The following is a 71,846-nucleotide window of genomic DNA, read 5'->3' as shown; positions in this document are numbered from 1 at the left end:
AAATGAAAAAAAATGTCTTATTAGTTTGTTTTATTAAAAGCTAAGAAAAGAAAAAAAAATCGTTGTTCTGTTTTTGTTTTTCAAAAATAAAAAATAGAAAAAATATATAGTTTGTCTTTCCATGAAAATGAAAATAAAAAAGAGTCTTATTTTTAAAATGGTTTTTTTTATTATTTATTTGCTTATGAAAATGCAAAAAATAAAAAAAATAAAAATAATAAAAAAAGTCTTTCATTATTTGTCTAAAAAAAGTCTTTCATTATTTGTCGCAAATATATATATATCCGAAAAGTTTTTTTTATTTCCAAAAGATATATATATCTTTATTTGTTGCAAAGAGTATTTGTCTTGCCAAGAAAATTCAAAATAAAATTCCAAAAAGATATGTCTTGCAAAAAATAATATAAATATCTTTATTTTCCATTGTTGATAAAACAAAAATAATAAAAATGTTTTCTTTTAAGAAAAAAAAATCCGAAAATATTTTGATTCTTCTTTCAAAATTGAAAAGAAAATTCAAAATTCAAAAAATATTTTTTAGAAGCATTTCTTTTATCAAAAGTAAAATTCCAAAAATATTTTTTTTCTTTAGAATAAAAAAAACAAATGGAAATTCGAAAAAAAAACTTCCTTTTACTTTTGAAATTCTCAAAGTTCAAATCAAAAGAAAAGGAATTTTTACAAGTTTTTCTTTCAAAAAGAAATCAATCAAAAAAAATATATATACTTCCTTTGAGCAGTTCTTTCACAGTTCCAATAAAAAAAAATATTAGTTCATTTACTTATTCACGAGACCCGAACTACGCGGGTTTGTTTCTCACCGGATGTGAGATACGTAGGCAACCCTCATCGGGTCCAACCCCATCTTTTGCTAAAAAGCCAAAACAAATAAATAAATAAAAAAACATGTCAAGATTTTTAATATATGTCAACTTCCCCTTTTACAAAAAAAATAGCAAAAACATATATGTCGGGTGACGCTGTTTTATCAAGACATAGCCGAATGTTCCCGAAGGGGACGCCGGAAGGCTGACTTTGCATAAACAGCCACCTTTGGGTCATTTTTAAGATTTGGTCCAGTTGACCCACACAGCCTTAAAAATCTTCGTCACCGAGACGTTGAAAGGCCGTGTTTGCAATATTGAGTTTTCTATTTTTGAAAAATGATAAAAAGAGTCATAAATAAATCAGGTGATGTTGTTTGTCATAAATAGCCGAATGTTCCCGAAAGGGACGCCGGAAGGCTGACTTTGCATAAACAACCACCTTTTGGGTCATGTTTAGGAGTTTGGTCCAGTTGACCCGCACAGCCTTAAAAATCTTCGTCCCCGAGGCGCTGAAGGGCCGTGTTTGCAACACCAGGTTTTATTATAATTTGAAAATAAAAAATACCGTTTGAATTTTTAGTCAAAAATAAGTCGAGCCAGCTTCGGCCGCGTCTTAAACCGTTTTTGCCGAAATGGCCTTAGAGTATCTTTCAATTGTAGAAAGGTTATTTTCGTAAAAGAATGGACAAGTTTAAAAAGTGTTATAAAATAACCCTCCCCGGCCTCAAAATTCATGTGAAATTTGGAAGGGGCCACATTTGCAAAAATAACCATTTGGTTGCATTTGTCGAACAGAGAAAGGGAGCTAGCCTTTTGTTTTTGAGTTTATAAATCTTTAATTAGAATGTGTGGTTTGTTTGATTTTTCCAGTTTGTTTTAATATGAAAATTAAAAAAAATAAATGTTCATTATTGTTTATCTTTTATTGGTCCGAACTACGCAAGGTCTGATTCATGCGGGGTCATGATACGTAGGCAATCTCCAAAAGATTCGACCACAACAAAAAGAAAAAAGAAAGGCTAAGGCATGCTGGCTCGATTGAACCACTCCCCGCATGTACTCCAAATCCACTTGCAAGGAGCTTTGATCCGGCAGCGCGATGCGCCTACCACTCCAATGTCATAGGGCACAACATTGAGAGCTGTCATAGTTGGAGAAGGGAAGTAGAGAAAATGATCCGAGAAGGGCGGGTTGTGATTAATAACAGTGACATGGAGCACTCGAACCCCCTCGAGAACTTGCCGACGGAGGTTGATGAGATTGAAGCTGGTAATGGTCTCGGCAGTATTGATGCAAAGCTCAGTGGCTAAAATGCCAATTTTGATAAAGTGGGAGGACGTTTCGTTCCTTGGTCAGCAAGAGAGAAGCTTGTGGTGGCTCATTTTGTTGTCATTTCTGTTGTTCGGATTATTAGGGTTATAAGTCGGATGTTGTCTTGTCCAGTTTGTTTTAGGATTTTGTTCTGGATTGTTTTGTTTGTTTTGTTATTTAAACCATTTCACCGGTAGTCTAATACAAAATCCGGTCTTTTATTATTTCCAGTCATCTTTTTGTTTAGTCCTTTTATCATTTTTGTTCAATGCCGATTCTAGGGACATGACATGCGCACCCAGTTTGGGCCTAGTCTTAAAAGTTAATCATAAAACCCTGGGAAGGTGATCAAAGCATTTAAAGGAAATAAGAACGGTTTGAGATTATTTGGAGCCCGAGTCATGTGGAATTGGGGCAAGTTAAACACAAAGAAAACCGTTAAAGAAAGATTCGCCTAAATTGGCATGAGGGTCGTTCATAATAATGAGAATGAGAGTGTCGCCCAACGGTGCTTTAGAAGTGACAAATGAACAAACAGATGTTGAATATAACTGTCAAGTCCAGCACCATCGGAAGAGACTATAAATCTATTGTTTAATTGTGTTGTTTGCGCTTGGCATGTCTTGAAGACTGGAATGACGAAGGCATTTTGTTCTGCTACCTAAACACTTTATCCTTCGCTACCCCTTTTGAGCCTTATTTATTTTCTTTCATACCCCTCATTCGGAATCAACAACAACGACTAGGGAATACGAGCCTGGAAGGTAAAGAATAAAAAATAAAAATAAAAACGAAAAAAAGAAAAGAAAAGAAAAGAAAAGAAAAATGATAACAAAAAAAAAAGGAAAGTCAAATGAAAAAGAGGAATTAGGAACTACGTTTGACCTGATTCCTCAAAGAGGATACGTAGGCGCTTCACGGCTCAGTCATAATTTTGAAAAATGAAAAAAAGATCAATCAATTAAAAAATCCCCGAGCAAGAAACTGGGGCAGATGTTGCGTTTGTTGTAAATAAATCTAGTTCCGAAGGTTGTAATTAATAACCCGAAATCGATGCATTTTGAGCCTTTAATACCCTTTCTTTCTAACCCTATCCAAAATCCACATTACGGTCCCAAGAAAGACCTTCTGATCAGTCTTCAAAAGATGCCAAGTCAGACAAATGAAGAGTCTTACCGGCGAACATAACATTCTGTTCCACAGCAGAAAGGACTCTAATCTCCAGCAGAGAGAGTCATACCGGCAACACTCCAAATCCCCAACTAGGAAGTGATACAAATGAGAGAGTCTTATCGGTGAAAACATTCACATGCACCATAAGGCGATGAAAGTTGAGAGAAAACCAAAATGAGAGAGGCTTGATAGTGAAAACCATTCGGGCACTACAAGTCGAATAAGATTGGGAATCAGATAGGGAATCGTCAAGGGAAGGTCTTGAAAGATGATTGACGGTAGAGGATAGGCCACATGTGTATGTCATGACCATTAGAGTCGGTATCTGCGTTTGATAGGTTTTTATGTATAGTTTCTTTTGTTAAAGAGTCATTTTTTCCTTTGTCTTTCTATTTTGTTCCCTTCTTATATTTTTTTTCTTTCATAGAAAAATCCCCAATAGAGTATGTCTGGTCGGAACAAGTATGAATTGACTTCAAAATATGCCATCATCTTTCCAATTATACAAGATGAGATCTGACTAGTACATCCAAGTTGTATAGTCAGCAAGGAACAAGCGCGAGGCCAGTGTCAAAAAAAATATCCCCAGCAAAAGGGAATTGACAAAAGGATTGACGAGTCTCAAGAGGGATATCCTTGCCAAAACCAAGGTTATAAACCTCAAGTCCAAGGCCATGAACAAAGCAAGGAGAGCAGTGAGCATGATTTGGCGAAATCCATAATAGACTAAAAGGTCGGGGAAATGCCAGTTTCCGAGCTATGCCACAAAAGAAGAGGGATATCCCCAGCAGAAAGGGATTATCCCTAGCATGTAATATCATCCCAAACAAGTTGGGGAACACAGAGCAAGGAAGGAGAAAGGGAAAGTCATCCCAATAGGAGTATCACAACCAACCACCATGTTTTAAACTAACAAATTTTGTTTGATTTGAAACAGGTAAAGGAAATGGCATTGATGCCAAAATGCATGCCGCAAGGGATATTATCAAACTGGGGCAGAAAATTTTCGTTCCATTTAGAAAATTTTCTGGAAGTCAGGTACCCATTCGGGGAAGAATAAAGATAACGCCAGTCTCAAGGGAAGTGGTCTTAGAACCAGTGTTGCCCCCAACATAATAAGTTTCAATGGAGGAAGTTGTTCCCCAGCAAAGGGATGAAACTTGAGCTCAGAAAAAGCAAGAGGCCAGCATCATTCCCAACAGCCTTCCGAAGAGTGAAGCACTAGTTCTGAAGGAATCAGAATCCCCCAGCAGTGTTATCCTCGACAGCGTTATCCCCAGCTGATAACATTTTACCCCCCAACAAGTAAGTAAATAATTCCCCAACAGTGTTATCCCTAGCAGTTTCGAGGAGTCCAACACAAGTTTGGTGAAAATCGGTATCCTCAGCGGTTCCTTTCGGGGAAACGCAAAACGAGTCTTAAGGGAGTTAGTCTTCAAAGGAAGAAGCTAACAATAATAATAATAATAATAGAAAATAATAATAAAAAATATATATATATATATAAAAGGGGGGAAGTAGTTTGCAGAGGAATGAAATATCCTACTCAAAAGGAAGTAGTTCTGGAAAGAGTAAGATAACATATTTACTCAGCAGAGTTATCCTCAGCAGTGTTATCCTCAGCGGATCATCGAGATGTAGAAGCATCCTCGACAGAGTGTTGGGCAACCCCACCAAAATTCATCCCCCGCAAAATAATCCCCACCAAGTTTTCAAGGTAAGACATTTTCAAGTCTTAAGGATATGTCGGGTTCATCCGCCCTCGAATAGGATATTTTGGGTTCATCCGCCCTTGAATAGGATATGTCGGGTTCATCCGCCCTCGAATAGGATATGTCGGGTTCATCCGCCCTCGAATAGGATATGTCGGGTTCATCCGCCCTCGAATAGGATATGTCAGGTTCATCCGCCCTCGAATAGGATATGTCGGGTTCATCCGCCCTCGAATAGGATATGTCGGGTTCATCCGCCCTCGAATAGGATGTGTCGGGTTCATCCGCCCTCGAATAGGATGTCGGGTTCATCCGCCCTCGAATAGGATATTTTGGGTTCATCCGCCCTCGAATAGGATATTTTGGGTTCATCCGCCCTCGAATAGGATATTTTGGGTTCATCCGCCCTCGAATAGGATATTTTGGGTTCATGCGCCCTCGAATAGGATATTTTGGGTTCATCCGCCCTCGAATAGGATATTTTGGGTTCATGCGCCCTCGAATAGGATATTTTGGGTTCATGCGCCCTCGAATAGGGTATTTTGGGTTCATCCGCCCTCGAATAGGGTATTTTGGGTTCATCCGCCCTCGAATAGGATATTTTGGGTTCATCCGCCCTCGACTAGGGTATTTTGGGTTCATCCGCCCTCGAATAGGATATTTTGGGTTCATCCGCCCTCGAATAGGATATTTTGGGTTCATCCGCCCTCGAATAGGATATTTTGGGTTCATCCGCCCTCGAATAAGATATTTTGGGTTCATCCGCCCTCGAATAGGATATTTTGGGTTCATCCGCCCTCGAATAGGATTTTATTTTCTAAATTGTTGTTGAAGCCAGACGCCCACCTGTATAACGAGAGGAATACTTTTTGTCTGTCCATTTCATATTTTAGGCGCTCACCTATATAACAAGGGAATACATTCCACGCCTTTACCAATAGGAGACGCATTTCCTCCTAAGTTCATTTTACCCATAGGAGATGCATTTCCTCCTAAATTTACTTTTACCCATAGGAGACGCATTTCCTCCTAAGTTTAGTTTTACCCATAGGAGATGCATTTCCTCCTAAGTTTAGTTTTACCCATAGGAGACACATTTCCTCCTAAAGTTTAGTTTTACCCACAGGAGATGCATTTCCTCCTAAAGTTTATTTTATCCATAGGAGAGATATTTCCTCCTAAGTTTAGTTTTACCCATAGGAGAGGCATTTCCTCCTAAGTTAGTATTGAAGTTGGGAGCCCGCCCATATAACAGAGGCATACATTTCTGTCCTTTCATTCTGTTCTAGGTCGCCCACCAGTAAAATGCGGGAATACTTTCTGTTCTAGGTCGCCCACCAGTAAAATGCGGGAATACATTCTGTTCTAGGTCGCCCACCAGTAAAATGCGGGAATACATTCATGTTCTAGGTCGCCCACCAGTATAATGCGGGAATACATTCAGTCTTTTTCATTACAAGCGTTGAAGTTGGGAGCCCGCCCATATAATAGAGGCATACATTTCAAGATCAAGTCAGAAAACAATAAAATAGAGGGTTACAACAAGAATCCCCAGCAGGAAACAATAAAAATCCCCAGCACCGGGAAACAGAAGGTTGCAACAAGATGTCCCAGCACAAATTCCGGCGCATGAGTCAAAAGGAAGAAAGGACGCGTCTTGAAAGAAGCAGCTGGTGAACATTAAATCATGCCCAGCATAACAAGTCTGATGAAGAAAGCCGTACCCACCAGAGGAACCGCCGAAAAGCTTGATGAAGAAAGCCATGTCCCCAGCGGACCGAGCAAAATGATGAAAACTGGTATTCAGAAAAGCAAAGGGCCAGTATCATTCCAAAATTCAAGGAAGAAAAGCACCGAAGGAAACACAAGCCGACAAGAAAGCAAGGCAACAAGAACAAATTTTAGTCTAGCCTAGCTTCTTGTTTTCTTTTAAGCACGGTGTAACAAGGAGATCGGTAAGCAGTGATAACAGCATGCAACAGCAGTAACATCGCAGTCCCACGGTAGTCCCAGCTACCAAAAACTTCCCGAACTACATTGACCTGATTCCTGTTTAGCCCAGGATATGTAGGAAACCTTTGAAGCAAAGGTTCGGTCAAATCTTTTTCAAAAAATGCTTCACACGGAGTACTCGGATGGGCAAAAATCGCTCGCTTTATCTTTGCACGAAAACCCTTCGTGTCTTCGGGCAAAGAGGGGCAGCTGTAAGCACGTGATTTTTGCCCTATATGAGAATTACTCCCAAAAAATTCAAAAATAAAATAATTTTTCTTGGTGTGCAATTTTTGTGATATTTTGTGTAACTATTTGTATGTTTGTCTATGCATGTTTATTTGTTAAATTAATAAAAAATACAAAATATGTCGCATTTTGCATGTAGGATTTAATTCTACAATTGTTAGTAATTAAATTTGTTTACAAAAATTAAAAATTACAAAAATAGGCATCTTTTGCATTTTTAGCATTTAATGTCCAAATGAACAATTTTATGCTTAATTATTACTTAATTGTGCGTTAATTATTATTGGAAGTTAATTTGCGCTTTTATAACTTAATTTAGTTCTTAATAATAATTTAAGTACTTTTATAATTTAGTTTTAGAAAAATAAAAGAAGAAAAGAGAACAAAAATACAAAGAAAAATCAGATTGGGCCACTTCTTCAATTTCAAACCACAGGCCCAAATAATTGCCCAACTTTCCCCATGACCCGGTCCACTTCAAACCGAGTCGACCCGGTCCGCTCCATTAACCCAACACCCCTTCTTCATTTTTGTCCAACACAAAACAAAACCAAAAAAATAAAAAATAAAAGGTAAATTATCACTATTAATAGTTTTATTTTTTGTTTTTTTTATATATAAAAATTCCGAAAATATTATATTTTTATTATTATTATTATTATTATTATTATTATTTTAAAAAAAATATATAATAATTTCGGGAATGATTTAAAAAAAATATATAAATAAGAAAAAGGGAAGTATTGAATAAAAAAATATAAAAGTAAAAATAGGTGAAATTCTCTTTTTTTTTAAAAAAAAAAAAATAAAAGAATGTAGAAAATTTAGAAAAAAATAAAAAGTTTTGTGGAAATTTTTAAAAAATTTAAAAGTAAAAGAAGGTTGGAATTATAAAAAATAAATATAAAGGTATCTGAAAATTTAAAAAATTTAAATTAATTGAAAGTAGCATTTTTAAAAGAAAAAGAAAAGATAGTGGTTTGTTTTTTAAAGAAAAGTTAAATAAAGTGAGATTCTCTTTTAAAAAAATAAAAAGTGGGATTTTAAAAAAGATAAAGTAATTAAAGTTGGAATTTTAAAAATAAAAGTAAATAAAGGTGAGATTTCTTTTTCTAAAAAAATAAAAGCAATTTGTAAGTGGGATTTCTTTTAATTAAAAAAATAATAAAATAATAAAAAACAAATCTGAAAATTTCGAAAATTTTGCTATAAATAGAAGAGAAAATTTAGGAAGAAGGGTGGAAAAAAAGAGAGGAAAAACTAGATAGAGAGAAGAAAAAAAGAGGGGGCGGAGTGAGAAGTATACACCCGATATACATTCTGGATACACTGAATATACAGGGGCAGAATTCATTTTGGAGAGTTTTGAAGTTGAAAAAGAATAGTTACTGCTTCATTGTTGACAGATTTTTTTACACTTGAGAGTTGACATACTTTTATACTTGAGAGAGTTTGTGATAGTAAAAGAGAAAGACAATTTGAACTTTCACTCGAACAATTCTGTTTGCTTTTCTTCGAGTGTTATTCAAAAGTCAGAAACTACTGCATCTCGTATCTTTTCTCTCTTCTGCTTTGACTGCGATTGTACTTTTGCACTGCTGAGTTTTCAATCTGTTACTGGGTTATTCTACTGGTTGTTACTGGTTTTGCGGTGTTGCTGAACCTGCTGTTGCCGCGTTATTACTGTTGCTGACTCCTACTTCTTTTGTTCTTGTACTGCTGTTTCCAGGTACACATTTGTACAATCTCGGCTTGAAGCAAAAATGAAATATTAATCAGGCTTTGTTCCTGTTGAATTCCTCCTGTTTAGATTTGTGGTTGAATATAATTTTTCTTTCTTCGTATAAAGATGTAGTTGAATGATTAATGAATAATGAGGTTGCATATGTATACTTTCTTCATCTAATAATGTTAGTTTAAATTAATCGGAGAATAATTAATCTGTTTTGATATTATGGTCAATCTCATGTTCTAGTATTATTGAATAACAGAATATAAAATGAAAGCAGTTTTTCTTTGTACAAACTCGATCGCAATTTTCCATTCGCATTAGCCGTAAACTAATAACTAATAAGTTACGTTTTTCAGCATGTAAATAATTAAGAGATTTTCTTTTATTTTAGAGACGAACTTAATAGAAAATATAGTCATTGTAGGTTTATCCTTTAAAAATAAAAATGAGACGAGCCTCGCCAAATAAAAATGCAAATCGCGGGGGCCTCAATAATTAGTCATAATAAATACTTAGAATTTGGGATGGATTGTTTGGTGAATTTCACTGTCTTCCCCAAAGATAATAACGCGTTAGTCTCTTTAGGACGCGCCTTAATAAACCTTACCTTCTTAAACTCGGGTGTGCATTTCATGCGACCCAAATCCAAATCCTAAAACATTGAATAAAAATATGTTCCGGATCGCGGGTGCATTTCATGTGACGCAATCCAAAGACATGTTTTAAACGATGTTCACATTACTTTAAAAATATAGTAAAAGCGGTAAAAAGTTAAAATTGGCACATAAGTTCATATTTGTATAAAATCAGATAATCAAGCCGAATATAACAGTTGAGCGACCGTGCTAGAACCACGGAACTCGGGAATGCCTAACACCTTCTCCCGGGTTAACAGAATTCCTTATCCGGATTTCTGGTACGCAGACTATAATATGGAGTCATTCTTTTCCTCGATTCGGGATTAAAATTGGTGACTTGGGACACCCTAAATCTCCCAAGTGGCGACTCTGAAATAAATAAACAAATTCCGTTTCGATTGTCCTTTAATTGGAAAAACTCCCTTGTACCCTCTCGGGGGCGGAAAAAGGAGGTGTGACAAATTTTATTCAATTTTCCCATAGCTATACTTGTGCACTCTACTATGTTTGATATCAGTATTCATTTGATTAGAGAACCCAAGCACTTTGGCTTGATGAGTATCTGGGAGCGGGCTGCACACTGCAGCAAATGTTATGTGGGATACCCTTTCCTTGTGTTTATTTGGTGTTTTGTTTTCCCTATGTGGGATGATTTAATGAAACTGAACTTTTTTTGTTACACATGTTGTACTTGTTAGATAATCCTTATACCTTGCTTTCCTTCTATTTATACTACATAACTGAGTTATTGCTGAGTTGGTGTACGAGATGTATGGCGTGAGAATCTGTGTGGTTCAGTGATGAGTTATTAGTTGCACTGCTTGTATTGGCTAAGATGAGGTTCTTAGACCTGATATTCACACTATCATATTGGGGTGATGAGTGTTTGGAAGTACGAGGATGTTTCTGCTAAGATTTGGGCAATGGCCCTTGACAGACGAGAGAGCTTATTGACTTATTGACTTCATGGGCGGTTATGAGTTCCCGCATATTTCTTTATCATAGGCAGCATTGTGGAGGTACGGAACAAGGTTCTATTTAATGTGAAGTGTATTATCAACGTCCAGAATGTTATTTGGGCAGCTATGGTGGTCAAAAGTTATTGCTATGAGCATTTGAGTTGTGTGGAACATCGTGTGATTGTACCCTGGGTTGGAATTATGGCTCGATTCAGCTTGTTCAGGTTTCTATAGTGAGATGATGTGAGATTCGGGTCCTACGATGAATTTCAGATGTTGAGATTTGGGTTCTGTCCTAAGGTTATGGACTAAGGATGAAGTGAGATCTTCAGTTAAATTGCATTGTCGGTCCTACATAGGTTTGGGTGATAGGAATCAACCTCGGGTGTATGTATGGTGAGCTCATGCAGTGGTTTGATGGCTTTGGAACAACTCTTGGCATGTTCAAGGACAAACGTATGTTTAAGTAGGGGAGAATGTAACAACCCGACCAATCGTTTTGAGAATTTGCACTTCGCTCGATAGTTTAAGGGAACAAGTAGCTCTGTATGATGTATTAGGACTTATGTGCAAAATTGAGTTCATTCCGAGTTGATTTGATATGTTTCAGCGCGAGTTTTTGAAAGTCGAAAGTTCATTAAGTTTGATTTGAGGTGTGTTTCATCATTTTGATGTTGATATGCGTGACTTAAGGCCTCGAGTAGGTCTGTGTTTTGTTATGGGACTTGTTGGTATGTCCGTACGGGGTTCCAAGGGGCTCGGGTGAGTTTCGGATAGGTTTGGGTTGTGTTGCACTCGTTTTTCTTATGTTTCGATATCGTTTCTTCAAGCATAAATGGTATCACATTAAACAAATGAGCTCCGATTTCTATTTTGATCGAAGCACTAGATTTGTATCGTAATTAAGGATCACAAAAGGAGTCATCAAATTTGGACATCATATGTGGATTTTATGGTCATTTTACTAAGAATTTGTCACGACCCCGGTTCGCCCTCCATGAATCATCGTGATGGCACCTAGTTTCTACGACTAGGTAAGCCTAACAATGCGGAAAATAAACCAATTTGCGGATGACATAATAAAAACAAAATGGTGAAATAAAACAGTGTTTAAAAGTGTCGCTCCGCATACACAATAACAACTCTAGAAATCTGAATACATTTCCCAAAACCCGGAATCCCATGATCATACGCCTTTGAATGTCTACAAGTATCTAACTCCAGAATATCTAACAAAGGAAGAGATAATACAGAAGGACTAATACTAAAAAGGGGGAGCAGAAAGGGACTCTTCGGCCTGCGGATGCGGCAGATATACCTCGGAGTCTCTACAAGCGCCTCGTCTCAAGCGTGATGAGTCTGAGTGGAGGTACCTGGATCTGCACATGAAAAACATGCACAGAAAGGGCATGAGTACACCACAGCAGTACTCAGTAAGTGTCAAGCCTAACCTCGGTCGGATAGTGACAAGAAATGTCAGGGCTCTACTGATATTAAATGAAATATAAGGTGCGACAATATAAGATATAGCAGTACAGTTGGAAGATAACAATAAGAATCAATACCGGATAATAAGGATAACTACAACTGAAAAAGAAAAAGAAACAATCACTAGGAATACCACTCTTCTCAAAGATAATAATCAGGGATCTCTCAGTATCCCAAGGATCTCTTAGTACCCTCAATACATGCCAGGGATCTCTTGGTATCCCGAGGATCTCTTGGTATCCTCAATATATGCTAAGATCTCTTGGTATCCCGAGGATCTCTTGGTATCCTCAATATACGTGTTAGGGATCTCTCGGTATCCCGCACCTCAACTCAGATCATAAATACATACAGGGGATTTCCCGGGATGCGTCCCATAGTCCCAAAGTAAAACACACAGCAACAACACAAGGAATACTCAATTAAGCTAAATTTCGTACCAAGTAAAACATGTAATTCTAACCTAACATGCTTCACATAATACAATTACGGCAGTTTAAGCAATAAAGCAATTAAGTAAATTAAACATGCTTTTCTAAGCTAACAACAGATTTAAATTTCAAGTAGAGTAAGCAGGAAAGGAAAAACACAATTAAAACTACTCAAGTGAAAATAGGATTTTTAACAATTAGCACAAGTACACACTCGTCACCTCACGTACAAGGCATTTCAATTACTACAATACCAAATCCTAAGGGGAATGTCCCCCACGCAAGGATAAGCAAGCCACTTACCTCGAACCGACTCAAAATTCAACCCAAAACCACGTTCTTGCCACGAGTACTCGACTCCAAATAGCCCAAATCTATTCAATTCAATTGCATAATGTAAATATCACTTCAAGTAACTGATTCTACAAATAAATTCTAAGCTAATACGCAAAATTAAGTAAAATAACCAAAATTCCCCTCGGGTCCACATCTCGGAAACGAGTGAAATTTACATTTTCAGAATCCTCATACTCTCACGAGTCTATACATAACAAGAACACTGAAATCGTAGTTCAATTGACCCCTCAAATACCCATGTTAAGGTCTCTTAATCTCAAGCCCTAATTACCCATTTTCCCCAAATTTTTCAACACTAATTAGGCCTTTAATCACATATAAATGAGTTATGAAGTCAAAGATTTTACCTCCAAGTGATTCCTCTTTGGTTTTCTCAAAAGCTTCAATCCCGTTCAAAAATGTTGAAAAAATGAAGAAGGGTCACAAATGGGCTATTTAAATACTGCCTAGATATCCCTTCTTCACGAACGTGGAAGGCCCATCGCGTTCGCGAAGCACAAATTCGCTTGGGTCCAGATTCTTTCATCGCAAATGTGATACACAAGCCGTGAACGTGATGCAAAGCCTCTTTCTCCTACGCGAACGCGGGAACACAATCGCGAAAGCGTCGGTATGAAACCTCCCAGCTTCACGAACGCGGGAGAACCTTCGCGAACACGAAGCATTAATCCTCCCCAGCCTAGCTCCTCTTTGTGAACGCGAGACCCTACTCGCGAACGCGAAGAAGGAAACCAGAACTGGGCTGCTACAAATTTTTCTGCAATTTCAACAAGTTCCAAAATGCCCCGTTGAGCATCCGAAACACACTCGAGGCCCCCAGGACCTCAACCAAACATTCCAACTAATACTAAAACATCATTCAAACTTGTTCCAATCTTTGGAACGCTCAAAACAATATCAAAACACCAATTAAGCATCGGATTCAAGCCTAAGAACTTCAAAAACTCTCAAAATATGCTTTCGATCAAAAAGTCTATCAAACCTCGTCCGAATGACCTGAAACTTTGCACACACGTCACATTCAACAATACAGAGCTACTCCAACTTCTGGAATTCTATTCCGACCCTCGGATCAAAATCTCATTATCGAGCCGGAAACTTCAAAAATTCAACTTTTGACATTTCAAGCCTAAATTAGTTACAGACCTCCAAAACACCATCCGAACACGCTCCTAAACCCGAAATCTCCCAACAGAGCTAACAAAACCATCAGAATTCCATTCTGAATCCGTCTTCACACTGTTCCGACTATGATCAAATTTCCAAAACTTAAGCTCTCATTTAGGGACTAAGTGTCCCAAAACTCTCCGAAACTCCCAATAATTCCCCCCGACAACTCACAACAGCAGAAACAAACACGGGGAAAGAAGTTAATAGAGGATCAAGGCATAAATTATTAAACGACCGGCCAGGTCGTTACAGAATTGGGATGCCAGATTTTTCGGATTAATTATTAAATTGCCACTGACTTCGTATTTAAAAATCTGCATTGTTTCCAAATATTGAAACCAACATATCTCCATCATTATAAGGTCAACTGGAGTGATTCAAAAGCTTAACTTAACTGAAATTTTACAAGGAATTCATTGGAGGCATCAAAAGCGAGTTTTGAGATTGTTTGGCATGAAAAACGAGACAGAACAATTGGGCAAAAATACTTAATATCCAAAGTTTGTTCATTTGGTCATATTTTGAGTTGGGGAGCTCGGCTTTGGACAATTTTTGGAGGTGACTTTTACTATATGGTTTAGGGTAAGTGTTTTATACTCAATTTTGGTTATATTTCATAAATCCATCTTAGTTTTAGGCATTTGATTGATGATTTTAAAGTAAACTTTGGGGGTTTTGTCTAAAATTTTATAAAGTGAATTTTTAAGTTTTGAATATCGACTCAGAGTCGGATTGAGTGAAACTAGTATGGTTGGACTCGTAATTGAATGGGTGTTCGAGTTTTGTAAATTTTTTTGGGTTCCGAGGTGCGGGCTCGAGGAGTTGACTTTTTGTAAATTGTATAAGGAACATAGCTTTATTAATTGAAATTGTTTTCTCTGTTGCATTGTTTGATGTATTTAAGTTTTCTTTGGCTAGATTGGGACGAGCGATGGTGAATGGGTAAAGGAAAAGCTAAATTGAGTATTGAGTTGGCTGAATTGAGGTAAGTGTCTTGTCTAACTTTGTGGGGGGAAACCACCCCTTAGGAATTGAGTTAATTGTGTTCTCTTGTTATGTGAAAGTCATGTACGCAAGGTGACGAGTGGGTACACAACCTATATGTGGTATTGACCGGTTTAGATTGTCTAGTCTTTTTCCATGATTTTGATTAAATTGTCATAACATGTGGTATCTCGTTGTTAGACTACTCTTACATGCTCTATATGATGTTGTTAGAACTTATTTACCTCTTACACGTTATTTGGCCCTTATATGCCTTGGTTGAAGTCATTGCCTTCCTTATTGTCTTGTTACCTCTTAGTTGTTGAGTTCTTCTATGACTATGTGCATATCTGCTACATGTTCAAATTGTTGTGATTGCCTGCTTAGTTATCATGTGCTTTACATGTCTTGTTATTTTGTAAAGGTTATTGTATTCCTTTGATTTCATGTGGTTCCCCTTGTTGTCGTGTACTCATACCCTTGATTGTAGAGATTCTAGTATATTTAGTTATTGAACTGTTGTTGTTGATTTAAGTTATTGTATGGGGGATCGGGATGTCGCGCAATAGGTGAAATAAAGGAGGTGGTGGAATAAGGGAGGATATTCATATTGTGATATTGAAATTATATGGTGGGATCGGGTTGCGCATCGTAACATGTTATGTTTATTGTTATGATATTGATATTGTAAGGTGGGATCGGGTTGTATGCCACAATAAGTGAAAGAAGGGTGAATTGATATGTATGAATAAGGGTGACTTATGATATTGATATTATATGGTGGGATTGGGTTACACACCGCAGCATATCTTATATTTTGGTATCCCCTGTTTTACTGTTTTGGCTTCACTTCCTTCGTACGAGACTGTAATAATCTGTATTTCTAGTTTTACTGTGTTCTAAGGATAGAATTATTGTCATTGACTTATTGTCTTGCCGTCATTTCCTAAGCTCTTTTCCTAATACTATTATTTTGGTGAATTGATTTTCAAAGTGAATTTATTACGGTGAGTCATTACCTCCTGCCCTGCTTAGCTGTTAGTAATATAGTGATTTAAAATAAAAGAATTAATATCATGCTACTTCGTGTGACTTCTAGTTTAAGACTCGTCGTATATTTTGGTATTTACTATTTCTAACAGTTGTTATATTTTACTTCAATTAATTTCTCAACTTAATATCCTTAACCTGTCTGAGGTTTTTATTTCACTTAAAAAGGAATCTTTATTATGTCTTAATTTAATAAACCATATATTAAATTCAATAGCTTATTCGATGTTGTATTTTATTTGGAAATGTTATTCTTCTTCACGCAAATGATTTCTGAAGTAAACCCATCTTTCTCACTGATTTCCTACTTGATCTAGAAACTATACTATTATTTTATGATATATAAGTAAAAATCTCTTGGACACCTTAATTAGCACGTGACATGGATATTATGTACTGAGTAACACGTGGATTTTTCCATGCAAAGTGAGATGAAAATATGTGAGAACAAGGTGCCATGTGTGTTAAAGATTTGGAAGTTGTGATTATGATATGAGATTACGAGGATTGGGGTATTGGAATTGTGTATTAGAAATGATTCAATTGGTTGAGTTAACATCATTTTCCCTACTTGAACTCATTTATGCTTCATCTGGACCCCAACTATGTTGTAGTTTAATTACTTGGTTAATTCTCGTTGTCATTCGTGTTTTCCTCTTATCGTTGCTATTGTTTGCAATTTGTTATCCTTCTACTATTGGTATTTGTGATGACCACTCGTTTTGAAAGTAAATTCTGTGATCTGAGGCTTTAAAAACCTCTTTTTCTCTTATCTCGATTTGTATGCGCAGTTTTGTCACGTTTCCGGAAAGCACTTATGTGAAAACTAAGTGAAATAAGGAAATTTACTTTTAAAAATTGAATAAAAGTTACTTTGGTCAACATTCTTGGTAAATGGACCCGGACCCGGACCCGTGATCCGACGGTATCGTAGGGTCCATAGTAAAATTTGGGACTTGGACACATGCTCGGAATCGAATTCCGAGGTCCCAAGCCCGAGAAATGAATTTTTAAAGAAATTTGTTTTCTGGAATATATAAGAGTTTTTGGAAATGAAAGATGTTTGGAATTGATGGTATCGAGCCCGTATTGTGGTTCTGGAGCCCGGTACAAGTTTGAAATGATAATTATGTTCAATCTGTAAAATTTGGTAAAGATCGGAATTGGTTTGATATAAAACGGACTTAAAGTTGAGAAATTTCCAATTTTGGTGTTCTTGAATGATTTCATGAATTCGGTGTTTAATTCATAATTGTTGATGTTATTTTGATGATTTGATTGCACGAGCAAGTCTGTATGATGTTTTTAGGTTAGTGTGCATGTTTGGTTTAGAGCCTCGAGGGCTCGGGTGAGTTCTGGATAGGCCACAGAGTAAAATTGGACTTAGGAAATTGCTGGTGTGTTGCAGTCATGCAGGCTTCGCACTCGCAAATGCGAAGTTGTATCGCAAATGCGAAGATGGCCTGGGCAGGCCTTGATCGCAAATGCGACCATTTCATCACAAATGCGAAAGGGGCCAGAGTCACAAATGCGACTTATTCTTCGCAAATGCGAAGATAGCAGGTTTCTAAAGGGTTCGGAATTGCGACATCTGCAACCTGCTAAATCATAACTTAGCCGAAAATTTATGCATTTTTCAAACCTTTTCAAAACCTAAACATCTTTGGGAGATTTTTCAAAGACAACTACTCTTCCAACCGATTGTAAGTCATTTCTAACTCGTTTTCCTTAATTTTTAACATCTTTTCACATGATTTCAACTCAAAATCAAGAGTTTTCACGGGGGAAATTGGGTGTTTTAGGTAGAACTTAGGTTTTAAAATTTTGGGAATTTGGACCTCGATTTGAGGTCCGATTTCAAAACAAATTATATATTTGAGTTTGTGGGTGAATGCGTAATCGGGTTTTGGTTTGAACCTCGGGTTTTGACCATGTGGGCCCTGGTTCGATTTTTGACTTTTTGGGGAAATCATTGAAAAACTTATTTTTATGCATTAGAATTAATTCATTTAGCATTTATTAATATAGTTAAGTAACTTGTGGCTAGATACAAGCGAATTGGCAATGGAAACAAGAGGTAAAGCGGTAGTTGAGGCTTGAATTGTGTTCGTGGCATCGAGGTAAGTATTTGGTCAAACCTTAGCTTGAGGGATTAGGAGTCGTGTATTAATTTCTATGTGTTAATTGTTGAGTACGACGTATAGGCATGGTGACGAGTATCTATACATTGGTGTCAAGCATGCCCGTGAGTCTTATACTATGATTAATGTGACTCCTTTTTGTATTGTTCATGCTTTATATGATGATTTTTATTGTGAAACAAGGCTTGTGGAAGTATTATTGATAATTGAACATTGTAGAGCGTTGGCACAAGTTGAGAATTGAGTTGTGAAGTAAATGTGGAAAAGAGAAGAGGTTTATGATATTGTCTCCCTTGCCGGGATATTATTGCTTTTGATATTATCTCTCTTGCCGGAATGTTATTATTCATGATATTGTTTCCCTTCCCGCGATATTTTTGTTATGCTATTGTTCCCTTACCGGGATTTTATTGAAATGTCATTGATTTTCCTTGCCCAAATTGCTTTGTGAATGTTGCTTGGGTGAGGAAGAGTGTTAAGCACGAAGGGTGATGTCGTGCCGATATTGTGAGGTAAAAGCACGAAGGGTGATGTCGTACCGCACGATGTACAATTCCGTGCCATGATATGTGTGATAATTCACGAAGGATCATTTCGTGCCATGATTATGTGAGGTAAAAGCACGAAGAGTGATGTCGTGCCGATTTTATTGATTTTATAGTGAAGACGAGAGTAAAAGCACGAAGGGTGATGCCGCACTTGTCTTTTATTTCTGATTCTTGTTGATAATTGAACTTTGGTGTTCCTTATATTTATCTATTGTTCTTCAGTTATTACTTAATGTTACTGTATATTTTTGCCTTTATTTTCCGTTGTATATGATTTAACTGCACAAGTTTATTTAGTCTTGTCCTAGCCTCGTTATTACTTCGTCGAGGTTAAGTTACACACTTACCAGCACATGAGGTCGGTTGTACGGATACTACCCTCTGCACTGTGTGCAGATCCCGATGCTACAGCTTTTGGATCATAGTGAGGGTGCTGTCTTCAGTCCATTCAGGCGACCCGAGGTAGTCCTACAGGCGTCCGCAGGTCTTGGCTTCTCCTTCTATCATTTCCTTTCTGTTTTTACTTATTTAGAGATAGTTTCGTGTATTTCTATTCAGACTTTATTTGTAGTATTCATAGATGGTCCATGACCTTGTGACACCAAATTCTGGATAGATTTGTACTAAGACTTTTGCAGTTTGTATTAATTTAAATTATCACATTTCGTCTTCCGCACTGTTTTTGTTATCATTATTTCCGCTGCTTTTGTTATGTTGTTTTGGAATTGCTAAGGGATATAACTGAAAATAGCTAAATAATTGAACTAATCAACTTACGTAACTTTCACTAGTATGTGCCATCACGACTCCCGAGAGTGAAAAATACGGGTCGTGACAATATTACTCTGATAATCCTTTCTTGTTAGATTTAAGTGATATCCTGCAGGTTATATATTCAGTAGTGTCTTGACCTGGCCTCGTCACTACTCTACCGAGGTTATGCTTGATACTTACTGGGTACCACCGTGGTGTACTCATACTACACTTCTGCACATTTTTTTGTGCAGAACCAGGTTCTTCAGATCGGGTTGGTTTTGAGACTTACGCTTGGTGTGGCTGGAGACTTCAAGGTACACCTGCTGGACGTTCGCAGGCACCGAAGTCACCTTCTATTGTATTTATTTTTATTGTTTTCTTTTGTTCTGGAATGGTGATGTATTCATTATGTATAACTACTTGTCACACCTCCTTTTTCCCGCAGGAGGATAGAGAGCTTTTTCAATTGAAGTGACATTTAATCGAAATGGGATTATTTAGTAGATTTAGAGTCGTCACTTGAGATATTTATGGTGTCCCAAGTCACCGATTTATTTTAAAATTCCAAATCGAGGAAATTTAACTCTATTTATGGTCTGCAAACACAGAAGACCGGGTAAAGAATTCTATTAACCCGGGAGAAGGTGTGAGACACTCTCGAGTTCCGTGATTTTAGCACGGTCGCTCAACTATTAATAATTGGCCTAATTATCTGATTTAATACATGTTTTAAACATATTATGAATTTTTAACTTTATAACCGCTTTTATTTATTTATGGAATTTGTTTGAACAAGTCGCGATGTCGTGCAGTCGTTTGTTTGGTACACACTGTGAATCGCGTCACTGGAACCGTACCCGTGATTCACAATATGTTTGTTTTTATTATCGTTTGAAGTTATGGTCGGGTCACATGAAATACACACTTGAATTGAGATTTACGTAGCATGATCATGCCACGAGAACCGTACCCATGGTCACAATAATTTATTAATCGCGCCTAAAGCAAGCTACTATGTTCAGAATTGTTCATTTCCTCTGTTTGAGATTGTTGTGAGGCCACTGATTATGAAAATTATTGTGGAAAGGTATAAGACTCTAGCTAATAAGATTTAAATCAATTATGTGCAAATCACTATCCAAAGATAAGACAAAAACTACAATTAATTCTTATAACTAGTCATACAACCCATTTAACCTTGATTTAAAAATATAACTACCCCCATTTAACCCGTTTGTTCTTATTTTTGTGCTCTATTTTTCTTGGTTTAATGGAGGTTTATGGTCTTTGGGTGGTGTTTTAGTGGTTACTTAAGGTTGTGAATGTGCAAGAAAGGAGAAGAAGAACATATCCTTGTAGCTACCTGCGTTCCCTATGTGTGTGTTTAATAAGAATTTGAATCCAAGGGAAAGACTGTCGTTCTTGGTTGAGAGAATGAGTGATGATGGAGCCCTATCTCTTTTTTTGGGGGTGTGCGACTATCTTAGGGTGTAGCCTTTTTAGGTCTTTTTTGTGTGTAGATATATAAGTGTAGTTACATGGATTAATTGGTGGAAGAGATACAGATTGGGAGTAGGATTGTCTAGGATAGGTGTTATTTGTAGCAAATTGCTAGGAAAGTGCATGTGAATTCGATGATAAGAGAGAATCTTTTGTCATGTGACAATTTTCCATGGCTCTTTTTTCTTTTCTTGATAATTACTAAAAAACTCTACTCCTACTAAATAAGTAAGTAAAACGCAAGGTAAAATTACTACACTCAATATTTATTTCTCAAAAACTTCTCACTTAAAATTAAACTAAGCTAAATAAAATTATATCCCTTTATTTGAAACTTTTCTTTCTTTGTAAAATAAAAAATAAAACTAATACTTTAAAAATATGTAAATCTTTTTTTGTAATTTTTAAATTATGTAAAATAAACCTATAAAAAGGTGAAATAAAACTACAATATTAAAATTAAACTTGAAATCTATTTAAATCCTAAAAGTGAGTAGAAAAATCAAATATGGTCAAAAATTAGGTGCTCATAGCTGCCCCTCTTTGCTTGGAAATACCGATACCGTACCGTACCGAAGCATATATTATACTACACAAAACACATATTATCAATTATAAGAAAAATATAAAAAATCTAAAATTTTACTTTCCTTTATTCTCTAAGTTCATCAATAAAAAAGTAACAAGACATTTCTAATAATAAAATATTTTTTTATGTATAATTTTCTCTATTTGGGTCTATATTTGCTAGTTTTGGACAAAATTTTTGTCAACAAACATTTTCAGTTTTGTATTTTTGAGTATTTTAATTAAGAATATTAGAGTCTATGGCTCTATGCACTAGTTAGTATTCAAACCGAATAAACTGAAGTTACCGAACCGAATAAATCAAAACCGAAAGGAGAAAAATTGAACCATACCGAATTTAATTAGGTACGATATTCGTATAGGATTTTAAGAAACTGAGTACCGAAAATACCGAATCGAAATATCTAAATACCATATCGTACCGACCGACGAACACCCCTAGTGGTGGCCCTATGTTGGCATCAGGTTATGCTGGCATCAACTAGGGAGTGGGGATCCCATGTTGGCATCAACTAGGGAGTGGTGACCCCATATTGGCATCAGGTTATGCTGGCATCAACTAGGGAGAAGAAACCCTATGTTGGAAAAGGAGGCTAGGGAATTATGTACCCTATGCTAAAACGAACCAAGAAGGAATTTTTTTTTTGAGAAAAATATTTTTAAACAAATTGCCCCAATGATTTTTTTTTTCCGAGGGCATGAACAAATGACTCTTTTTAATCCAGACATCCTATTTATTCTTTTTAGTTCCTAGGAGAAAATTTATCAGACTGGGTTTTTTTATTTTTTTTATTTTTTGTTATCTTAGGATAAAGATTCATCAGACTAAGATTTCTATCCTAGGATAAAGTTCATCATACTAGGGCTCTTATCTTAGGAGAAAAATTCACCAGATTAAGACCTCGATCCTAGAAGAAAATTCATCAGACTAGGTTTTCTACCTTGGGAGAAAGATTCATCAGACTAAGATTTTGATCCTAGGAGAAAGTTCATCAGACTAGGTTGTTTTTTTTGGTATCTTAGGAGAAATATTCATCACACTAAGACGTTTATCCTAGGAGAAAATTTATCAGACTAGGTTTTTTCTTTGCATCTTAGGAGAAAGATTCATCAGACTAAGATTTTTATCCCAGGAGAAAGTTCATGAGACTAGGTCTTCTATCTTAGGAGAAAGATTCATCTATAATGACCCAACTGGTCGTTTTGAGCTCTAACGCGTCGTTCAACAGTTTGAGGCCATGAGCAGCTTCACTTCAGGTATTATGACTTGTACGCATGGTCGGAATTGGATTCCGAGGAATTCAGAGTTGATTTGGAAAGAGAAGTCTCATTTCAGAAGCTTTAAATTGAAAGAATTGACTAAGATTGAATTTCAGAGTAAATGACCTCGGAATCGGGATCTAAAGGTTCTAGTAGGTTCGTATGATATTTCGGACTTGGGCGTATGCCTGGATCGGATTTTGGATGACCCGGGAGTGTTGTGGCACCTATTGTGGAAGTTAGCATTTTGGAAGAAATTTCATAAGTTTGGCTTGAAGTGCATTTCAGTGTTATCGATGTCCTTTTGGGATTCCGAGTCTGGGAGTAGCTCTGTATGGTGATTATGGTATTGGGAGCGCGATCAGAAGTGAATTCGAAGGTCCGTGGGTCATTTTGGAGTCATTTGGCTAAAGATAGAAATTTGAAGGTTTTTGAGAAGTTTGATGGAAGGGAAATTTTGATATCAGGGTCGGAATTCGATTCCGAAAGTTGGAGTAGGTCCGTAATGTTGAATATGACTTGTGTGCAAATTTTGAAGTCAATCGGACGTGATTTGATAGGTTTAAACATCGAAGGTAGAAGTTTGAAATTCTGAAGTTCATAAAGCTTGGATTGGAGGTCGATTCACGATTGTAGCGTTGTTTGATATGATTTAAGGCCTTGAGAAAGTCCGTAATATATTTTGGGACTGGTTGGTATGATTGGTTGGGCCCCGGGGGCCTTGGGTGGATTTCGGGTGATTAACGGATCGAATTCGAGCTTGAAGGATGGGCTGAAGGGGACTGGTATTTTTCTTGGTTTAATGGAGGTTTATGGTCTTTGGGTGGTGTTTAAGTGGTTACTTAAGGTTGTGAATGTGCAAGAAAGGAGAAGAAGAACATATCCTTGTAGCTACCTGCATTCCCTATGTGTGTGTTTAATAAGAATTTGAATCCAAGGGAAAGACTGTCGTTCTTGGTTGAGAGAATGAGTGATGATGGAGCCCTCTCTCTTTTTCTTGGGGTGTGCGGCTATCTTAGGGTGTAGCCTTTTTAGGTCTTTTTTGTGTGTAGATATATAGGTGTAGGTACATGGATTAATTGGTGGAAGACATACGGATTGAGAGTAGGATTGTCTAGGATAGGTGTTATTTGTAGCAAATTGCTAGGAAATTGCATGTGAATTAGATGATAAGAGAGAATCTTTTGCCATGTGACAACTTTCCATTGACTCTTTTTTCTTTTCTTGATAATTACTAAAAATCTACTCCTACTAAATAAGTAAATAAAAAGTAAGGTAAAATTACTACATTCAATATTTATTTCTCAAAAATCTCCCACTTAAAATTAAACTAAGCTAAATAAAATCATATCTCTTTTTCTTTCTTTTTTTTTTAAAACTTTTCTTTCTTTGTAAAACAAAAAATAAAACTAATACTTTAAAAATATGTAACTCTTTTTTTTGTAATTTCTAAATTATCTAAAATAAACCTATAAAAAGGTGAAATAAAACTACAATATTAAAATTAAACTTAAAATCTATTTAAATACTAAAAGTGAGTGAAAAAATCAAATATGATCAAAAATTAGGTGCTCACACTACTCATAGAAAGGCTTATGACTTGTACTACCGGTTTTGGGATAGTAAATTGTACATAGATTTCTATTTTGAAATTGTTCGATGTTAGCAAATATTTTCGTTATTTTTGTTAATGTTAGACTTACCTAGTTTTAGAGACTAGATGTTATCACGACTCATTTAGAGGGATTTTGGGTCGTGACACTGTCACTAGGAATCAAAGGATACTTTATCAAACTTAATATAGTAACATCTTTACAAAAGCATGAACTTAGAAACTAATAGCATGTACAAACTCATTATAGATTGAACTTTTGAGAGACATAGTATAATATTTGAAATTGAAGAGCAAATCCAGTAGATTCGGAAGCATATGGCAATTTAGCAATGATAAAGATGTTGATTGAAAACTCAACATCGACTAAATATACACGGATGCATCTGTTATGATGTGTATTAAGTTGTTTACGTGCATACATGTTTAAATAGTAACCATAATTCATATACGAAGTCAAATAAAATGAGGTATTTTTTGACTTATAATATCAAAATTTGGAAAGGTACATAAAATTTTATAAAGCAATGTATTGAAAAATTTAATCTTAAGCTAATATTAAGCATCCTATTGCAAAAGTTGAGAATTTGTAGGTACTGAAAATGGAGTGGAAAAGTTGGCGATCAAAGAATATAGTATGAAATAGGAGTTAGCGTTGAAATTGAGTATTAAATTCCGGAGAATGAGCAACTTGCTTGTACTCGTGTCTTAGTTGACGTGGATAAGAAAATAGCTGGTTCTAAGGCAATGATGTTTAGCATATTCATACATATTTTGATAGTGATTTAACTTTCATTTTGAACATGATTGAGCAATATAACTGTAGAATGCAACATTTGGAATGAAATTGAACAAAAATTGAGGAACTCCAATAGTTCCCACGTTACACGAGTGTTGCACAAGCTGAATCCCAAGTATCATACACAGAGGCGGATTTAGGATTTAAATTTTCTGGGTTCAATTTTAAAGTTTTTAGCATTGAACCCATTATATTTTTAACGTTATGGGTTCAAATCTACTATTTTTACAATTTTAACGAATTTTTACTCCACGTCAAAAATTATGGGTTCAGTTGAACCCTCTGATCATACAATTTCCGAGATGCAGGAATGGGCGCAAGTTGAATCCAAATACCACACAATCCGCATTATGCAGGAATGGCACACGAGTAGAAGGGAATTGAAGTAAGGCAAAAAATGACAGAAACAACGTACTATCTTCTTATTGCGGGAAATTATATTTTAAATTATTACCCTCCTCTTCAATCAAGCTATCATCCCAACTAGTAATTTTTTTTCTTCATGTTATATGATTGGATTTTTTAATATTTTTCGAGAAGATTGCTCCACTAGATCCAACTCATGTTCTTACGATTAGAATCAAAATCAATCTAGATTAACTAATGGAACTGAGTGCCACTAGCGTAATATACTATAATCAATTGATCGAATTTATTAGTTTAAACATATATTATGCGTGAATATTAGCGAATTTATTAGTTTAAACATATAGTCTGCGTGAATGAGAAAAGAAGAATTTGTTTTTAGGTGAAAATATTTGCTTAAAAAGGTTTATCAAATATTTATAATAATATTGAAAAATTGGACAACGTTTGCAAGCGTATTTGCTTATTAAAGATTGATAATAAACTCCAAAAGAAAAGATAAATAACAAAGTTAATATTGGTTAGAGTAATGACAAAAAGTTAAAGGTTTATATAACTCTAAAGGAAAATGGCTTCCGCCCTCATAAATGAGGAACGTTTATTTTTCTTTTTAGTAGAAAAATATTGGGAAACTTACGAAAATATACCAACAAAAGACACTATTTACCAATAACTAATCATTTTATTTATGCTATCGAAAATAACCCAAAAAAATTATGAATAATATAGAACTTTCAGAAATATAGGCAAAAAAGTTTTTTTTTTTCTATAGTGTTATTATGATTCGTTGAATACACATAGATGAAGCAATGTGCATAAATTGAGAAAGCTTGAAGGTAAGCTAGACTAGTTTAGGGTCAAAATTCATTACCAATGATATACAATATTAAAAAAATTAGGGAAACGATTTTTTTTTAAAACGGATATGGTTGAAATTCATTGAAAATATATGGATATAGCAAGATTGGAGGTTACTTGGACTGGTTTAGTATCAAAATTCATAGTTAAAATCAAGTTTAAAAATTATTATGCGTTATATGTATCTCGCACATAGGTATATATGGATATACACGTGATATATATTTGATATACATATGATACATATGTAATACACAAATGATACACAAATCATCTTTTTCCATGTTCATCTTCTACTTCGAATTTTCAATTCAAAATACCTCAAAACTCCACTAAATCATCCCAAAACTGAGATTCAAACTTCTTAAGATGTATTCAATATATTCCATCAACACCCACTCAAAAGAAAGCAAAAAATCAACTCTTTTTGGCTACAAATAGGTAATTGATTAATATTTAGTTAATATGAATAATATTTTACGAATTGACTAATTTTTGTAATATTTTTCTTATGGGCTAGCATAACTGGTAATTTCACAAAAATATGTTATGACCAGCAAGCGCAAGAATTACCTACTTACCAAAACATAAGATTTAGAAGAAAAAAAAAACGAACCTAAATAGTTTGCTTACCTAATATGTAAACTAAAAATAGGCGGAAAATATATAACATATGAATAATCCATATATAATACGTGTATAATCTAATTTATATATATATCGGTTAGAAAAAGTAAATACTTAATTCAAAAGCTACTTGTGTAAAGATCACATTTAAGAAATAGTTCGAGTTGGGCCTTCGACTGGGCTTCATCTGTCATTTACATTTTCTTGTTTAATCCGTTAGCCCTCTCTCCCCCTCCCTCTGTCAAGAAAACAGTTCTTCATATAACGCCGATAAAAAGACAAATCCAATTTCACTTTTTTTTTCAATACAATTAAATCCGATTTTATACATTCATAAACATATATGTAGTACTCTCATCAGCAGCAATTTGTAATACTTTTTTCTCTATTTAATCACAGACAAAAAAAGAAGAGTAGAAAAAAATCTAGGGTTAGGGTTTGGTTGTAATCCACTTTCATGGCGGAAGACGAAGAATCAATTTCCAATGTGAATAACCCAATCATGACCGACGAGCTAAAATCCGAACCTGTTATTGAATCGAGTGCCACGTCACCGACACCGGTAGTTGAGAGTAATACGATTTTGCCCGTGCCGGAGGTGGGACCACCGGTGGTAGAATCAGAGGTTGCCGGAGACAGTTGTCAGCACAGTGGCGGTGGTGATGATGACGTTGCAGTAGCTGAAAATGTGGAGAATGACGAAGCAGTGGTAGAAGGAGAAGTAATGGCCGAGGCGGGCCCATATATGGAAGAAACAACGGTTACAGGGACGGAAAATGAGGAGAACAAAGTAGTGGAAGAGGAAAATGTAACGGCGTTGGAGAAAAATGAGGTGGCAGAGGCAGTGATTGCGACGGTGGAGGAAGCTAGCAGTTGTTTGCCAGCTGGTACTGTTGATGAGACAGTGGCTATGACGAGAAATGAGAATGAGAATGAGAATGGGAATGATGAAACAATGGGGGAGGCAAATATTTCAATTGTTGAAGACAGAGAAAAGTTGGAGGACGCGGAGAATGGTGAAACAAAAATTCTGACTAGAAACGATAATATGGAGAATGGTGAAATAGTGACAGAGGCAAATGTTTCAACTGTTGAAGCTAGTAGTAGTCTAGGGTTAGGGAAAGCTGGAGAAATGGAGGCAATAAAGAGCGAGGAAGTGAAAATTCCTCCTGTTGTGTTAGATGATTTAGGAGGGGTCACTCTAGAAAATGAAGATGAAACAATGGATGCTGATGATGAGAAAACTGCTAATGAGGAGAAAGTGATTGTGACTCGAAATGAGGAAAATGATAAAATGGCATCAGGGATAGATATTTCTGCTGTTGAAGCTGGAATAGAGTTGGAGAAAGATGTGGAAATGGGTACAACAAAGCATGACGAAGGTACTGGTGTTGAGGGTGAGGCTGCTACCGGGGAGAAAGTGGTTGTGGCTCAAAAAGAAGGAGATAATGAAATGGTTACACAGGTAGATACTTCAGCTGTTGAAGCTAGGATAGAGTCGGAGAAAGATGTGGAAATGGATACAATGAAGCATGAAGAAGGGGAACCTGTTCCTCTAGAGGAGGATGAAGGGACGGGTGCTGAGGACGATGCTGCTAATGGGGAGAAAGTTGTTGTGACTCGAAATGAGGGAGATGATGAAATGGCATCAGGGGTTGATATTACAACTGTTGAAGCTAGAATAGAATCAGAGAAAGATGTGGAAACGGATGAAATGAAGCATGAAGAAGTGGAACATGTTTCTCTAGACGAAGAGGAGGACGAAGAGACGGGTGCTGAGGACGAGGCTGCTAATGCAACTACTACTGAAATAGAGACTGAAACTGACATGACGGAGTCAGGGAAAGCTTCTGGAGGAAAGAGGAAGAGAAAAATTACTAAGAGTACTGGGAAGTCCAAGTCTGGAGGAAGAACTTCAAGTAAGAAAGCTATTGGAGAGGATGTTTGCTTCATTTGCTTTGATGGAGGGGCTTTGGTGCTATGTGACCGTAGGTAAAGATTGTTTGTTTTAGAAACATATGTATGTTAAAAATATAATTTTGCTTTGTTCACATTTCATGGAATTTGCTCACGTGGTGCCTCTTTGGTGCTCTTTAATTTCTAGGGGTTGTACCAAAGCATATCATCCTTCATGTATTGATAGGGACGAGGAATTTTTCCGTGCCAAGGGACGCTGGAATTGTGGTGAGTGCTCTATTTTACCTCTTTGCTAAACTCATCTGACTTTATTGAGTAACATGTACCACAAAGTTCTCTTGTATTAGTTTTGTAAATATAGAAATACACATTGATATGTATTTCGCACTTTGATTTATTTCCAAAGTCTTCTCTAGAAGTTGAACATCTAAGCCAACAAGACTCAATATTTGGAAATTACATATAAATGCTTTGTGGGATAACTTTTTCGACTATAAATCAAACTTCATTCATTAATAACATCCCAAGATGGTGCGAAAACTATATACAAGTTGTGAAAGTGAATCTTTTCCCCTTTTTTTCTTGTGGAGTTGTGAAAGTGATTTAACCACAAGTATCTGTCAAACTACTCAGTCATTTATACATGTAGGAATCTTCTGCACACCTAGAAATATATGAAAACAAATACAGAAGATTGGGAATGACAAAGAAAGAGAGGCGGTATTTGGTGTCAAATACAATAGAATAGAAGGGAATGAACAAAGAGAAAGGTGGATTTTTCCTTCGACAGAGGATTGTGCAGTTGCAGCTGAATCCTGTATATGATATAAAGGAAGTGTGGATAACTGATACACTTAGGATGCATTAATCAAATATTTCCATTTTTATACGAGGTGATTGTAAATATCTTAAGATGGAATGGAGCTGTCTTGAAGTTCATTAAACTAGAGTGGGGCCAGTGTCAATTTTTAAGCATAGCTGGGGGTGCTATTTACTTCCGCTGGGCAGTGAACAATAATGGTTACTCTGAGTCGAGTAGAGAAATGATGACTTTTGGCAACATGTAAAGTTGTTAGAGTTGTATTGTTCACTTCTGCCATCTGGTTCATAGCTTCGCGTTTCTGTCAGTTGACGGAAACTTCTATTGGCTTGTGCTTTTTATAGTACTGGATGAAAAAATTCATTAACACGCTATTAGATTGAGAAGTTCATTAGAAAAAAATTCAATCTTTGAGAACTAAAATATCACGTTTAGTACTTCTTTATACTATTCAGGATGTGAAAGAATAAACTGCTATCTTCTCTCAAAGTTTATTAGAACTTTGATACATGTTTCTTCTTTTACTTGCACCTTCTTATTTATGCTATTCAGGATGTGAAAGAATAAGCTGCTATCTTCTATCATAGTTTAGTAGAACTTTGAAACATGTTTCTTCGTCTACTTGCCTATTGCTTTTACATTTCAGCTCTTTTTGTACTTTTTTCAGGTTGGCATCAGTGTACTATTTGTCAGAAGAATGCTTACTATATGTGCTACACATGTACATTTTCATTATGCAAGGGGTGCATCAAAGACGATGTCATCCTATGTGTAAGAGGAAGCAAGGGTTTTTGCAAGATCTGCATGAGAACTGTCAAGCTAATAGAAGGCCTCGGTAAAGAAGACAATGATGTATGTAGTTCTACTATACCTTGCTATCCTCTTGAGCTGTTGACTGGATATAAGCTATTCACAACCGAGGTCGTTGCACAACCTATGGATGTGCATATTTTGACGTTGTTTAACGTTCAATTTAAATATTAGTTGCTGTAATTGGAGTGCTTAAAGAAAGATTCGAAGAAGATTAAAGAACATAATGATTGGCGACATTGGTTAAAAAGTAAGGAAGTTGGGCATGGGACAGTTAGCCTATCATATCCATTATCCGAGCCATTTAAGTGCATAGAAACTTTGGTTATAAACTTTTATGCTATATCGAATAGTAATGAGAGACCAAGTTAATACTCTAAGTGGGGTTGGGTTTATGAGTGGTGTAGTAGGCATATGGTGATATAGACATTGAGACCAATTTTGGTTTGTTTGATTAAATTAAATATCTAAAATATCATCTAATATATATAAATAGAATATCAAAGTTCTCTTTTATATGGTTGCTAGCAACACGAACAATTCTGTGTTTCTCGTTTCTGTTTTTCTAGTGGTAATTGATTGATGATTCTAATTTGTTCCTTAAAATGGTAGCGATTTTTAGTTTAAACCTGTAGCACGGTTCTGATCTTGTTACTCTTTGCTGGCCCAGGGTCCGGTAGATTTTGATGACAAGAGTAGCTTTGAGTATCTGTTCAAGGACTACTTGGTGGATTTAAAAACGAAGCTATCTTTATCTTCAGATGAAATAGCTGATGCCAAAAGTCCTTGGAAAGGGGCTAATGTGTCAGCTTCTAAACAAGAACTGGTTGAAGCACAATTTGACAATAATGATGATGCAGGTTCTGGTTCAGATGCTTCCGCTGAGAGATTGGAAGCCAGTAAAACTAAAAGAAGAAAACTAAGAAAGCGTTCAAAATCTGTCAGAAAGGAAGAGGATGCAACAACTATGGCTGCCACTCTTAGCGAAGGCTTCTCCACTGCTGGCACCACTGAGTGGGCATCAAAAGAGATGCTTGAATTTGTTAAGCACATGAAAAGTGGTGACACTTCTGTTCTTTCTCAATTTGATGTGCAAGCTCTGTTGCTCGAATATATCAAAACAAACAAACTGCGTGATCCTCGTCGTAAAAGTCAAATTATATGTGATTCAAGACTTGAAAGATTATTTGGAAAGCCACGAGTTGGGCACTTTGAGATGTTAAAACTACTTGAGTCTCATTTTCTTATGAAAGAGGATTCTCAGACTGATGATGTTCAAGGTAGTGTAGTTGATACAGAATTTAATCAATTTGAAGCTGATGCAAGTGCTGACACTCCTACAAGAGCAGTCAAAGACAGGAAGCGTAAACGTAAGAAAGGTGAAAACAGGGGACCTCAGTCAAATCTTGATGATTATGCGGCTATTGATGTGCATAACATCAGCTTAATTTACCTACGACGGAAGTTGGTGGAGGACCTATTTGAAGAGGATGACAAATTCCGTGATAAAATTATTGGAACCTTTGTGAGAATACGAATTTCTGGTAACGTTCAGAAGCAGGACCTTTATAGGCTGGTGCAAGTTGTAGGTAATTACATGTAGCTTTCAGGACATTGCTTGCTTGTACCTTTTTTGTTCTTTTTGCTTTTATGTTATCATTATGTACATGCATTTTATTTGAAGCTCAACTTCTTTTTCTGAACAATGTGGTTCTGGCTGCAGGTACAAGCAAAGCTGCCGAACCATACAAACTTGGGAAGAGGACAACTGATATTGTGCTGGAGATCTTAAATCTGAACAAGACAGAGATTTTATCAATTGATACAATCTCAAATCAAGATTTCACAGAGGTGATTGAATATACGCTTCATGTGCTCCATCATGAAATATAGTTTGAAACACCTAGTTTGGCATTATGAAATTGGTGAAGATGAGAAAAGCCGTGGGAAAGAAACACATATCAAAATAAATGAAATCCTGATAAATAATTCAAAAGAACAAAGAAAGAAAATTCTCACAAAACTGTTTTTTCTTGTTTTCATATCACAAGGTTTTCATTGCAAATCCTTATAAAAAAAAAAGGTTTTCATTACAAATAGAGTTATTAGAAACACAATTTTTGGTAAATTTTGGGATTACTACAAAACAATTCCTTAAGTTGGCTCAGTTTGCATTGCCACAACTGAATTATGTGAGGTTCTGGTTATCCCCTTAATTACAATTTCTAGTGTCTATTTTCGAAGAGTGGTTTCAGTTCTTTGTGGCTTTTTGTTCCAACAACTAATTGTCACATGATCATATACCATTACTAGTTGTTTTGACTGTGTATTTCTTTTTATATGCTATTTTTTCCTCTCATTTTTTTTTTGTTTAGAACATTGGATCAAGCCCAAAAATAAGAGTTGCAACCAAACTTGTTACATTCCAAAAATGCGCAACTATAAACAGAAAGAATAATTTTAATAAAAATAAAGGCTGCTTGTAAAAAATTTATAGCTGTAGTTATGCCAGAAAATAAATGGATTTCGAGCCAAACAGATTCTCAAAAAATGAGCAAGTTTAAACAGAACAAATACTATGGTGGGAAAAATAGAGCTTCCATGCTTGTTACATGGATTCCCAAAAATGCGTGAGCTTAAACAGAAATAAGTTAATTTGAAGTAACACGCGATGTGCTTAAAATTTAGAACTGTTACTGCCCTAAAAAATGGATTATCAGCCAATCTTTTAATAGTTCTGGCTGGAATAGAAGTGCTCCCAAATATCTGAGTTAAAAAAAATTAGAACTTTGTTCAATGTAAAAAATTCCACATGTGTGGAGACATTCCCACCAAATTTTTGTCCAAAGTAGTAATAGAGATAAAAAATGTAATTCAAGTGTAATAGAAGCCCTGGATACTCTAAGTGCTCAAGTTGCAAACGAGCAAAGTCTAGAAGAATTTTTGTGTATTAAGCCAAAAATTTATCTATGATAGAAGTGAAAGCAATGGAATTAAGGTGACTGAAGTTCTTATCACAATATAGTGAAGCTTGTTAAAACCAATGCTTGGAAGGTCACCATTGGAGTTCGACTGCTGTTTGCGTTGTTGACTGGCGACTGAAGAGAGAGGGGGTTATTGGAGTACTAGAGGGTTTGAGGTTCACCCTACTAGATGCTTTGAAGGACAGGAGAATTCATTCTTGAAGATCAAATCAGACTGCATTTTGTTGATATCTTTTTGGTGTAAACAGGATTGGATAGATGATAGTGAAACAACAACAACAACAACTACCCAGTAAAATCCCACAAAGTGGGGTATGGGCAGGGTAATGTGTACGCATACCTTTTTTTTTTTTTTTTTTTTTGAGGTTCGCCCTACTAGAATTCATAGTCTTTTGTATAGACACAGAGGGTTTTCTTTTCTTTTTTTGTTCTTTTCTGGGATGTAACCACAGAAAACTCTCTTAGTGCTGATTTTTTTATATCTATAATACCTTACCATTTAAAAAAAAAAAATCCTTTCTCCTCATGCTTTGTATGGACAATGCTGTACTTGGAATCAACCATTGTTTTCCCTGCCTTTTTCTATTTTCCTATATCATCTAAACACATAAAGACCATTTGTTGGGAGCAATCACTTCTCCATTCTCAGTAGAACCCTGGAAACCGGACGTCGCATAAAAGAAAACACTGAAGATGAGGGAAGGAGTTTTGTATCCAGAAAGGAAAACGTGGAAACAAGAGGGAAGGGGTTATGCTCAACCAGAGTTTGCCTACTGCATTGGTGTTTGGGTTGCTTTGGAGTATGAACACGATTGATGCTCATGAATTCTAAAGCAAAGGGTTTAGATACTCCATGTTTGATTTGTTATCCAACAAAAGTATCCTTTTGACCCCCCGGCCCCGGCTCCCATAAGGGAAAAAAATATTTGCCAAACTGACGGTATTGCTTCATCCATGCTATACTTGTTCGTGATATTCTTAATATTTTTCACCTGTCCCCCTTGGAAAAAAGGCAATGATCTTAAAGCTGGTTGTCTTCTATTCGTACATATTAGCACCTTCTTGATGCATTTAATGAAATTGTACTTATCGGAAGAAAAGTATTGTCTGCTGTTCAAGCTGTTCACACGTATCTCTTATGACTTGTTAGGAAGAATGCAAGCGTCTGCGCCAGAGTATGAGATGTGGACTCATTGATAGACCAAAAGTGGTATGCTGCAGCTTGATATCGATAAAATACTTCTGGGTTGCACTTATTCTTGTTATGCTGATTAAATTGGTTTATTCACAGGGTGATATTCTTGACAAGGCCATGGAAATACATGCAGCAAGAGTTAATGATGTAAGTTAAACAGAATAGTTTCATTTGAATAGTTCTATCAATATGCATAGGATTGTCATTTACAGATCTGCCAGTGATTAATAAGGTTGAAAGAAAGTAAATCTGCAGTTGGAGTGAAGTTCCTTTTTGGCAGATTATTGCTTCTATTGCTTTCTTAAAACTTGGAATGAAGTGGGTTTCCGTTTCCTTCTATGTGGCTGTCTCCTCTGTCCCTGGATACACGTGCAATCTTCATGAGTTAACTTGTGGAAATTCTATGTATAAGCTATGTGTCCCTTTTTGGACTAGCTATTCAGTCATGACTGTTTATTTGACCTGCAGTGCCTGGTTCTTTAGATGCATTTTTATCTACACGAATCGGTACTAGCGTAGTATTCTTTATTTCTTGTATACCTCTTGTATACTGGGATTTTTGCCCTTATCTATCAATAAAATCTTTACCTTATCAAAGAAAAGAAGTTTTGGCAGTTAGCACTTTGCAGATTAAGCGTTGGAGATGCTACTATTGTGCTAGGACATTTAGGATAGAAAATAGAAAGGCATATTGAATGCGATATTGTAAGTGGAAGTGGGAAATTTGTAGGTTTTAGATCTTTGTACTTACCCTTTAGCATTCTGAGGATTGGAGAAGTCTCGTCAACACATATACCAGCCATGGTTATTGACCTCTATAAGAATTCAGAGATACACTCATTTGTTGGCTACCATAAACCTTATGGAGTTCAGTTACCCAGTTTCAACCTGTTTAACAAGCGATAATGGTTAGGTGTCAAAATCTTTTTATTGACTTTTTAAAAGTTGATTATTTTTTGAGGGTCTTTAGCATAAAAAGTTCTATTCCACTTGGTGTGAAAAGAATTGTGTCAGGTTATGCTCTGTTCTGATTTTGTTCTTTGGTTTTGCACTTCTGATGGATTCTTTCTGCTTTTAACCGTCCTCTAATGGGTTCCCAAGTTGTTCTAATATATCTTACCTGGTTCTTTTTGCTCATGTTCAGTGGCTGGAGTCAGAGATACTCCGTCTCAGTCATCTTCGTGATCGAGCAAGTGAGAAAGGACGCAAGAAGGAATATCCTTTGTTTGCCAAAATTTTGTCATTTCTATTTGTTTCCCTTTCCCTCCTGCCATTATCAAACTGCAATGCAATATTTGCTTGACAGATAAATTCTTCTTTGGTTTTCATTTTTTTCTCTGGAGCAGGACCGTTAGGCCAAATATTGTGTGTAGTGCTATCCTGCTAGGGCCTGATAACAAAATTTCCTTGATATCATAGGATGGAATAAAGTTTGCTTATGAAAATTATTATTGCTTTTTTTTTTTAAGCATATGTACTTCAGGTCATGGCTGGGTTTGCATTAGGATTCAATCCCTAGATTATGAGTGTTCTGTGCTCTTGCAGTAATTCATGTGTTTCCTTTTTTTTAAAAACATTTCCTTTTAATTGTTATTTTATGTTGTTTAATAAACTTATCCTCACTTTGGCATTGTTTGAATTTTGGACCTTGAACATTGTTTTGTCCAGATCTAATATGGAGAGATCCACCTACACAACAGAAGATGACACCTTTAGAAGCAATTCTCCCATCCCCCTTCTATTAGTCTTTGCTTCTTGTCGCTTGGGCTGAATCAGTCACTCTTATATACTCCTTAACTAATGATTACACTTAGAGAATGTGTAGAGAAACTACAGCTCTTAAAGACTCCCGATGAGCGTCAGCGTAGACTTGAGGAAGTTCCAGAAATACATGCAGATCCAAAAATGGACCCAAGCTACGAGTCTGAGGATGAGGATAGTGAAAGTAATGATAGACGAGGTTCTATTAGTTCCCTTTTCTTCTTCATCTGTTATAGTTAATACAACTTGCTGTGTATAATTTGGAAGTTGCTGCTTCTGCATGCAGATGTTTACATGAGGTCTAGAGATTCAAGTTTTAGCCGGAGAGGACGTGCGCCAGTTTCTCCAAGAAGCAATTTTTCTCCAAAAGAATCCTGGGGGGCTGTAGGAAAAGTTTCTTCAAAGAACTTGGAATTAAACAGGAGTTCCTCTGGTAAAAACGTTTTGAGCAGAAGTGAAGATGGTGCGCACTCTGGAGGGGGACTGAATGAAGATACATGGAATGAAGGAAGAGATAGGGAGACAGAATCTAAGAATCTGGAGAAGCTGACGTCTGCTGCTAATTCCGACCCAACTGGACGGAATAGCCAATTTTTGTCAAGAACGGAATCATTTTCTGGTGTGTCATCGGTAGGTTCTCCAGCTATACTCCAGAGTAAGGTTGCAGAAACTTCCATCAAGATCAATGAAGCTGAAAAAATGTGGCATTACAAGGATCCTTCTGGTAAAATACAGGGACCATTTTCTATGGTTCAGTTGCGTAAATGGAGCAATACAGGATACTTCCCTGCTGAATTGAAAATATGGAAAACTACGGATAAACAAGAGGAATCTATTCTTTTGACTGATGCATTGGCAGGGAGGTTTGAGAAAGTGCCATCAGCAGTTGACAATATACTTTCAACAACTGTTCTGCAAAAACAAGATGGAGAGAGACCTCAAGTCGACCAGAATATTGGATCTCAGAATTCTCGTCGTTTGGTTCCCTCTGGAGGTGGAATGACTTCTTCTGGTGAAGTGTCTGCTCTTTCTACGGAGAGTTGGAGTAACAATGATTCTATGAATCTCCCTTCTCCTACTCCAAAGCAGAATACTGCCGGTTGGGTTGGAGGAGATGGATCTGCTGTTACAGCTGCAAATTTGTATCCTAGTGGTAACAGAGTTCTCCAATCTCCTCCCGCTCCACCAGATGGTGGGATTCATACTTCTACTTCTGTTCAAAATTCTGGTGTGCATTCAGTTAGGGGATCGGATAGTAATAATGTGAATTCTGGTAGTGATTTTGGTCTAGCGCCCACTTCTGAGCAGGTAACTGCTGCACAGTCTGGATATTCTTTGCAAAATGCTCAGTCATTTGCTGCTAGTAGCGAACAACATACAGCAGTGATGAATAGCCAACTTGGTGCATGGGATGCAGCAGCTCTCCAAGCAGAATCGCTTGATATGCAGAACCCTAATGTGGATGTCAATACTTGGGTTGCAGCTGCACCTTCCAAGGGAGAGCCAAATGTTTCTGTTCTGGCACCAGGGCAGCCCCAGGGATATGGTAACTGGGGTACTATGTCGTCATCTGTTCAGAATGTTGCTGGAAATTATTCAAATGCAGGTGCCTCAGTTTTGCCTCAACCTGATTATTGGAGAGCTCCAGCTCAAGGCAGCCAACAGAACATACAGCCTACAACTATGCCTAACGTTCCATGGGGTGGTTTGCAAGAGAATATGAGTTCTGCTTCAGCGTTAAGACCTGAAAATAACAATGGCTGGGGTATGATGCCAGGAAATCCAAATGTGGGCTGGGGTGGACCTGTACCAGCAATCATGAATGTGAACTGGGGAGCGACTGTTCAAGCAATGCCTCAAGGGAACGCAAATCCTGGGTGGGTTCCCACTGGGGCACTTCCTGGGAATCCGAACCCCGGATGGGTTGCACAATCAGGGAATCCTGGCGTTCAGGGCTTGGCGCCTGGAAATGCCAATCCAGGTTGGGTCGCTCCAACAGTGAGCTCAGGATCAACTATTCAAGCGCCTACATCTGGTAATGGGTGGGCGGCTATAGGAACTGGAAATCCTGGAGCACATATCCAAGGACCATCTCAAGGAGATTCAAATCAAGGTAGGGGTGCACCTAGTGGAAGTCGGGGGACAAGAAATAATGATCACCATCAAGATGGGAGATTCTCGGGTCAGAGGGACAAAGGATCTCATGGTAGTAATTCTGGTTACAATAGTAGGAACTGGGATAGGCAATCGTCTTTTGGAAATAAAGGGCCTGGAGGTTCATCTAGAGGTGGCTTCAACAAGAATAAGCCCTGCCCATATTATCCGAGTGGTCGATGTATAAAGGGTCCTAGATGCAATTTTCTTCATAACTAATCAGGAGGAACAAGTAGTAATAGTAGGAGAAAGGTGATTTTGTACAGTGATTTAGTCTCAGTTTTCTTTTAGTATATAGGCAATTTTGGTGTTCTATATTTGTAAAACTTGTGCAGATTAGTAGCTCAGCTCTCATCTGATCTGATACAGTCTTTTCCAGTAGCTAGAGTCAGCCTGCTTCCATATCAGTTTTTTTGTTTGTTAATTTTATGTTATCAGCTTCTAATAAAGCCACAGGTGAGTGTTATGCAATATATTCTCCTAGTTTCTGTGTCCCTGTTGTACTATGCTTTGTACTTGGAAAGTTGCCTTTAATGCACAAAGTCCATTCAAGTTAAACCATGAAGTTTAAGCTAGCACAAAAGGGCAATAGTAGACCTCTTCCTCTTTTTCGACTTTAGTTGATTAGATTTCTACTTATACTCAATCCTCTCTATAACTACCTCGTTTGTTCTGATATTTTTTGGCTTTTATAGTGAATGACCGTTATAACAACATTTGATGTTTAAATTTTTTTTACCTATTATAGATAAAAATTATCTAAAAATCAATTTTTTCTTCTTTTTAATGTTATATATAAAAGAAAGCTAATACATAACAGGCAATTTAGAGCTACCTAGAAAAATAAATTTCTTTAAGATTGATGGAAGAACATTGTAATTGTAGCTTAGCTTTGTAGATTTATTCTCTTACTAGCAATATAACGTTTGAATTGGCGAAGATTCGCGTTCAAATTTTCAGCAAAAAGGTATCAATAGTTTTCCCTTAAAGACAATCTAAGAGCTTAATAGTTTAATTTTCTATCTAAATATTTTTTGGAATTTGTCCAATGGAAAAGATATTATGTGCAAATCTTCAAATCTTATATCTTATGCAAGATAGAAACTTTGTTTAATGAAAAAGATTGTGTGCATATTTTTAAAACTGTTATTAGTAATCTTAATGATTCTCTATGGCTGTTATAGAAGGGTAATTTTATAAAGAGCGTTTTGCTATAGATAGGTAAAATATAACTTAAAAAATCGGTTCTGAGGAGAACTTAGCTTTTACGGTAAATAACTGTTATATAAGAACGTTGTTATAGAGAGTTATAACGGTATCTTGACAATTCTCCCAAGAGTAAAAATACCTCTATTTTCATCTTTGGTCATGTCATTTTTATTTTTAAGGACAAAGAACCAAAATGTCGTTGAAAACACCCTTTCTTTTTTAACCAGATTCCTTTTCAACAAATTGCAATCCTTTTGAATATTTGTTCATCTGTTACCAAAATTTCCAAATTTGTCCTATAATATCTGTCTTCATTCTTCTTCAGCTGAATATGGCGAAAGTTTTAATCTTCCCAAGATGCACATCATTTCTACATCCCTCAACATCAACTGCTACAAATCACTAAACCATTTTAGACTAAAACCACTCTCTAAAATCCTTTCTTTTTATTCTTCTTCTATAATCCCTTGCTCTAAATTACCCCACTACAAAACCAAACTTGAAAAATCCCAATGCAAATGGAGGACAAATCATATTTTTGTCCAAACCAATCCACTACTTTCTCTTTTAGAAACCAAATGCAAATACATGACTCAACTCAAACAAATTCAGTCTCAGATGATTATTACTGGCCTATTCTCAGATGGGTTTGCTTCAAGTCGTTTAATAGCCTTTTGTGCCCTCTCAGAAAAGGGTAATCTTCATTATTGTAAAAAGATTTTGTATAATATGGAAAATCCAAATACATTTTCTTGGAATATGGCTATAAGGGGTTGTAGTGAAAGTGAAAATTCCAAAGATGGAATCTTTTTGTACAAACAAATGCTTAATATGGAAAACCCAAATACATTTTCTAGGAATATGGATATAAGGGGTTGTAGTGAAAGTGAAAACCCCAAAGATTCAATTTTTTCGTATAATCAGATGTTCATAACTAAAGGGAGTGAATGTAGTTGTTTGAAGCCTGATAATCATACTTTTCCTTTGTTGCTTAAGATATGTTCTAGATTGGGTTTGTATTATATGGGACAGGAGATTTTTGTGCATGTTTTGAGGTTTGGTCATGATCATGATGTGTTTGTGCTCAATGCAATGATTCATTTTTTGGTATCCTGTGGGAAGTTGGAGGATGCAAATAAGCTGTTTGATGAAAGTTCTATGAGGGACCTGGTTTCTTGGAATTCATTGATTAATGGTTATGTTAGGAGTGGGAGACCGAGGGAGGCGTTGATGGTATTTGAGAAGATGAAAATGGCATCTGTGGAGCCCGATGAAGTTACTATTATTGGGATAGTAGGGGCGTGTGGTCAGCTTAAGAATTTGGAGCTAGGGAGGAAGTTACATAGCTATGTTATGGATATAGGCTTGAATTTTAGCATACCACTTTGCAATGCACTCATAGACATGTATATGAAGAATGAGAGTCTACATGAAGCAAAGGCTTTGTTTGATAGGATGGAGGAGAGGACTATGGTAAGTTGGACTACAATGATTAGTGGGTTTGCTAAACTTGGGCTTTTGGATGAAGCGAGGAGGCTTTTTAATGAGATGCCAGATAAAGCTATTGTACAGTGGAATGCCTTGATCGGAGGTTATGTCCAAGCTAAGCGTGGTAAAGAGGTGCTGGCTTTGTTTCACAAAATGCAAACCTTGAATGTAAAACCTGATGAAGTGACTATGCTTAGTTGCCTATCAGCTTGTGCACAACTTGGCGCACTTGATATTGGGATTTGGATTCACCACTACATCAAAAAACATAAGCTTTGTCTAACCGTTTCACTGGGTACTGCGCTTGTTGATATGTATGCCAAATGTGGTAATGTGGAAAAGGCACTTCAAATATTTCATGAGATGCCCGTCAAAAACTCATTGACTTGGACAGCTGCAATTGGTGCCTTAGCATTTCATGGAAATGGACATGATGCTCTATCATATTTTTCAAAGATGGTTGACAGTGGCTTGATACCAGATGATGTCACCCTTCTCGGGGTCTTATCAGCTTGTTGTCATGGAGGTTTGGTTGAAGAAGGGCGAAAGCTGTTTGCTGAAATGAGCGCAAATTTCAAAATTCCTCCTAAATCTAAACATTACTGTTGTATGGTGGATCTTTTGGGAAGGGCAGGGCTTTTGCATGAAGCTTATGAGCTTGTCCAGAGAATGCCAATGGCAGCTGATGCTTCAATATGGGGAGCATTGTTTTTTGCTTGTCGAGTTCATGGGAACGTCGAGATAGGGGAAAAGGCAGCTCTGAAACTTCTTGAGTTTGACCCTGCTGATAGTGGAACTTATGTCTTACTTGGTAATATGTATGTTGAAGCAAATATGCGGCATAAGGCACGAGATGTTAGGAAGATGATGGATGAAAGAGGATTAGAAAAAACACCTGGTTGCAGCTCCATTGAAGTAAATGGAAAACTTTCTGAGTTTATTGTTAGAGACAAGACACATCCACAGTCCGATCAGATTTATGAAAGTTTGATTCACTTAACGAGGCATATGGAAATAGTTAATTATTTTCCATTTATCGGATATGACCTCCTACATGATACTGATGTTTATTGCGCAACATAAGAAATATGTCGCCAAACCTGCTTAAGCTACGTAAAAGCTTGGGTCCCCGACGATGTTCCAATGATTAGGAGGGGACAGGAGTTGACCTGCAATCGTCAGGCCATGAGCCTGACACTTGATCAACTCCTTGTCCTGCTGAGGTATTGTGACTTGCATTTGAACACTTCTGCATTAGCATGGCTCATTTTAAGACCATATTATCTGAATATTTGTTGGTATCTTGCTAGATGCAATTTTTGTTTCTTTCTAAATTAGTTCCTGTTATGTTGACCAACTCTTAGGTCATATTTTGGCAGTTTAGTTATGCAACTCAACTCATTGTTTCAATATAGTGGTCATCCTGGTCTTTTAAGCTGAAGATGTAATCAAAATCCTGTCGTTATTCTTGCTAAGTCAGTGAAGAAAATTTACTCCTATTATATCACATCTTGTAGCTTAATTGTAGATTTGGAGAGACAAAGTTATCAAAAGTTAGCTCTTAAAGTAGCTCGATTGTTGCTTTCTTAATTCTTAAACTCTTTCTCGTAGTTGCCATTATGGGTATCGTCGTCCTAGATTATGGAAAACATGCTAATGGGTCTCAAAGATCGTAGCAGCTAATACTTGCCATTCTTAAGGGGTCGTTTGTCCCACCATTGTACCAAACGACCCCTTAAGAATGGGGTAGGATATCCCATGGGATTAGCTAACCCACCTTCTATATGAGATAGTTAATCCCACCACTTTAGTGTAAAATTTATCTCCGGATTAGCTAATACCTCTGACCAAACACGAGATAAATACAATTTCAAATTCTATCTCGGGATTATTATCATTATCCCATGTACCAAACGGCCCCTAAGAGTTGTAAGGAAAGATAGTGTCACCAGATCGTTTCGTCCAGAAGTATAATATATGATCAAACCATTCACCATATGAAGGTTTAATAAATCTCATAGCCTTTTATTTCTGTCCAAGACATGGCCTAAGTATTCTGTCGCCATTTCTCCCTCCCTTTTCTTTTCCCTCTTCGTTTGTGCCAAATGTTGACATCCCACAAGAATAGTTGTAATGTGAAATATACTTAATAAATGTTTGAATTTCTTTCAAACAGGAGCACAGGACCACAGTTAGCTGGTCAGGTAGAAGGATGATGAGATGATGGATGAGCTAAAAGGTTTTATCTGTGAACATTTTCTCAGCATATATTGGCAGCAGCCAAATACAAACCCCGGTACAAGGATTTCCAGAAGTGGATAATAATCCAATATAAAGGGCAGTCCGGTGCACTAAGCTCCCGCTATGCGCGGGGTCTGAGGAAGGGCCGGTGGGTCTATCGTACGCAGCCTTACCCTGCATTTCTGCAAGAGGCTGTTTCCATGGCTCGGACCCGTGACCTTCGGGTCATATGAAGGCAACTTTACCAGTTACGCCAATGCTCCCCTTCATAATAATCCAATATTAGAACTTGAATTTACCATGACTCTGTTCACAATGGGATGAGAAAGTCTAGCGGACGAGAGGGGTTCGGAAGCTATCCGGATGTTTCTCAACACTCCATCCGCTTAGTAGTTTTAGACATTGTTGCAGAGGCTAATTGGCAGAATGGAGCAACTGGAGAGCTTAAACATCATTGAGGATGAGTTCATCGGTAAACAAACGAATTCTATCTACAAATGCCAATATTATGTATCAGTCGACTTGTCATAATTGATTGTCTCATACAATTAGATCAAACAAGCTTGGAGAGGTGATCTGAATCTCTATCAGAGAGAACTGAATTTAACGTGCAAAGATGGTACTATCTACAAATTGATTTGGATTCAGGCACAAAGTTAAAGCTCAAACCTAGTGGTCATCAAAAAGTTTTGTGTGAAAATGTGAATTCTTTTCTGGATCATGAATTTCCTTGTATTACTAGTCATTGATGGGTTCTTCATACTAGTCTTCAATCCTTGACCTAGTGGAAAACTTTAAAGCCAATAAGCATTTACTCAACACCCAAACTCAAGGAAGACTAGTCCTTGTATTATTAGTCATTAAGTTTGAGAAACCTCAAAACTTAAATAAAAAATATTTTGGAACAAGATAAATGACAAGAAAGAACAATTACTAGACTTTGGGTGAAATTTGGGTCTGAACTCATTTTTCCCCTTCATACTTCTTACCATCATGAATTGATTAGTTTTATGCTGGCTGTTCTATCACAATCCTCCTTCTTTATTCGGACTTGGGATCGACAATGTAAACAAGTTCAAGAGCAGAGTTTAGTCATGGTAATATATTTACGTAGATCCTATGCATTATTACAGATTCTTATGCCGATAGGAAACATAACAAGCTTCTAGTACTTTTAAATCTTATTTTCTAGTTTATTTTATATAGTATTGATCTAAGATGAATTTAAATGGGGGAATACAGTGATTAATGTGAAGTTTCATTGGCAGAGACTAATTGGCAGAATTGACCTTGTTGATTTAGATAAGCAAACGGAATAAGATGTTTTTTTTTCCAGTTTAATTCTAAAGTTCACTAATCTGATTAATTCTAATTTGTGCCAATTGAGTCCAAAAAAAGAGATAAATCGCTCCCTATAAAAATTCTGCATTTCGAGGGCTTGAACCCGAGAACTCTAATTAAGTTTAGAGGAAGTTCAACTATCCCACCAGTCCACCACAGCCCTCAGTGGTAAATAAGTTAATTCAGCTGTGGACCTGTAATGCAGCTGTAGGGGAGCAGAAATCAAGTGCAAATGAAGTGAATTTCGGATATTGCTTTGTTTCCTTTCCTCTCCCGTTTGGCCATAGATTTTGGCTTCATTTTTTTTTTTTAAAAAAATTGAAAACATTATTTGTTTATAAAATATGATCATGTTTTGGGGGGAAAAATTCAAAAATTTTCAAGTTCCTAAAAACTGGTTTAGGGCAATTTTTGGGTAAAATGTTTTCTTCCACTCACAAAACTTCAACTTTTCTTCAAATAAAATGCATATCCAAACGTAACTTCAACTTTCAAAAATTATTTTTAACACAATTTCAAAAACTCTTTTTTCAAGTTTCAATCAAATCTATGTCCAAACGCTATCAAAATCACACTTCACTAATACCCAACGGTTGTCTCTTTGCTGCCTTTCCAATTCCATTCAGACCAATCACAAATGTTTTTGTCGAATGCTTCAGTACATCTACACAAGCCCTTGTAAAGGTCAACAGAGTTTACCCAATATGAAAAACAATTCAACTGCAAAATATCATTTCAAGAACAGATCTCGCAAGAATATATTTGAGGTAGAAGAAGAAAAAGAAATGGTTCATTCCTCTTCTGTCTTTGTATTTCTCCCAGGCAATAGAATCAGGACAGTGAAAATAAAAGTAGACATCCTCTTTCTGTGACAAAGTTCTGAGATCATGGCTAATATTCAAAACAGAACATGTGGTACTAAGCTCCTAACGAAACTGTCAAACGCAGTGTTTCTTTCTGTTCTTATTTACCACTAGACTATATTTCTCTAATGTAACACAGAAGCAACGGGAAATTAAGATCTATAAGGAGAACGTGAACGGAAAGAAAAAAAGGGAAAATGCTGTGACCAAGAAGAAAAATATGACACCAGTTGCCTATGGTGCTTGTTATTTGCTTCCCCGCTTCGATGTATCAATCACCACTTCCGAGTAGCAAATTGGGCAAGCCTAACACATTAATGAATGACTTAGCAATGGAGTACATGTTAAATGATGCATTTAAGGAAATTGTTTTTAGAGGGTTCAATTCATTACTTTGTTGATGCTTAGCCATCTGCTGCCACAACCAGCATGATAGAGATGTTTGCAGGGAAGAGTGATCTGTCGGTCATTTCGTTTGTACTCCATCTGGCAGATGACACACCTGGAAATAAGAAGGAGAATCTATTGTGATCATTCAAAACGCTTTGATACAATACCTTGCCCACAATACTAGGCAAAGATAATCATGATAGACAATAATAAATATTTTCGGGATATTAGTACTAATAGATAATTATGGCAAAGATGACATTTTCATTCAGTTACCTCAGAATTCAATTACCTATGGGGAATAAACAAACCAAACAAACAAATAAACACAAACACCGACACATACATATATTAAACTCCACAATATGCAGAAAATAACATCTCTCAGAGGAAGTCTGGAAAAGAATATGTGCATGCGAAACATAAAAGGGTGATACCACCCAAAACTAGGTAATATAGAATACTGTGGTAAAATATCTATATTTAACTTCAAAAGGATAAGGATTAGAAATCTAAGCACTATTCAGATGAAGAAAATTGTTGATGAGAAACATAAAAGACAACTAGTCACATAGAAAGACAACCCACCAGCCTATTATACTTTGAAGAAAACATAACAATCAGCACAGAACAAGAAGCATACGAATAAAATTTTTATTATGCCATAGCTATAGGATTATTAGACATTGTTCATTTTTCCATTAGTTTCCCTTATTTATAGGAAGAGATTCTCGATGGGTTCGTTCTACCTTTCCTTTCTTGATTTCTTTCTTGAGAATAAGCCACACTTAAACTTTGTGATCGGAAGCAAGGAGATTTGATCTTGGGAAAGACCTCTGCTTTGAGTTCCAACAGCCTCCCCCAATTCAAGTAATTCCTGTAATTCAATCCACATAGAATTAAAACTACAAGTTTTACCAAGTCGCCAACATAAATCTTCAAATACTCCAAAACAAAGAAAAACTAAAACATTACTTACGGATCATCACTTAAACAAAGGAAACAATCATTAAAAGAAAAAAATCATTTATTGTCTTCTATGAATATCTGCAGAGAATAATGTGAACACTGGACAGTATGTAATGCAGGCCCGTCAGTTACACTACTCATCAGCCATAATATTTCTAATATGATATCTAAATCAATTTGCTTAAATAGTATCATGATCATGACTGTATTCTATATGAAAAAACGGTTCAATGATGAGAACGACCTGATATGAAAACTTCCACAGGGAGCCGTGAGCATCAAAGCACTCTTTAGCAAAGAAGAATAAACTCAATAATCTCTTTCATCAAAAAAAAAAACAAAAAAAAAACTCAATAATCTCCTGATTTTCCATATTCCTTCTCTTATTTTTTTCTCTTTTTACATGTAGTTCATGCAAAGGATTTTTCAGAAGTTGCAGATCAACTGATGATCTGATGCAGTTGGAAATCTTATCATACACTAGTTCGGGTATTAGTAGGTCTAAGCTTATTCACTCAATTCGTGGCTTGAGGGAAGCTCTCAAAACAACACTTTGCTGGTCATTGGCTGCATCGAGTAATTCATTGTTTAGAGGACCTTAAAAGAATTATAAAGATGATTAATTCAACCTCGAAAAAACAGTGTTGACACTATCAAAATTGAATCACGAAAAATTGTAACAAAATGTCAGTGTCATCTTTCATTTGACACCAAGCCACCATTCTCGTCAATGATGCACATCACATGTCTACAACAACAACTAACTCTCGATCCCAAGCTAGCTGGGATCAGCTAGATGAATCCTGACTATCCATTTTGCTCCATCTAGACTCGTAGGTGATAGAGAGACCCGAAAAAATATACGGTATCTTACAGGACTCTCATGGCAATAAATATTTCACATTAACCTACATAGCTTTGACAACTAATTCTCTGCCTCTAATATTCAAGATATTACTAAAAGAACTCCGACATGAGATTCTCGATGTCTCAAATGGATCACAAGATAATGATACTATTAGATGATGCACAAGATAATTATAATACAAGTCTATTAAGTGGAGATGACAGAAATTTTACAAATCAAACCTCATAGGTCATGTTGTCAGGGTCGATACTATCTTGCCAAACAACCTGCATTAATTTACAAAATAGATGAATGAAACTAGTCAGTAATTCTAATCACAAGAGGACATGACTTATGCTTACTTAGAAGCCAGTAGCACTTCCTGAAAACATCAGCAGGAAGAGAAAATGCAAGACTCCTCTTGTTACTATTACACTTTCCTTATTCGTCGAAAGAGTAGTTTAATACTATTTAAAACATCCGGATGTTATATCATTTGTCTGCTTTGAAATCATTATTATAGTTACAACCACAACAGAGAGAGCAGTTTTCTCGTAGTTTGCAGATACTATGAATAAGAAAGTAGAGGTTATGGTGGTTATACTTCAGCTGGACTAATGACCATGGCATGAAAGAGAAGAAACATAACTTTGGAATATAACTTCATACCTCACTGTCACGAGTATTAATTTGACCCCTAGGACCTGAAAAAGAGCAAAGGGACAAGCTTAGTCATAACCTGAAGTATCATAAAAGCAGGAAGCTCTTTATGAATAGGCACAAGCAACAGCAGCAAAAAACGACAACAAATGAGACTGCAAATACTCAAAGACATAAGATCCAACACTGACATATTCCATACAATTTTTGCTGCGTTCAGATCAAATGATCGACCTATTTCCTTCTTAAACTCTATTCCATCACAAATTTCAGATGTATAATCGATATAGATTGCAGCACAGAATGCATAATAGAAGAATGTACTGAATACATGCTTCTAGAAAGCTGCCTTACAAAAGGATACTATCATTATTAGGTACAACTATGTTTCTTTGGGCAGTCTGATTTGCAGCTAAACAGTTATAGGCATTACAACCAATTATTTTGCTCATTTCATCTTGTATGCTCCTTTGGTTACTTTTGTTACTCACATAACTTTCAGAAACTGATATATGGAAAACAGAAAGAACTTGTAAGTTGTAACCAGTTATTGTAAAGAAGAAAAAGCCACTGAGCTTTCTGAATAACATTTATCATTGAAGCAGCAAGGCAGAAGGTTTTAGAGACTAGAGAACAGAGGGAAGCGGATGTAGAGAGTGTAACAAAAAAACTTAGCACCATCACTTTGACTTAGGAACGTATAATGTGCTAATATTTTGTTTATTTCATAAACAAACTCATTTTATCACTCTCCACGGACTTATAACATGTATTTACAGGCAGATCTTCAATTTGATAAAGGATCTGCCCAATCTAGAATGTTGGCAGTGGACCAGCAATTTGCATTGTCTATACAAAATCGGTACTAAAAGAGATGGTCTTCAGAAATCCTGTAGCAGAGGTCTCTTTTACTGAAACAGCAGAAAAACATTCCAATGCCTTCAGAGGATCAATTTGAGTCAACTAGTGCAGACCACAGGCTACCACCAATCTCATATGATGAGCATGAATCATTCAAAGGAGTTATCAGACAAGAGGAATTTGTTTATGGTGTTGGATGGCCTTCTTCTAATCCATCCAAGTCAAATATTGTTGGTTGACTAATGCACTTTGAGTGGGCATTGCGGAAGACTTGTTCAAACATGAGGCTATAGCTCAACAGCTTTCAAGACAGCAAGATGACAATTGGAAGGTGAGTGCTGTCATTTCACCTTTTTAACCAAATCTAACATTGAGATACAAAAGAACAGTAAATCCCTGTCCTTGATGCTCAGAGCTATAGGAGTAAAGGAAGGAAGGTGTAAAGACATAGAATTATGGTTTTAAAGGGTTGATCCTAGTATACAAATGGCTGTGATATTCTGTAATCTAGTGTTCGTTAAATAGTCAAAAATAATAGTAAATTTTTTTTTAAAAAAACATGGAGATATCTATACAGTAGGAATGAACTGCAAGGGTGCTAACTAATGCAGGTAATTCATGGTTGTTTTTTCATCAATTAGCAATCAAAAAATATATATTCATGGCAAGTGATCATTAGATCATTCCCGGTGCATTTTCCAAACAATATTTAGTCATATACACAATGCAATTAGAATAAAGAGAGAAACTGTGGAAGATGTTTCCCTACACATAGGCTTTCAAGATTCTACTTTTTTGAGAATGGTAACATATTGTATATTTGTAGCACAACGGCTGTGCTAAAACATTCTACTTTGTTGGATTTTTTTTTAAAACTTGTACATATCTGCCACAGTACAAAGACTGAAAAGGAAACTTACATTCCACAGAATTAGTGCGAGAATTGGAGCCTGAAATTTCTTCTCTATGCACATTTGCAGCTACATTCTGGAAACCAGTGGTGGTTGAAGGGTTCTCTACATGCCTATCATGCTCCTCGATTCCAGATACATGATCATTCACCACATATTCATGACCATATTCGTAATATGAGAAACTACCTGCTTCGGAGTACCCAAATTTGTATGGATTGGTACTAATCGATGGGTATAAACTCTCCTGCAAGGATCAGAGAAGTCATATGGCACTGTTATTTAAATTTTTGTTCTACATTTCCAAGTGACTGGCAATTTGATATAGACGAAACCAAAGATGCATGAAGAGAATGTACAGGTTGCAGGTAAATGATATCCAAAGGTAAATCTAAGGCCCTCATATGCTTAGATATTAGTAGCAGATTTCCTCAGTTTGCTAGAGCAATTTGAAAGCTAGTGTCCATTCCACAGTTGCTAATTATGCAGTTGATACATGTAGTACATGTGTACTAAAGCATGGTTCTGGATCTTCTCTTTGCACACTACTAGACAAATGTATGTACATAATATAACAGCATATACTTGATAAACAAATTTCCACTTTCTCACAGTATTTCTTTTTTCATATTCATGAGCACTATTTGTAATATCTGCTTATCCAATCATGATTTACAAAAATGTCCAGGGTTGCAAAGTTAATTCTACAAATTTAAAACTGATTATTGTTCCAGTTGTACCCTCATTTGTACAGGTTATTTTGCACAATCCTGCATAACAAGGGTCAAGGGCAGAAGTTGGAAATGCAGGGTCAAATTGAAAGTAGGCGAATGCACACAGGGATGTAGAGCGAAAAATGATTAATTGCTGTAAAACTACTGAATGTACCTGACCATAGGGAGGATCGGCAAATATATAATTTACATGGTCATATGTAACACCTCCAAAGAAATCCATAAAGCTTCCAATTGAATTATAAGGCATAGCCGCATTTGCATAATGAATCTCCATTTGCTGATTCCAGTTCATGGTGGATTAATAGTCTGCAACAAATTGGTATATTTTCCATATCAACTCTTTAAGTTAAAGTAGCTATGAAGACTACAAGACTCCATAAATCATATTTACCACTAATTCTTCAGGAAAGCAGAGAGATGAATAATCAACATATGAAACTCAGATTTCAAGATAAGCAATGTGGATCCTCTTCAGATTTGACAATCCTATTAAAACAAAAGAATCAGTTTCTTTTAACATCATCTGTAAACCAAACCAAAAAAAGATTAGAAGACAAAATGCATATACTATATGTCTGCAGGTACAGATTAACGAGAGAGAAAAACCAAGAAGCAAACAATTAATATCAAGAGATTATAATTAGCTTTTTAAAGCAGAAAATTACAACTAATGGCACATTATACTTCTCTTCAAAAACAGTATAAATATTTTCCAGCACTCTCTCAGTAACCAAAATGTATTGCAACAGGTCAGCACCAATTCATTTGAAACTAACAACATAATGGCACATTATACTTGAGAAATTCAGAGCTAAGAGCAAACTGCTCAATATCAAGAAACTTCAAATAAATCAAGCAGTCATAATGTAATGCTGCAAAAAAACACAAATAATGCACAGTGAAATTTCCTCTTTCTTTTTTTTTTTTTTTTTGTTGGAACAATTTCCAGCATTTTCTCAGTAGCCAAACATATCACAACAACAATTCAACTGAAATTACCACCATATTGGCAAATTATACTTGAAAAAATTCAGAGCAAAAGAAAATTTCAACTAAATCAAAATTCTTTAAATTTCGCAAAAGAACACACAGAATGCACACGTTTTTTTTTTTTTTTTATGAGGAAGAATTTACAGCATTTTCTCAGTAACCAAACGGATGGCAACAACAATTCGGACGCAACTAACACCACATTTGGCACATTTGCTTGAGAAGCTCCGAATAACAACCAAAATTGCTCCATAACCTATTAGTGTTATTTCCTTTATTTTGCTGTTAACAAAAAAGCCACATTTGGCACATTACAGTTGAGAAATTCGGACAGATCACAACCAAAAAAAAAAAAAATCGGACGAAACTAACACCGCATTTGCACATTTCGTTGAAAATTTTCGGACCTCAAAAAATAAAAAACGCACAAAAACAAAAGTTTGCCGATTTCCGGTGGAAAGAGTTTCCAGCATTTTCTCAACAACCTAACAGATTGCAACAACAATTCGAACGAAATTAACACCGCATTCGGCACGTTTAACTTGAGAAAATTCAGAGTTAAAACCAAACTGCTCCATAACCTATCATTAATTCCTTGATTTTGCTATAAAAAAACACATAATGCACATAAAAAAGGGCACATTTCCTCAGCAACTAAACAGATCACAAAAAAACAATTCGAACAAATTTTACACCGCATTTTAGAAGAGAAATTCGGAGCTGACCATAGAAAAGCAAGTAATAATAGCTAAAACTGAATCAAATCGAATTAAAATGAAAGGAAGATAAAGAGTTGAAGAAAGGAACAATATATTGTGAGAATTAATAAAGAGAACCGACATTTGCTTTGCCTTTTTTATGCAGTCGTCAAGCTCCTCATCAAAGTCTCTCTCTTCTTTCCGGTTTTGCTGTGTCTCTTTTGTGTGATGGCATGAGAGAGAGAAGATGAAGACAGCGTTGCAATTCAGTTTATTTTTTCACCTTTTCTCTCTCTCTCTCTCTCATCACTTCTATAAAGATGGATATGGAATAAAGTACAACCTTTAAAGCTCTGTGTACTACGGCTGCCAATTTTTTTTTTTTATCTTATCTCTTTTTTACGTAATTTTTAAAGAAGGATCTGTGATAGTTATGCAAGGATTATAATATAAAAATTATTTGTGTGACTAGCTAGGCACAAATTCATATTTGAATTTGTAGAGATTGTTATGATTATAAATATATACTTTGTCCGTTTCAACTTATGTGAACTTATTTCTTTTTAGTCCGTATCAAAAATAATGACTTATTTTTATATTTGAAAACTATTTGCCTTTATGCAATAACACAAAGTATATGTGCCTCAAAAGTCTTCTCATTTTTCTTAAATTCCGCAACCAATTATATAGGTTCAAATAAATTAAAACATATTGAATAATATTGAACACTAACTAGGCTTCCGGGGTGTATCTTAGTGATCAATTAAATGGGTTGAGAATCACGAGATCTAAGATTTGATTCTCAATACTAGGTGACTTTTTCTTACTTGTCCGGATCATGGTGGACAGAGTTACCATGATAAAATATGTTATAAAATTAATCAAAGTGCGCATAATCTGGTCCAAATATATGGCTATTAAAATAAAATCTATTAACCCCATTAGATTCAACTTGTCTATCTTTAATTGATGATGCTGATTTATATGGTAAATGAAGGGTCAAATCCATGCAAAAACTTCACCAATAGTGCAACTTTTAAGACATTCAACTCATGACCTAAATTTGGGAGCCTAAGGCTACCTTACCTGTGATAAGGTTAGAGCCGACCCTAGGTCTAGAGAAGGCCAACCTACCCGATGTTCGAACTCATGACCTATAGATTACATAAAGATAACTTTATCATTATTTCAAGACTTCTTTTATAGACATATCTGTAAATTAGTCGAAGTCCCACAAACTACATATCCAAACACACAATTATATATATATATATATATATAAATTAGATTTAAATTATCTAGTGTATTCATTAATTTAATGTAAGTATAGATAAAATTTCACAAAAATTAATTTTCCTCTGGAAATTTATAGAATATTTCACTCCACGCGCGAACTACTCACACATAGTGCGTGAATAGTGACATATTTATGTAGGACAATAGGACTTAACAGAGGCATGTAAACTCCGTTACCGACCACGTAAAAAGAAAGTAACCCATGCACAACAGTGCATGATCTGTTAAATCACCGACCAATCAAATCACGGGTTACAAACACGTGTCACTTTTTGAGAACAGCATGTACTTTGTTACAAGCGGGTGAGCTAATTTCATAACTGGGTAATCGGTTTCCAAATTAATTTGGATTTCTTTTACTTTTAATCCATGCCATAAACTATTTATATTTGTTACACGAAAAAATGTATAGAATTTATATAATTTTTGTAATAACATACATACATATATATATATATATATCAGCGACGAAGTTACATTCACTTAACGGTGGTCAAAAAATTGCATGGTATATATAGGTAAAATATGAGTTCAATGCTAAAAATTTTAAAAGCTGAACCTATCCTGGATTTGCCTCTACTCACGCCATGAAAATATCCATATACCTTATATAAAAGTTTCGAATAAATTACTAATGTAAAACTTTGTTCACACGACCAACAAATAGCTACTTACACTTCATTATTTTATGGTAGCAGTAGAAAAAAGTAGAAGAATATGAGAAAAAAGGCAATTACCGGTTTCTTGTACTTTACTTCTTTCATATATATATAAGAAAAATAAGAGATTTTCTAAACTTCATATTGACTGAAGAAAGGAAAAGAGAAAATGACACTTCTATATAAAACATAGTACTACTAGTTTTTTACTGTGGATTATCAATTCATGAAGAAAAAAAAAAAAACCTTCGATAATACATTAAAGTAGTTAACCAAAAACTTATTATAAGAAAATCATTTTTCCTAATTCATTTAAAAAAAGGAAAATCTTAGATATAAATGAGTGTACATTCTGAATATCAACCTTTCAAATGTATGCAATTGTTATTTACGAATTACGAAATTTTCTAACCTATCGTTACTCACGAATAGTTCATTTGTGTTTTTCACGAAAAAACTGCAAATTTATACTCAGTTCCAAATTCAGACTAATTATAATGGTAACATATTAGAATGTGTTAATCTCTTTTAAATGTAAATTTCACAATTTTGAACTTGTTATTGTCTCTTCAGTCATGAGAGCTGCATTTTAGAGAGTCTAATGTTGACTTACAATTTCCTAAAAAGAACTAAAGAATAGTACAGTCAAACATATTTATAACAGTGTCCCTATATAAAAGTCATTCACTATAAAAGTCAAGTTTTTCTCGAAATTGATTATTATGTTATGTTATAGTATATGTCCTTTATAACAACATTTCACTATTGTTGCCAAAAATTATCAGAACAAACGAGACTGTTATAGAAATGTTTGATTATACAACTTTGCCTTTGGAAACGGCAGTCCAGTGCATAAAATATCTTGTATTTATACAGGGTACATGGAAGGGTCGCATCCCAAGGGCTGTGATATAGATAGTCTATTCTAATACAAGTATCAATGAATGTTTTCACTGCTCGAACCCATGATCAGTAATTCAAACGGAAACAATTTTACTGATACTCCTAGACTCTCATTCCCTATTTTGGCTTTGGACCCCACAATAAATCCTAGGATTCGAATAAGTAGTTGGCGTACTTGTGTTTATTTTCTTTGATATATGGGCCATATGGTAGAAAAGGAAGATAACCAAAGAATGATTCTTGTCCTAAAAGGGAGTTAGCAATTGGCTATGGTTCGTTGAGAATTTAGCCCCACATGCTTTAATCAAATTCAAGGGGAACTTTCCATACTTAGTTGTAACTAATCTCCTAATTAAGATATGACATATTATGATGTGACATATTAGCTAATCAAAATTGCTGTGATTATGTTTTACTTGAGTTCAGGGTCTATCGGAAATAATCTTTTTACTTTTACAAAGTAGGAGCAAGGTCTGCGATTTGCATACATACTATCCTCTTCAAAATTGTTGGGATTATGTTTTCCTTGAGTTCAGGGTTTATCGGAAATAACCTTTTTACCTTCACAAAATAGAAGTAAGGTCTGCGATTTGCATACACACTATCCTCTTCATACCCGATTTGTCGAATTATACTGGGTATATATATTGTTGTTATATATTGGCCTTTGTGCATAGCTAGAAGTCAATGGTCGATGTTAAGAATTAAAAATTATTGAGTTTAATTTTATTTACTCACAATATAATAAGTCATTTATATAATCATGTAATAAAAAAAACTAATAGTTAGTACTCCCTCATGTCCACAATAAGTGACCAATTTGTTTGTTTATTTTGGTCCAAAATAAGTGTCAATTTATATAATCAAGAAAAAAATTAATTTATTTTTCCAAAATTACCCTTATGTACGTATCCCTAAAAAGTATTCTTACTCTTCATATTAAATATTTAATTAAGAGTAGTTTAGTCATACTAGGTATTTTTGTATAGAATTTAGTTTTTTCTTAATGGGCGTGCCAAAAGTAAGTTGATCACTTATTGTGGACCGGAGGGAGTAACAGCTAAATGTCTACCTTGATTAGCTTGTAACTTAATTAGAAAAAGAGTGGCTAATTAACATGTTTTGAGTTTGTCAAATTACAATGGACGTGTAAAAGCTTTTTATTGCACCATTAATTAACATGATCCGTTTTTTCACATATCTATTTATTGAGATTTGAGAAATGATTAAGTTCGACTATCATGAGGTGATGATTTGGACTTCTAACAGTTACGTTTTAGGTAAAACGACTCAACAAATCATTAAATGTCAATTAATTAAAGTATTTGAGTGCGTAGATAAAAGAAAAGTTTTAAGGAAAAATTACTAATTACACACTATTTAATTTTATTTTCAATTTTATTTTTGCAATAGCCTATTCGCTAACTATGATATTAAGAACTACCATAATCATAATTCATGCATGGAAGTCATATAGCCTTATAGGTTTAGAATATAAGGAAGAGAATGAAAACAAATTAAAAAGAAAGGGTGAGTGATAAATAAAGAAAAAGGAAAAAAAACTTGGTGGGCGTTTGGATATAAGAGTTGTAAAATTTCAAAAAAAAGTAATATTTTTTTCAAGTGAATGGTATTTGAAAATTAAAATTGTGTTTGGACATGAATATAATTTTGGATTGTTTTTGAATTTTTGTGCGTGATCTGAGTGAAAAAAATTTGAAAAATAGTTTTTTGAAGTTTTTTCAAAATTCATCTTTAAGTGAAATTTGAAATTTATGTCCAAACACGATTTGAAAAAAAAAAGGAAATTTTTTCGAGAAAAAGTGTTTTTTTTATATGTCCAAACGTGCTCTTAAATTTCCTTTGTGTGACAAGTGTTACAAAGTGAATATCGTACGTTATTTTTAGTCTTATTTAAAACTTTAATTTTAGCTCTTCCCTCTTTGATACCTTAGCATTATTTTGTTCCATTACATCATACCCTTATTGCATGATTAGTATAGTACTGTCTGTGTAAAGTTATTTCTTGTGACATATAGATTACGAGTTCGAGTCGTGGAATCAACCACTGACGTTTGTATCAAGATATAATGGGATGCGACCATTTTTCAAATCATGCGTGAATGCGTGATATTTCGTACACTGGAACGCCTTTTTTAGGTATGCTTCTTGCTGCTAGAATAATTTTTTTAAAGTATGGGTGTAACAAAGAAAAACTATAGAAACATGTCCTCAAATTTTCATTTCTTTTTCAATGATCAAATGCAAATATGAGGTAGTTAAGAGATTCAGTGATATTTCTAAGAGAAAAGAGTACTGGTGAAATGAGATGAACTTTGCGCGTAATTACTACTAGAAAAAAACTTTTTTCCGACTATCATTTCCGATTACAAAATGTCAGTCGTAAATTTTCGACTACAGTAGTAGTCGGAATATTCATATTTATATTTTTTCTTTTAGAAATTTGCCGATTATGTTTTCGGCTACTATTATCGTAAAGTTTCGCGGAAAATTCCGTGCATATAATTTTTCGACTATTGTAGTCGGAATATAACACAGGAAAGTGAAATCACTTTTGACCACATGGTCCTGACATTTTCCGACTACAACAATCGAAAATTTTAGAATTAAATAATATACATTTTTCGATTATTCTAAATCAGTCGGAAAGTAATCGAAATAGGTACTTTTCCGACTATTTTGATAGACGAAAAATAGCGAATTTCTAATAGTGAAATTGCTTGGTATAATCCAACTTTCTACATCGATCATTTGCTTTATTTCGATTATATTTCATAGATTTGTCACTTCCCCTAGCTAGTTCCCTATATACTTTCTATTTTTTTACACATAAAATTCGTTAAAAGACAAACAAATTGAAATAAAAGATTTCCGACTGTTTTCTGGTCGTTTGGCAAATAAAATTGTGCGAGTCGAAAAGTTTCGACCACAGTAAACAGTAAGTATTTTTGACCTACTTTGTGATAGTGTTTTGTATAGTACTAATAATGGTATTTGTTCCATCACACTTTTTTGTTTTATTTTTATTTTTATTTTTAATTTTTATTATTACCATAATTATTGTCCTTCCACTTATTTATTGTCGCTTATGGTGCTGATATTATTTGTCCGGTTTCTGTTTTTACGACCGATCTTGTGTCTTTGAGCCGAGGGTCTCCTGGAAACAGCCTCTCTACCTTCCGGAGCAGGGGTAAGGTCTGCGTACACTCTACCCTCCCCAGACCCATCAATGAGACTATTACTGGTTGTTGTTATTGTTGTTTTTTCCGACTACTCCTAAATAATGGTCGGAATGTAGTCAAAAACTGATTTTTTTTGATTATTTTCCGGCTATTTCCCCAGAAAATTAACTAAACGAACGAAAATTGGAAGCATGATTTCCTCTTTTGAATTATCTTCCATCTCCATTCAACTCCTCTCTTCTCTTCAAAAAAAGCTAAGTGACCTACATGTGGTTGATAGATCAGACAATCAAAAAGGCAAAAAGCATTACCTGTGAAAATGTGAATCATTGTCACTGTGGAAGAGAACAAAAACTGTCGTGCAATGGAAGGAATGTTTGTCATGTCATTATATTCCTTCATTCCTTTTGTCGGCAGACATGGCAGTGACTGTGTATGAAAGTTATGAAATCACATGTATATCATATGCAACTCTAGATACAAGGGACCCCACTTATATTCTCTATACTTTTTTGTATTTCCTAGTTAGTGTTCGGTATCCGTATTAAGATTCGATTAAATTTGAACATGCGTCGGAAAGTCTCGCATTAAGACTTAAAGTACTTTAATAAAGACGACTCTATAGTCTATACCCAGATCTCATATCCTAAACCTCTGAGATTAATGATGAAGGAATATACTTACCATTTAATTAGTTATATGTCTTCATCCCCTCCTTCTTCACGATGATAGTGAACAAAGGCGGATCCAAGATTTAATGTATATGGGTTCGTGCAACGACCTCGGATCCAGGATAGGAGATGCTGCATAAGTATAGTCGTAGAAACCAGTCACCCTATCTCCTGCGTTGTTTCTGATAACCCCACCTAGATGCTGCGTAATAGCCGATAATGTATATATTTTTTTGTATATTAACGCAATCAATGTATATTTTTTGTATATTTGGTTAGTGTTGCAAATATTTTTGGCCGAGCAGACAAATGTGTGACTTCCTTAATTTATTAAAGCAAAGAGTTACGCACTGGTACTTGGATTGGATTCAACAAGCAGGCGAGCAGCCCAACAGCTCACTAGTACTTGGGTTTGGGCCCAAAGATAAGCCCAAACCTATTTACCCGAGCTAGGCCCAAATTAGATTATCCAGTCAGCAAACCCTCCTCAATTCTGACTTTTCATTTCTTCATTCTCAAAACAGTCGTAGAAGGAGAAGATCTCGAATCGCTTCACAAATGGCTCCGAAGCCCAAAGAAAAACCAAAGGCATCAGCTGCTACCGCAGCTATATCCATTGAAGATCTCTTCACTTCGCTCAATCGCCACATCCAACGATCCGAATATGAACAAGCCGTCAAAGTTTCTGATCAAAGTCAGTTCAATTCGAATTTCCATCCAAAATTGCATTTAATGAATTTTTTAATGAAATTTATTGTTTTTTTAATGATTTTTATTTGAAGTTATTGCTGCTGCGCCTGGAGATGAGGACGCGATACGATGTAAAGTGGTGGCGTTAGTGAAAGGAGATTGTATAGAAGAAGCATTGGTTGCTATTAAAGAGTTTAGCAAAAAGGCTTCTTCTGTTGATCTTAGCTTCTTTAAGGTAATGTATGTTGTGAACTGATAGCCCTTATGTATAAATTAAAGGTAATTGGCACTTGGGCATTTTGTGCGTGTGTGTGGGGGGAGAGGGCGGGGTTTGGGGAAGGGGAGGGAGCTTTAGGTTTTGCTTTGATTTTGGAATTGGAAAATGGGAGCTTAGGTGTGCTTGGTATGATGGAATTTTCTACTGAAGACTGTAAATGTAGAGAGTTTTTTTTTTACCCTGTTACTGAATTTTAATGTTTTGATAGCGAGTTTAGTTGCCATTTTTACCATATTACGAATTTCAGTAATACTTATCAAGAGATTTACTTTTAATTACCTGATGAGTGACTTGATTGTGCAAATATTTTTGGATACTACTAGTGCATAGAACTTAAACTCTCATGTTAAAGGGGAAAACTGACCTCTCTCTTATGGGCGGAAGTCATTTTACTTTACAACAATTTCTAACTCCCATACCACTTGCCCAGTTGCCCTAGCCATTTATACAAAATTATAAATCTTGATCGCTCCAAAAATTTCATCATGAGCACTATTCTATTTGCAAATATTATTATCAATCTTTAAGAAAAGAATAGAGGAGAAAGAGCGGAAGATACAAAGTATGTTGTTAGGCAAATTAGAACACTCTTATGATAAATCAATTTCCTAGCATTTTAGCGCCAATGATCTTTTCTTCTGGTAGTCTTGTATTGAAGGGAAGCCTTAGAGCAACGGTAAAGCTATCTCCGTATGACGTGATCACGACTTTGAGCCGTGAAATCAGCCATTGATTGACACTTGTGTTACGCTATGCCTACATCGTACCTTCTTGGGGTGGGCCCTTCCTTGGACCCTATGTGAACCGGGAATGTTTTGTGCACCAGGCTGCCCTCTTTCTATAGTCTTGTATCGAATGCCTGAATGATACGATTACAACCGAAACATCCTTATGGATTCCTCCCAAGGGCAATCCAACTTTCTTAGGAAGTTGATTGACTTCTAGTAATAGGAAATATGAGAGCAGTCATCAGTCCTGATCTGATCTTCTCTACTAGGATATTAACCATTTCATAAGCTTATTTTCAGTGCCAAATTAGCTTGGATCATACCAGATCCCCTTTTGAAGTTTTGTTGCAAAATCTTTTACATATATATGCTTTATTTTTACTGCATATCTCCTCTACTTGATGAAAAGAAAAATAAGTTCGTTTCTCTTCAATTTTGGATTTTGTTTCTCTTATTAACATTTTCCATTTTCCTTGTAAGGCATATTGCTTATACCGACAAAATAAACTGGATGAGGCTTTAGAGTCTTTGAAGGGGCATGAAGGAAGTGATGAATCAATGCTGTTGGAATCTCAGATTTTATATCGTTTAGGAAAGATGGGTGCCTCTGTAGATATTTATCAAAAGCTCCAGAAGTCCAAGATAGACTCCTTGGAGATAAATCTTGTTGCTGGTCTAGTTTCTGCTGGAAGGGCTTCCGAAGTGCAGGGAACCTTGGATTCACTGAGAGTTAAAGCAACTAGCAGTTTCGAATTGGCTTACAACGCTGCCTGCTCTTTAATTGAAAGGGAGAAGTACAAAGATGCAGAACAACTGTTATTGTCAGCACGAAGGTAAGTTTGCCCCTACTAAGCTTTTAATAGCTTATAAATGCACCATGGAAGAATTAGATTCAGTTAGGCCCTGAAATGCTTTATTTGCAAGACTTTTATCCATCTTGTTAACACTTGATGATGCACAATCTATGACTAGTAAAAAAGCACCAGAAACTTCCTCACTTGGGAAGTATTTGGAGGGTTTTAGTTGGTAGCAAGATGTACTTTAGCTATTGATATATTTTTGTCGCTATGAACTTCTCTAGAATCTCAAGTATCTTTGTATTTTCTTATTTGGGTTAAACTTTTGTTGGTTTGTTAACCTCTTAGAAATGATAGACTCACAATTCAGAACTAGTATAATAGAATACACATGCTGACAATAATAGAATACACATGCCGTTACAGTCAAAGTGCTTGTACCTTGGGAGTTAAAATGTCTATAAAGCTTCTATATCTTCTTATTTTGTCTACTGTACTTTTTATTAGTAATCAAAGAAGTACTCTACCTCTTCCAATTTCCAGGATCATGCAAATGATGCTTTCATATCAGGAACCTTTTCTTCTGTTCGGAACCAAAATATTGTAAATTTTGACTGACGACCAATTACCCCGTTAATATATAGCGCATGTAATATATGCGCTATACTCAGTATTTGCAGCCATAATAATTGATTGCTATGCACACTCCTCCCAATCTTCTAGTGTGTTCTTTATTTCAAGAAAATTACATAAAATGTGGTTTATGAGTTATTTTTTCAGTATAATTAACAATTTAACTTGGAAATTAGCCCCTGTAACTCTGTGAATTTTTGTATGTTCATGTATTTGTCATATATTCATGTATTTGTGAATTTTTGACTTATTTTACTCTTTGACAGAATCTGTATTAGGAATTAGTATAAATATTTAAGTGTAAATTGATTGAGGTAGGTACGTAGTTTTCAATGCCATAGTCTACTTTATCTTCTAGGGAACATACTTGTCAATAGTATAAAAAGTTAGGGTAATACTAAGTTTTTTTAGGAAGAAGGTCATCATTTGTTCTTTGGGAAAGTCATCATTTTTAATTGCCCAATACAAAAAAGTTTCCAAGTCACTCAATTCGACTATTACTGCATTAGAGATCAAACACAAAATGATAGTTCTAATGTTCAACCAAAAACAACTCTTAAGTTTAGCCTCAATACAAGTATATCATGAAGGGGGGGGGGGGTTGTATATACATAACTCATATAATTGATGCGCTATGCAGTCAATTATTATGTCTGCAAATACCGAGTATAGCGCATCGAACATGCGCTATATCTTAACGAGGTAACTGTACGTTAAGGTACAACGTCTGTTTTAGATGCTTTATACATAATATGGTCAACACTTTTTTCCACCTATTTTTGTCTCTTGAGTCAAAATTTACAATATTTTAGTGTCGAATTCCCTTTTCTTTTGGTTCAAATTTTTACTTGCCTTTTCTTTCAAGTTATGTCTTTTTTTTAGGGGATGAGGTAGCATAAAATAGGGGAATTACCATATCAGGTTGTAAATTGTAAGTTGTGTTTTGTAGGATGATTTTCTATCTATATCTTGTATACAATTGTAATGTGGTTTATTATTTGTCGCCAGAGATCTCAGGCAACTTGAATATTTGTGAGATGTGACAAGGGACAAATTGGAGTCCAGAACTAAAATATTGTAATTTTTGTCTCAAGAGACAAAAATAGGTGGAAAAGTGTTGAGGACCATATTATGTATGACGCATCTAAAACATGTGCTATGCCTTAATGGCCAGTTACCCCGTTAAGATATAGCACATGTTTTAGATGCGCTATACTCGGTATTTGCAGCCATAATAATTGACTGCATAGCGCATCAATTATATGCGCTATGTATACCCCTCCCCCTTCTTCATGATATACTTGTATCGGTGCTAAACTTAAGGGTTGTTTTTGGTTGAACATTGGAACTATCATTTTGTGTTTGATATCTAATGCAGTAATAGTCGAATTGAGTGACTTGAAAACCTTTTTGTATTGGGCAATTAGAAATGATGACTTTCCCAAAGAACAAATGATGACATTCTTTCTAAAATGTAAAGTATTAGCCTAACTTTTTATACTATCGACAAGTATGTTCCCTAGAAGATAAAGTAGACTCTGATATTGAAAACTACATACCTATCTCAATCAATTTACCCTTAAATATTTGTACTAATTCCTAATACAGATTTTGCCAGAGAGCAAAATAATTCACAAATACATGAATATATCACAAATACATGAATATACAAAAATTCACAGAGTTACATGGGCTAATTTCCAAGTTAAATTGTTAATTATACTGAAAAGATAACTCATAGACCACGTTTTATGTGATTTTCTTGTAATAAAGAACATACCAGATGATTGGGAGGAGTATGCATAGCGCATATAATTGATGCTCTATGCAGTCAATTATTATGGCTGCAAATACCGAGTATAGCGCATATATTACATGCGCTATATCTTAACGGGATAACTGGCCGTTAAGGTATGTGTTACACATAATATGGTCCTCAACATTTTTTTCCAACTATTTTTGTCTCTTGAGTCAAAATTTACAATATTTTGGTTCCGGGCCCGACAAACTGCATTCTGCTCTATTCAGTTGGAATAGTCGTAGAATGAAATTTTGTCTTCCTTCGTCTATTTAAGGTTTACTTCAATTGTTGGGACCTATTTTTTGGAAGAAGTTGTTGGTTATGTACTTTTAGAGGTCTCAAATCAAATGTCGAAAAACATTGCACTTCTTTGCCAGTCTCTGTGAAACTTAATTTCTGCATGAATGAAATGAAAATATAACTAAAGATGAATATCTTATTTTGGACATTGAAATTACAGAATTGGTCAGGAAACACTAATGGAAGAGAATTTTGCTGATGATGATGTTGAAATTGAATTGGCACCTATAGCTGTTCAAATTGCATATGTACAACAGGTAATTATTTAACATGAGTTTGGCTAGTCTTCTTTTCCTTCGATAAGTTGCAATTATGCAAATTTCTTTTTTTCTCCTCCAGATTCTAGGGAACACCCAAGAGGCTGTTGCAGCTTATACTGATCTTGTCAAAAGAAATTTGGCTGACGATTCTTCACTTGCGGTGGCAGTAAATAATCTCATTGCTTTAAAGGGTCCTAAAGACGTCTCTGATGGCCTAAGGAAACTTGATAAGTTAATTGAGAAAAGTGATGGACCAGAGAAGTTGCAGCTTGCTCGGGGACTGGACTTGAAGCTCTCGCAGAAGCAAAGGGAAGCAATATACACCAATAGGGTGCTGCTTCTTCTTCATTCTAATAAGATGGATCAGGTATATTCTGAGATGTTGCATCTGTTCATGATAGTTCTCCTTTTATCATTTGATGCATTAATAAACAAGGAGTAGACACCCAGCTGCTACTGTTTATCCTCACATTCTTTTTTAGATGTTTATTTTTGTCATTTGATCGTTACAGGCTAGAGAACTCGTTGGTGCTCTACCTGGGATATTCCCTGGTAGCTTGATGCCTGTACTCCTTCAAGCTGCTGTACATGTGAGAGAGAACAAGGCTGCTAAAGCTGAAGAAATACTTGGACAGTATGCAGATAGGTTTCCTGACAAGTCCAATATTATCCTACTTGCAAGGGCTCAGGTAGCTGCAGCTGCTGGCCACCCCCAGATTGCAGCCGATTCCTTGGCAAAAATACCCGACATTCAACACAAACCTGCAACTGTTGCCACCCTTGTTTCTCTCAAGGAACGAGCGGGAGATATCGATGGTGCCGATGCTGTGTTTGATTCCGCAATCAGGTGGTGGTCAAATGCCATGACTGAAGACAATAAGCTCAATATCATCATGCAGGAGGCTGCTGCTTTCAAGCTCAGGCATGGAAGGAAGGAGGAGGCAGCACGGCTGTACGAGGAGCTAGTAAAAAGCCATGGAAGTCTTGAAGCTTTAGTTGGATTGATCCAGACTGCTGCCCATGGAGATATTGAGAAAGCAGAAGCTTACGAAAAGAAGCTAAAACCACTACCTGGTTTGAAAGCGATAGATGTGGACAGTTTGGAGAAAACTTCTGGTGCCAAGCATGCCGAGAAAGGTCCAACTGCTGCTGCCACTGAAATATATGAAGCAAAGAACAAGGATAAGGCGAAGAAAAAGAGGAAGAGAAAGCCAAAATATCCAAAGGGCTTTGACCCGGCCAATCCAGGACCTCCACCTGATCCAGAAAGGTGGCTTCCCAAGAGGGAGAGGTCTAGTTACAGACCAAAGAGAAAGGACAAGAGAGCAGCTCAGGTTAGAGGTTCTCAGGGTGCAGTGGCTAAAGAGGCAGCGAGCAGTAGTGATACGAAGTCAAACCAGCCAGCTAATCCAAAAGGAGCCTCTCAGAATGCAGGCACTGAGCAACCAAAGGCTTCATCCAAATCAAGGAAGAAATCGAGGAAGTAATCCGACAGATAACCAATGGTTTTTGTTATGTTTCCGTGGATTCTTTTTCCCTGATTCTTTTAGCATTTCTGTTGTACAACATAAGTTAGTCTCGGCCTTAAAAATTTTACATGGAAGAGTTTAAGGTGTCCATTTATCTATTCTTAGCTTTTTGTGCTTTTTCATGCTTAAGGTTGTAGGGGAGGCTGGGAGGCATTGATGTTTGCACTTAAATTTACTTTAATCAAATTAGGAAAGGCCTCAGTTACTGGTTTCTGTTAGGTCTGAACTATTAGCATTGTGGCTGCAAGGTCCATTTTATCTTTGAACACTAGACCTTTTTTTTTGCCTTTGATATTTTAGGTATTTGACAGACTTCATTGGTTGTAGTTGTCTACACAATATAAGGATTTACTATAAATTTACATATCTACTAATATAATCTGTGAGTCTTATGAACTTACTGATATGGTACCTATGCTAAGTTCAACTGTATCATAGGTGCTGCAAGGTCGGTGGTCGTCTTCACTTCTTTGTTTAATATCAATTCAAAACTGGATTTTAGATGCTTTTAATTTTTTCTCCAAGTGATTGCATACTGTGATGCTCCCTACTTGTTTTACTTATCATCAATACTGATATTATTCTTATTGAGTTCTTTCTCAATGCATTCAAGCTTATTCTTGTTGAGCTCTTTAGAGTTTTTAGCCAAAATTATCTTGAGGGTAAGTTTAACTCTGTCGTTTAAATAGCTCTGAGCAACATTTGTCCTTTAAGTTTATAAAATATGAGCACATTAAGTAACAGAAAACACCCACTTCTGTTAGAAAACTAACAGACATTGAGAAAAAAACCTACTTCTTTCACCCTCACTATTAGTGGATTTCCTCCTTCCTTCAACTACCCTTTAAACAATATTGAATTCCATAAGTTTCTTTAACAACATACAGAGTTGGCCGAAATAGTCCGTTGTGATATCCATTTTTATAGCCTATAGCTCTAAAGTATAACTCTCGGCATCCATCATTCGATCGTAAATTACGACTTTTTTATATTTCATAATGCATAAAAATCTAGCTCACTCAAAAAGATCATTTTGAGTTCAACATAAGGTCACTAAAATAAGATCATTTTTTATTATATATCGTGTAAAATATTATATTACTAAATAATTGGGATACACGTGCTAAGAAACTAGTCTCATTCATAGCAATCAACAAGGATTATGATGGAGTGATAAATACTTGTTCACAGTGGCGGACCACTCATCGGCAAAGGGAGTTAATTGACACTCCTTCGTCGGAAAATTATACCGCATAGACTGGTTAAATATATATATATATATATATATATATATATATATATATATATATATATTTATGTATATACTATGTGTTGACTCCCCTTTATTTCTTCATATGTTTACTTATTTATATTTTGACTCTTCATACTTAACAAGTGAATTCCAGATGAGTTTAAGTGTGGAGTGACCTTTATTAGAGAGATTTTACTCGGGCTTATCTAGAGCCCATTTGGATTGGCTTAAAAAAATGAGTTTTCAGCAGAAATAATTTTTAAGCTGAAAAATAATAAGGGGATTGCCTAATTCGTTGCTTTTGATTTATTTTAAACAACTTTTATTTAAATACCTTTTAACTTTGCCAAATATTGGAAAAAGCTAAAAATAACTTAAAAGCTGATTTGACCGGTTTAAAACCAATCCAAACTCCTAAGCTAGCGTTTGGCTATAGATTTCCAAATTTGTTTTGAAAAATCTGATTTGGGTGAAGTTCGGTTTGAAGATGAAAATGTGTTTGGACATACATTTTCAAAACATATTTCCCAAATTTATTTTGGAAAAACATGTATATAATTATTAGGACCCGCTTGGCCATGAGTTTTACCAAAATAAATTTGGAATTTATTTGGCAAACTCATGTTTGGCCATAAATTTTGCCCACATTTTGGCAAAATCCCAAATCTTGAACCCCAAATCCCAAAATCACCCCAATTGCTGATTTTGGGCCAAAATCTCAAAACTTGGGAATTATATACATATTTTTCCAAAATAAAGTTGGGAAATATGTTTTGAAAACGCATGATCAAACACATTTTCATCTTCAAACCAATCTTCACCCAAATCAGATTTTTCAAACAAATTTGAGAATTTATGACCAAACGCTAGCTTAGTGTTTGTAAGGATTTTGGCTGGTCTTGGGATTTGAGATTTTGCCAAAATATAGGCAAAATTTATGACCAAATATGTATTTGGCAAATAAAATCCAAGTTTATTGTGGCAAAATGTATGGCCAAACGGTCCTAAATAGTTGAAACCAAAATTTTGTTTCCTTGATAAGAATTTGAAAAGAAATTTAAGAGAGTAAAGGACAGAGGCGGATTCCAAAAGAAAATGGCGGAAAGTCAGTAGCACTACACTCAACTCCATAAGCTAAAGCAAGGACTAGGGTTACGGTGTCGACTACTCCAACAACGATGTTCGGAGGTCAGACTTCCTCCTCCGTCTTCGGCACTCCCTCTTCCTCCCCAGCATTATTTGGCACTCCGTCCAATTCAACCCCAGCATTCGGCACGCCGTCAACTTCCTCTTTCGGCACTGGCTTTGGATCCTCACTATTTTCAACACCATTCTCACAACAGCCACAACAACAACAAACTTCCTTATTTCAAACACCTCAGAGTTCGGCGTCCCCTTTCAGCTTTTCCACACCACCCGTTGGTTCATTTGGTCAACAACCTAATTTCGCTAATAATGCTCAATTGACTACTCAGATGGCTCCTGTTGCTCCTCTCCCTTTCTCTCTCGCTGATAGGGATTTACAGGTACTAATTTTCTTTCTTTTTTTTTAATCTCAAATCATATTTATTTTAGAAGTTTCTATTATAGGCGAGTATGCAAACCTTATGCCCATTCTTGCGGATACATTTCTTAATTCTGTCACACAAGAAACATACAGCTGTCCTTTAATTTTAATTTGCCTATTATCTAAAATAGTGTGACCTAAGGTCACGGGTTCGAGCCGTGTGCAGCCACTAATGCTTGCAGTAGGGTATGCTGTCTATATCACAGCCCTTGGGGTGCGGCCCTTCTCCGAACCCTGCATGAACGCAGGATGCCTTGTGCACCGGCTTGTCCTTTTTTTTTTATTATATAAAATAGTGCAAAATATCCAATGACTGAGGTTTATTTGAATCCGCTTGACATAATTGCTGATTTGTGTAAAAAGCTTTTAGTAGTTTAAGAAAGCCTTATATGGCTTCAAACATTAAGTGGTTGATGCTAAAGAGCATGTCATGATTAAAACCATTAATGTTCGCGGAAACTACTACCAGGGACAGGAAAAAAATATTATCGGAAGGTCCTGATTTGGACATACAAAATAGGCAACTTTGGACCTTTTATTCAATAAAGAAGACACGGGAAACAATAAATTGAAAGGATAGGGGAGTCACCGCCAAGGAGCTGTCCTTAAGTGTGGCTGTCTCCCCAAGGGTCGATTTCTTTGTAGAACCAATGCTCATCTCTTATAGCATGTTTTTCCTTTTCGTAGCAGGTTGCTTTCCATTTTATTCAATGCTTATTCTCGGAGTTACTACTGCAACTTAAACTCAGTTTGTTTGTTATATTTGTATCAGGCAATTGTTGATGCATACAAGGAGGAGGCCGGGAACACTAAGTATGCTTTCAAGGTTTGATTTTCTCTTTTCCTACTAGGCTAGCTTATCTTGGAGAGGTAACAGAATTAAATGAAATTGTTAGATCACACAATAGTACATTGTCACTTGTGAAGTACTCACTGAATCATTTACCTATCATATTGGAGCTGTTCGCTAGCGTTGTGAAGATATATATGAACTTAGAATTGGCTATTTTGATATGTCAGTTGTTAAAATATACAGTCTTTTGTACCTGATAAAAGAAAAAAGAAAAGTTACAGTCTTTATTAAATCATGATTGGAAGGCTTCCATCTTTTGGTGTGTATAGTCTACAGATGGTTATACTTATTCGTCATTTATGTGTATTTATGGTGGTTTTGCAGCATCTTTTGTTCAGTGTGACGGAACCTCAATATAGGTCGAAACCTGCTGGTGTATCTGATGTGAGTTCAATATGGTTCAAATTTTCATTTCAGTATGGGTATCCTTGTTTCTTTCCTTGTTTCTTGCTGGGAATATTTGGTAAGTACGATGAATTAGTTTGGATTGGTAGATTATGTGGGCAGAGGCAATGGGAAAACTTGAAGGCATGGAGAGTACTGATCGTGAGCGCCTGTGGCCTCAGCTTGTTCATGGCTTCAAGGATCTCTCCGATCGGCTCAAGGTACTTTCAAGTTAATCACTTAGGAGTGTGTTTGGTATGACAGAAACTGATTTCCAAAATATCTTCCTTAGGGAGATTATTTCTGGTGTTCATTTCCTTGAAATCTGGAAAATGTTTTCTTCAAGAAAAATTATTTCAACTAAAATGGGAAAATGACTTCTTCCACCGCAAAAGTCATTTTCTTTTATAAATACCCAACTCTTATTTGATATCGCTTTTTTCAATTATCAACCTTAATACACAAGAATGTCTGCAAAAAATATCGGTACCCATCCTACACCTTGTGCAATTACCATATGCCACATACTTTTATACCTTACCGAATAGGAATATTTTATTTTGTATAAGAATATGAACAATACTAAGATAGTGCATCAAAACTTACGGATTGTGCAAATCCACGATCATTGCTATTATGGAATCTACATCATTTACAATGACCACGTTGCACAAAAAAGCTAGCAAAAAATACATCTGTGCTTAAGGCTGTGTATATTTCTCCGTTTCCTTTAAAATTCTATTGTTTCTCTCTGTCCAGATTTTCCACCAAATGACCAAGGCTATAGTGTTCCAAAGTTTCCATGCCTTCTTCTTTATTACCACTTTGCTCCAGCTATCCGAATAGTCCAAAATAGAGTGGAGCATTGTTCAGGTCATGCCAAAAATTGCGAAGACATGCTCCATATATAGCAAGAGATCTTACGGTGCAATAAAAGGTGACAGAACCCTCCAGGGTTCTCTAGCAAAGGGAACATCTGCTACAGAATTGCATTACTCTTTTCTGGAGATTTGACCGAGTGCGACACGCTTCCTTGGCCACGAGCCATGCAAGACATGAGACCTTCAAA

General features: G+C 35.9%; 5 protein-coding genes across 7 annotated transcripts in view; 4 read left to right on the top strand and 1 right to left on the bottom strand.

Annotated features, from left to right (window-relative positions):
• Nucleotides 1-27,322: 27,322 nt before the first annotated feature.
• Nucleotides 27,323-39,263, top strand: LOC104220268 (zinc finger CCCH domain-containing protein 19-like). 2 transcript variants are annotated; one of them, XM_070162863.1, is made up of 10 exons: nt 27,323-29,120; nt 29,233-29,312; nt 30,533-30,717; nt 31,346-32,264; nt 32,399-32,526; nt 34,810-34,869; nt 34,951-35,001; nt 35,999-36,070; nt 36,664-36,799; nt 36,902-39,263. In XM_070162863.1, the coding sequence occupies exons 1-10, from the start codon at nt 27,586-27,588 to the stop codon at nt 38,986-38,988; spliced, it is 5,253 nt and encodes a 1,750-aa protein (XP_070018964.1). In that variant the 5' UTR covers nt 27,323-27,585; the 3' UTR covers nt 38,989-39,263. The 2 variants fall into 2 exon arrangements, with proteins under 2 accessions (XP_070018964.1, XP_070018963.1); XM_070162862.1 differs by having other exon boundaries at nt 36,664-36,814.
• Nucleotides 39,264-40,212: 949 nt separating this feature from the next.
• On the top strand, nt 40,213-44,637 carry LOC104220267 (pentatricopeptide repeat-containing protein At2g22410, mitochondrial). Its single transcript, XM_009771100.2, has 2 exons — nt 40,213-42,689; nt 43,643-44,637. Exon 1 carries the CDS (start codon nt 40,336-40,338, stop codon nt 42,547-42,549), a length of 2,214 nt encoding a protein of 737 aa, XP_009769402.1. The 5' UTR covers nt 40,213-40,335; the 3' UTR covers nt 42,550-42,689; nt 43,643-44,637.
• Nucleotides 44,638-45,781: 1,144 nt separating this feature from the next.
• LOC104220266 (E3 ubiquitin-protein ligase BIG BROTHER-like) lies at nt 45,782-53,290 on the bottom strand. Of its 2 annotated transcripts, XM_009771099.2 has the most exons (9): nt 53,117-53,290; nt 51,678-51,772; nt 51,438-51,592; nt 50,559-50,796; nt 48,787-48,821; nt 48,360-48,404; nt 47,051-47,178; nt 46,305-46,413; nt 45,782-46,217 (listed from the first exon to the last, which is right to left on the bottom strand). In XM_009771099.2, the coding sequence occupies exons 3-9, from the start codon at nt 51,576-51,578 to the stop codon at nt 46,158-46,160; spliced, it is 756 nt and encodes a 251-aa protein (XP_009769401.1). In that variant the 5' UTR covers nt 51,579-51,592; nt 51,678-51,772; nt 53,117-53,290; the 3' UTR covers nt 45,782-46,157. The 2 variants fall into 2 exon arrangements, with proteins under 2 accessions (XP_009769401.1, XP_070018980.1); XM_070162879.1 differs by lacking the exon at nt 51,678-51,772 and having other exon boundaries at nt 53,117-53,253.
• Nucleotides 53,291-60,215: 6,925 nt separating this feature from the next.
• Nucleotides 60,216-67,079, top strand: LOC104220265 (uncharacterized). The gene is made up of 6 exons (XM_009771098.2): nt 60,216-60,400; nt 60,489-60,631; nt 61,882-62,234; nt 65,093-65,189; nt 65,272-65,559; nt 65,705-67,079. Exons 1-6 carry the CDS (start codon nt 60,265-60,267, stop codon nt 66,677-66,679), a joined length of 1,992 nt encoding a protein of 663 aa, XP_009769400.1. The 5' UTR covers nt 60,216-60,264; the 3' UTR covers nt 66,680-67,079.
• A 1,930-nt stretch (nt 67,080-69,009) lies between these two features.
• The window catches only part of LOC104220264 (nuclear pore complex protein NUP54), a 6,701-nt gene continuing 3,864 nt past the window's right edge, over nt 69,010-71,846 (top strand). Inside the window, exons 1-4 of the mRNA XM_009771097.2 lie at nt 69,010-69,499; nt 70,313-70,366; nt 70,718-70,777; nt 70,888-70,998. Of these exons, the coding sequence (XP_009769399.1) occupies nt 69,152-69,499; nt 70,313-70,366; nt 70,718-70,777; nt 70,888-70,998 (573 nt within the window). The 5' untranslated portion in view covers nt 69,010-69,151. The remainder of the gene's footprint in view (nt 69,500-70,312; nt 70,367-70,717; nt 70,778-70,887; nt 70,999-71,846) is intronic.

This window comes from Nicotiana sylvestris, chromosome 11 (assembly GCF_000393655.2).
Source record: "Nicotiana sylvestris chromosome 11, ASM39365v2, whole genome shotgun sequence".
In the NCBI taxonomy this organism is placed as follows: domain Eukaryota; kingdom Viridiplantae; phylum Streptophyta; class Magnoliopsida; order Solanales; family Solanaceae; genus Nicotiana; species Nicotiana sylvestris.
This window is presented reverse-complemented; position numbering and strand designations above follow the sequence as displayed.

Bases quoted from the DNA above. Each gene is read 5' to 3' on its own strand.
- LOC104220268 (XM_070162862.1), top strand. From the start codon at position 27,586: ATGGCGGAAGACGAAGAATCAATTTCCAATGTGAATAACCCAATCATG. The intron at 29,121-29,232 runs GTAAAGATTGTT...TTTAATTTCTAG, and splicing joins TTGGTGCTATGTGACCGTAG to GGGTTGTACCAAAGCATATC. The intron at 32,527-34,809 runs GTGATTGAATAT...ATGACTTGTTAG, and splicing joins CAAATCAAGATTTCACAGAG to GAAGAATGCAAGCGTCTGCG.
- LOC104220267 (XM_009771100.2), top strand. From the start codon at position 40,336: ATGCACATCATTTCTACATCCCTCAACATCAACTGCTACAAATCACTA.
- LOC104220266 (XM_009771099.2), bottom strand. From the start codon at position 51,578: ATGAACTGGAATCAGCAAATGGAGATTCATTATGCAAATGCGGCTATG. The intron at 48,822-50,558 runs GTAAGTTTCCTT...GCTCTTTTTCAG, and splicing joins TCGCACTAATTCTGTGGAAT to GTCCTAGGGGTCAAATTAAT. The intron at 47,179-48,359 runs GTTTGATTTGTA...ATTGAATTACAG, and splicing joins CTGACAACATGACCTATGAG to GAATTACTTGAATTGGGGGA.
- LOC104220265 (XM_009771098.2), top strand. From the start codon at position 60,265: ATGGCTCCGAAGCCCAAAGAAAAACCAAAGGCATCAGCTGCTACCGCA. The intron at 60,401-60,488 runs GTCAGTTCAATT...TTTTATTTGAAG, and splicing joins CGTCAAAGTTTCTGATCAAA to TTATTGCTGCTGCGCCTGGA. The intron at 62,235-65,092 runs GTAAGTTTGCCC...TTGAAATTACAG, and splicing joins CTGTTATTGTCAGCACGAAG to AATTGGTCAGGAAACACTAA.